The 72,089-nt window shown below is 36.1% G+C and overlaps 4 protein-coding genes across 4 annotated transcripts in view; 2 read left to right on the top strand and 2 right to left on the bottom strand.

The window, feature by feature from the left end:
• Positions 1 to 8,730: 8,730 nt before the first annotated feature.
• On the bottom strand, positions 8,731 to 11,202 carry LOC145006925 (uncharacterized). Its single transcript, XM_078965941.1, has 4 exons — positions 10,640 to 11,202; positions 9,612 to 9,697; positions 8,887 to 8,896; positions 8,731 to 8,746 (listed from the first exon to the last, which is right to left on the bottom strand). The coding sequence occupies exons 1-4, from the start codon at positions 11,200 to 11,202 to the stop codon at positions 8,731 to 8,733; spliced, it is 675 nt and encodes a 224-aa protein (XP_078822067.1).
• A 13,021-nt stretch (positions 11,203 to 24,223) lies between these two features.
• LOC145003763 (calcium uptake protein, mitochondrial-like) lies at positions 24,224 to 27,062 on the top strand. Its single transcript, XM_078962675.1, has 7 exons — positions 24,224 to 24,633; positions 25,294 to 25,361; positions 25,437 to 25,660; positions 25,752 to 25,835; positions 25,917 to 26,130; positions 26,217 to 26,513; positions 26,649 to 27,062. The coding sequence occupies exons 1-7, from the start codon at positions 24,267 to 24,269 to the stop codon at positions 26,874 to 26,876; spliced, it is 1,482 nt and encodes a 493-aa protein (XP_078818801.1). The 5' UTR covers positions 24,224 to 24,266; the 3' UTR covers positions 26,877 to 27,062.
• Positions 27,063 to 28,550: 1,488 nt separating this feature from the next.
• On the bottom strand, positions 28,551 to 31,005 carry OS9 (ER lectin-like protein). Its single transcript, XM_078966530.1, has 8 exons — positions 30,834 to 31,005; positions 30,240 to 30,313; positions 29,761 to 29,964; positions 29,609 to 29,680; positions 29,419 to 29,534; positions 29,182 to 29,248; positions 28,980 to 29,086; positions 28,551 to 28,859 (listed from the first exon to the last, which is right to left on the bottom strand). The coding sequence occupies exons 1-8, from the start codon at positions 30,922 to 30,924 to the stop codon at positions 28,652 to 28,654; spliced, it is 939 nt and encodes a 312-aa protein (XP_078822656.1). The 5' UTR covers positions 30,925 to 31,005; the 3' UTR covers positions 28,551 to 28,651.
• Positions 31,006 to 67,822: 36,817 nt separating this feature from the next.
• LOC145004673 (protein PHOX4-like) overlaps positions 67,823 to 72,089 on the top strand; it is a 4,743-nt gene continuing 476 nt past the window's right edge. The window contains exons 1-2 of the mRNA XM_078963641.1: positions 67,823 to 70,434; positions 71,106 to 71,329. Coding sequence (XP_078819767.1) covers positions 68,595 to 70,434; positions 71,106 to 71,257 — 1,992 coding nt within the window. The 5' untranslated portion in view covers positions 67,823 to 68,594 and the 3' untranslated portion in view covers positions 71,258 to 71,329. The remainder of the gene's footprint in view (positions 70,435 to 71,105; positions 71,330 to 72,089) is intronic.

Raw genomic sequence — 72,089 nt, 5'->3', positions numbered from 1 at the left:
ATAAATACCCCAAATATTACACTTTAAATAGTGTATAGTGGTAAAGGGATTGTATTCACGGAGATTGGTTTAATTTTATAACTATATGATAATCTTGTTGTACAAACACTTGTAAAACTAAAATAAAATAAAATTAGGGGATTTGATCTTTTGAGATGTTTAAAAGGAAACTAGAATTACACTAAGATTTCAAAACACAATTCAAGAAAAGAAAAGTTTGATGTAAAATCAATAAGAGAAAGATGGTTGACTTTGAACTTTCATCACTTGAACATTTGGTTAAATAATCATGAGAATACCAAGGTGCAATACTTGTGTTTATAATCTAACTTGGCTATAGCAATTTATAAGCATAACTTGCATCAACTCTTTTTTTGTATTAAAATGACTAGAGAAGCTCATAGCACATTTCCTAAATCAAAGTCACAAAACTAATGAAGAAGCGAAGAAGCGAAGAAGAAAAGAATAAAATAAAAAAAGATGAGTTAAACCACCCATGGTTCAGGTTCTTCACCTTCATTTTTCTTCGATTCGACCTCATATTTCTTCACCCTCGATTCGACCTAATCTCCTCCTCACCAATCCTTTCCATACTACTCGATTATTGATTGTTGATTGGGTTCGATACTTACCATTTGACGGTGCTCCGTTTGATGTCGTTCCTTTGATGTCGTGGTAGAAGACTAACCACAGAAAGGGAGGAGTCAGAGTCGAGCAGCAGAGGAGTCAGACCATCAAAAAAAATTGGGGAAGAACAGGATGCAAAAAACATATATGGAAGAGTAAAAGTTAGAGCATCCCACATCGACGTTGGGAACATTATATCAAGGAAAAATACTCTATAAAAGGGAATCCTCCCTAAGATAACAAATGCACTTATGTTTTAGGCAAGATGGCTCCCTTGAGCTGGTGGGTTCTTTAGAGTCATCTGGACCGATTTTGTTTGATTAGGTCCGAGTTGGTCCGGCTTTGACTGAGGCCACCTAGTTTAACCCTCTAACACCTATTCGTAGGTGGTTGGAAGCCGCCAAGTACCTAGGCGCCGATTAATTGGCCACCTAGATCGATTTTTACAACCATGATATATATATATATATATATATATATATATATATATATATATATATATATATATATATATATCAGTCATAGTCACATAATCATATACATCCAACATATACAAATTAGTGAGCTGGAATTGGTACATTCGACCTACTAGTGTGGTAAGAAGACTCGCCTTGATTCGAAGACAAACCAATCTCTCCCTCGAGTTGTTAAAACAAGAAACCCCCACACTAATTATAAATAAATAAACCCAAATCATCAAATAAATCATAACCCATAAAAAATATTATAAATCGATATATCTGATTTGCTTTGGAAATGGTTGTTTTTAAGAGCTAAGTGAGATCTAACTATCAAATTTCAATAAAACAATTCCAATGGTTTTATTGGTTCTATCACAAATTTTCAACCCAAGTGTTGAAGAGACCATCTGGTTCGATCCGGTCTAAAGATTTGCATAAACCTATGATAATTTAACCACTCATTTATTCGGGTTTTGGTTCAACTGACCGGTTCGAATCTGTTTTGAGAACATCTTTTGTGTTGCCCATTCGAATATCATTTTCATGTGGAACAAATAATGGAAAGTAGACACTTCTGGTACATAAATAATGTATTATATTGGGATCTTTGTAAATCATTTAATGAAAATTGGGGTTTTGTTCAGTTGTAACTTCCATGGGTTTTGTGTGTTTTTAATTATGATCGGCGTTTGTTATCATGCAGTTGTAATAGATCACGTAAATTTTTTTGAACATATTAATCATCGTTGAAACTTTAAAGCACGGTTTGTTATATTTGACATATTAGAATATGGTGTATGCATTTGATGTGTATTGAGACTAGGACTGGCTAGCTGACCGGTACTAGGACTTATCTCAATAGAAAAAATGCAGTTTTTACTACGAGGATGACATCTAATACCGACAACATAAGTAATCGCTACAAATCGAGATATTCCATTGACATGTCGGCTGTATAGGGTTGACTAGAATTCTTTGACCTCAAAATTACACTGAGGACATGACGTCGTAATCACTACAAGAAGATTGGGCAACAACGGCGAAATGTGTCGCCGCTAAAGGGTGGGCGTGTCGCCGCTAATACCTCTAGCGGTGAGATGCCGCTGCAAATGCGTTGCCGGTATTGTTTCGTCGCTAATACGCTAAATGTCGCTGCTAATACTCGTTGTCGCCGCTAATACCTCACGTCGCCACTAATACGAATGGTCGCTGCTAATAGTGTGTCGCCGCTAATAACATAGTGTCGCCACAAAAGCTGTCGCCGCTAATACTCTTTTGATTTTTTTTTAATTTATTTAACATTAAATTTATAATCAATCCAACTATTAATCCATATAGCATTTGAGAAATCTGATATCTTTTTATAGAAATATTAATACATATTATACAATCAATCCAAACTATTAATCCATACCACATTAAGTATTCTTCCAAATTACAAAACATTTTATAAAATCCTAAAATAACTACTCGTCCTCATCATCATCTCCTTCATTATTTGGTGGCGGCAATGAGCGAAACCACTCTTCCAATGCTGCAGAACAGGCCGGGTCATGTAGTATTGTTTGGAGCATTTGCAACTATAAAGAAAACAAAATATATTAACAACATATCAGAATAACATTATAATCAATTATACCATTCTACAAAATATCAACATATCAAATACACTTAAACATACATCTACTTTCCATTATAGCATTGTACTTTCCAAAAATTACCAAACTACAAAATATCAACATATCAAACCATAACCAACATATCATTATACCATTCTACTTTCCATTATAGCATTGTACTTTCCAAAAATTACCAAACTACAAAATATCAATATATCAAACCATAACCAACATATCATTATACCATTCTACTTTCCATTATAGCATTACTTTCCAAAAATTACCAAACTACAAAATATCTACATATCAAATCATAACCAACATATCATTATAGCATTCTACTTTCCATTATAGCATTTACTAATAATTACCTATGATTGTGGTTGTTCTTGTGTCATTGGTTGTTGCTGATCATACATAGACACAACGGTAGGGGGTTTACACCCAATGCCTCTGATATGTCCGCGTCGAACACCCAATATTCTTTCAAAACAATCTTTTATATCAGTTGGTGCTAGACCGCTTGCCTCAGAAGTAGCTTGGGTTCGTTGGTTTATCTCTTCGAGTAAAGCATTCTGTATTTTTTAAAAATAACACAAATCAAAAAAAATTAGATTACTAAATACCTTTGACGATATAAACACTTATATGAAAAATACAAATTAACCACTTACGTATTGTTGCTCGACTGCAGGACTATAAAATACCCCTTGCCGATTGGAATTAGCTTTACGAAAAGCTTCGATTCGACTGATATCCTATTTAACATTAAAATTTAGATTAGTTATACTTTAAATAAATATTTAAATATATCATAACTTACTTCTTTGAAACATGCATTGCTATATGAGTTCGACCCCCCTCTGTTTACAACTACTTGTTTTGCACGACATTCCTTATTTGACGCCGAACGCCTTAAAAATTCTGGCGTTTGAAAATGTTCGACTACCTTCGCCTAATTTTCATGTGACATTCCGTTAGGGGGGTTGTTTAATGCGGCTTGGATATCTGCAAACCCCCGATTTCCTTAAAATAAGCATGAGCTTTACTTTTTTGGCCTCTGTAAACTTTTGCAAGACTCGAATCAATGCTCCGCAACAATTAAGCACGCTCCGGATCCATGTTAACCTTATCCAAATCAATTTTATTCTTCAAAAAACAAACATTTTAGTTAATTAAATAACAATCACAACTAAACTTAAACTTGTATCCAAGTTACCTTTAGATGAACAACTGCTGCGTTCCTTAAAGCGGGGGAAACATTGTCCCAACCAGATAAGTTGAAAGGGACATTGTTCCACAAATACCTCCCAATTTCATGGGTGAACCAATTACCACGCTTCCCGACAGGGGAATATGTGATCTCCCTGTCGAAATCCAAATCTATGGGCTTTCCCTTATTTGCCCTTATCAACTTTCCCAAGTCAATATTTTTTGACATGCCCCTCCTTTTTTTAGGAAGCTCGGCTGAAAAAATACAATTAAACCTATTAGTCACGATAACTTATTGTAAAATAATAAAAATAGTTAATAAATATATCATAATAAAACTCACCATCTTGTTCGTGCTGACCACGACCAAAGCCTCCACGAGGTGGTGGATCCCCGGCTCCATCACCTCTGTGTCCAAGCCCCATAACATCGGCCATCATGGCCAAGAGTATTGCCCAAGTAAACCTCATCTGCAATATAAATAAAAGTTAGTTACCCTGCGAAATTGTAAGATATACATTATAGACAAACAACATAAATAAAAGTTAGACAAACAATATGAATTAAAAGTACATTTCAAATAAAGTTTCTATTACCAAAAAAAAAATTGATTTTTTAATCAGAATCTTGATCATATACTTCAATGTCTTCTTCATCCGTATCATAATCAGAATCGCCATCATCATAATCAGTCTCTTCATCGGAAACATTATCGATTCTACCCGTTGGCGGAGGTACTTCAGTCTCGTCTTCATCATCATAATCAGCATTGTTTTGAGCTACGTCAACATTATTTTGAAAGTATTGTGAGAAGTCAATAAAAAGTCTAGCTCCAGATGAAGAGTTGTTTTGAACTATGTCAACATTTTCGGTCTCCACATTGTCGACATCTTGGACAGAGTCACTGTAAGCATTTTGGACACGAGGATTGTTGGATGGTAGATCCCAAATATTTCGATGATTAACATGCTCGACGACAAAACGAGGGTAGTTGTTTTGGTTTCTTCGATGATTAACAGGCTGGCGGATGTAGAACACTTGTTTGGCTTGCGAAGCATATATGAGTTGATCATCTTGGTACGCTTCTTTTTCTGTGTCGATACTTATGAAATTATCATCAGGAATATCTCCCGTATCAAACCACTTGCACTGAAATATTACAGTCGAATAATCATATGGATATTGCACCTCCATAATCTCTTCTAACTGGCCATAATATTTCTCTCCATTCTCACCAACCGCTAGAACCCCAGAGTTTTGCGTTTTGCATTGTGCATCACGACTAAGTACCATAAGCCTAACACCGTTGACTATGCACGCAGTGTAAGTATAAACATCCATTTGTGAACCCATTGAAAGGGCTAACAACTCTTTGTGGAATTCAGGAGAGTTTTCTTTTTCCATCTGATAAACCTATTAAACATATTGATTCATTAAATTTATGAAAGATATTTGTTTGTTAATTATGATTACCTTTTCAAGAAACCAGTTGGGAAATTCGGTCTTTTCGTCACTTTCAGGATGTTCAGATTTGAATTTTCTATATTGATGATATATATATATATATATATATATATATATATATATATATATATATATATATATATATATATATATATATATATATATATATATATATATATTAAATTGATGAATGGAAAAAAGTAACAATAAATAATGAAAGATAATTAAAAGTAAGAACACTTACTCGATGTAGTGTCTGACTTCTTGACAACTATTCAATATAAACCATTCAATATTACGTTTCTCTGTTATATCAAGATGTTTGATTTGCGTTGCGCTCGTCGGTCGACACTTGGACTCAAACATCCAAAACTTTGTTTTTTCAATGACAACGTCTTCGTTTCTTTCAAGGCGATTGACATCTCGAAGGTACATCGAACAAAATGTCAAAGCTTCTTCAGCAATATAACCTTCAGCTATACAACCTTCCGGCCTCGCCTTATTTCTGACATAGTTTTTTAGTTTTTTCATATATCTTTCAAACGGATACATCCATCTCATACATACCGGGCCTCCAGCAATCGCTTCATCTGGTAAATGCAAAACTAAATGAATCATAATGTCGAAAAACGCTGGCGGATAAATCAACTCTAACTTGCACAAGATTCTAATAATGTCTTCCTTTGCTTTCCTCATATCCTCCACCTTTAGTGTTCTGGAGCAAATTTGCTTGAAAAACATACAAAGATCTACAATTGGTGTAGAAGTTTCTTTATCCAATAACGCTCTAACTCCAATCGGTATCAAACATTGCATAAGAATGTGATAGTCATGAGATTTCAACCCAATAATGTTAGTATCATTATCTACCACTTTCTTACTAATGTTAATTCCAAACCCATCAGGAAATTTAACATCTCTTATAAATTGACAAAAGATTTTGCGGTTAGGTTTCTTGAATGAGTAGCTTGCATGTGGTCTAGTGAACTTGTTACCCTTTTTTTGCAACCATTGATTACGCCGGATATTCAGAATTTTCAAGTCCTCACGTGCATTTGATGTGTCTTTACTCTTATCATTCATCATAGAAGTACCCAAAAGACTCTCACCCACATTTTTCTCGACATGCATCAAATCTATGTTGTGTTTCAGCTGTAGAGAAGACCAATACTCGAGCTCGAAAAATATGCTACGTTTCGACCAGTTCAACTCGAATCCTTGCCGATCCATGTTTTCTTTGAGAGTGTTAGGATGTTTACCCGGTTTACGAAGTATTAGACGACCTAGTTGCTCTTGTATGTCATCATTAGTAAAGTGTCTCGGAGCGGGTCTTGTCTCTGGTTGCCCATTAAATTTCAAACTCATCCTTAATGGATCATCAGCATCTAAGAACCGACGATGACCGATATAAACGACATTATTTACTGCACGGTACGAAGGAGTGTCTTCATTGCAATTCGGGCATTCTCTATACCCTTGTCCGCTCCAGCCCGATAAACTACTACGAGCTGGAAAGTCGTTTATTGTCCATAACAACATAGCTTTCATCGTGAAGAATGTGTTTGTCGCTGCGTCTTTAATGCGTATGCCTGATTGCCATAAAAACTTAAGCTCTTCCACTAACGGCCTAAGGAAAACATCTATGTCCTTTCCAGGCGCTTTAGGGCCGGGAATCAACAAGGCCAACATGAATGATGACTCTTTCATACAAAACCATGGTGGCAAATTGTAAGTGGTGAGTACAACCGGCCACGTAATATGTGGATTACACATGTTACCAAATGGATTAAAGCCATCAGCTGCCAGCCCTAGTCGTACGTTGCGAGGTTCACTCGAGATGTCAAGGAAATCTACATCAAATTTTTGCCAAGACTCTCCATCAACTGGATGACGCATCACACCATCTTCTGATCTCCCAGTACTGTGCCATATCATATTTTTGGAAGTGTACCGTGAACAATACAAACGGCGTAGTCTAGGGGCCACTGGAAAGTACCGTAACACCTTATGGGCCACTTTCTTACCCTTGGTGTTTTTATCAATCCACCGACTCTCTTTACAAACGGGACAAACTTGCAATGACTTGTGTTCCTTCCAGAAGAGAAAACAATCGTTTTTGCACACATGAATTGACTCGTACCCTAAACCTAACTTCTTCAGTTTCTTTTTTGCTAAATAATATGAACAGGGAACCTTGTTGCCCGGTGGAAATGCTGAATGCAACAACTCAAGGAGTTGATCAAATGAACTATCAGTCCATTTGTTGTTGACCTTCATATGCATCATCTTTGCTAAAAAATCAAGGAATGAAAACGTACAACCAGGATATAACTTGGTTTCGACTGCCTCTAACAACTCTTCAAAATCATCATCGACACCACTACCCCCTGTATTCAAGGTTCCTTCATCGAGGTTTATATCATTTTCTCTCGACTCCCACATAACATCGTCAATAACATCAACCATCTCGTTGCTTGGCGATACGGCATCTACAACTGGAGGGATTAAAGGTTCACCGTGATATATCCATGTTTTGTATGATTGACTGAAACCATATATACGAACATGACGTCTCATTGCTTTCGGATTCATGAAATAACGATTATCACATTTCTCACACGGACATCTGGTTTCACCTTTACAATCTAGGTGTAACATGGATCTCTCGACAAAAGTGTCGAGCCCTAGCTGGAACTCGGGAGATTGACGATGTGGATTAGTAGTCCAGCTTTTATCAATAGACATGATACAACTGAAACATAATTTAGTGTTTAAGGTTTACTTTACGGGAAACAAAAATCAAGTAGAGTATTTATAAAGTTGACGATTCAAAAAGTATTCCAACACGGGATAACCTAATTAAAGCTAAATTTAAAGTTTTAATGACCAACATTAAGTCACTAAAAGTATGTTGCTATTAAGTTGGCCAAACATTAATTCACTAACAAAATTAATCACTTTGAAACCATATACAATACATTACTAGAAGTAGGTTGCTATTAATAACCTAATTAAGTCAAATGTATACATTCAATTTGCATATTTCAATTTCATCCAATTTCATACAATTAAGCCAAATATATATATCTAATTTCATACAATTTGCATATTTCAATTTAATCCAATTTGCATATTCCAATTTCATACACTTAAATCAATTGTACACATCTAATTTGCATATTCCAATTTCATCCAATTTCATACAAATATATACATCTAAATTTCATTTTAAGGCAATGTGGTATAAACATAAATGTCAATCCAACAAATGTATATATTCATGTCATTTTTTTTATACATCAATATAATCTAAACATAAATATCAAATTATACAAAAAAATGCATAATTAAATTCCCACAAATCTGAAAAAAAAAAAAAAAAAAAACCAACAAAAACCAACAAAATACATACAATAAAACAAAATAATCCAACAAAATATGCATAACCACTTCATATCTCAAAATACAAACATAATCACTTAATAAAATTGAAAAATACTCACATTTTATCATCTTAATTAACACAAAAACAGAAAAATCATAAAAAAAAAAATGGGAAATTCGACCTTGGGAAGAGGAGGGGCAATTTCGGAATTTGCAAAAATATCTCTGGTTTATGGCTATCTTGGGGGAAGGAGGGGCAAGCACCAGTCCAAGAAGCAATTCCTACTCCACAAACTTGTCAAAAAATCGTGATATTGAAGAAAGAAAGAGAGGAAAACGAGAGAAGGTGCAAGGTAAGGAAGAAAATGGCAGAAAGGTAACCTGTGAAGGGGTAATCTGCGTTGGGTATTAGCGGCTACGGGTTTTAGCTGCGACGCATTGGCAATAGCGGCGACATTAAGGCATTAGCGGTGACAAGTTTAGGGAAAATAGAACGCGCGTTTCCGCTTTGCTCAGCAGCCGTTAGATCAAAAGAAAATCGGACGGATGGGGTGAGAATGAAGCGGATCGCTAAATAAAAGCATTAGCGGCGACGCCTTTAGCGGCGACGCATTGGCAATAGCGGCAACGGGTAACGCGTCATTTACATGTCGCCGTTATTGCTATGCGTCGCCGCTAATGCTTTTATTTCTTGTAGTGAATACAATAGACAGGAAACAAGAGTGTTATATGTCGACAACTTATCGTCTGTGTTACACTTTAATTTGAATGTGTTGAATATTAGTAATCTTTGTTGAATGTTTGTTTATTATGAATATATATTGCAAATTGTCCGGATTGTTACAGGAATGATAAAACACATAATCTGTAAAAACTAAAAGGAAATTGCCCAGAGGTTGTCCCAACGACACGTTATCACTATAGCTTATCCTGAAAAAAAAAAATCATTTTTGACTTATATCAACGTCATGTCGTCGCTATAGCTTATGGTGGAAAAAACATATTTGCCCTACCCTGACGAAATGTTGTCGCTATAAATCACCCATGTCCAGATGACATGTCTTGTGTACATGTGTCACATGTAGCAACGATATTTTGTCAGTATAGGTATTTAATACTCCATTCGTCCTATATTTATTGTTCATTTTTTATTTTTAAAGTCTTTATTATTCGAATTTTACTTTAAATACTTTTGTTTTTCATATATAATACTTGATGCAAAATATTGAATAGATTGTGTTTCAAATATCTTTTTATTGTTATAAGTTTTATTAAGTAATTTATAACATAAATAAAAATATTTAACGTTAATGTTGAAGAATAAAAACTTAAAAAGTAAAAAATGAACGACGAAGATAGTATATCTTTTTTTTTTCGAAAATCAATCTCGACGGAGCCTTTGGAGACAACTTGTCGTCGGTACAAGTGACATCTATCTCGACGACTTTTTCTTGTTATAGCGACGAAGCAATACCGGCAACTCTATACCGGCAAAAAGGTGGAACAATGACTTGCTACCAATCTATCATATATGGAAAAAACATAAATGACCTTACTTTTGGAAAACAACCATAGAAAGGTTGCCAAATCTATTCCAACTTTTCTCGGACAAAAAGATGTAGTTTTTTGCCCATTGACATCTGGTTATAATCTGTGTTTATGTCTATGTCTACCCAACACATCATAACATTTTATGTCATGTTGTTTATTGTGTAACAGATATGTTGATGTATATATTCTCGAAAACTTACATGAACGATGAATAAGAAATTTCCTTAAACATTTGATGAAATATTAAAAAGAAAACATAGCAGGAGCAAGAACAAGAGCAACCATGGTCAAGTAGGTTTCATATCTTGAAACATCATAGACCAAATAGAAGACATCTCATCATCTTCACCACCTGAATTCATCATATTACACGGAATCCCAATCCTTGGACTGTTCCCCACATCCATCGGCCCGGAAACACTAAAAACCCTTTTCGGAGTCATACAACTCTCATCTAATCTTCCATCCAAGGGTCCAGATTTCATCATTTTCTTCCCTTTTTCTTCCTTAACCTCCCCAAATCCCATGTTCTTTCTTAAATTACTACTCGGCCACTGAGGTCGAAAAGGATTCATGGGCCTATTAACCGACCGTTTACTTAAAGCAAATCTTCCAAGTTTCTTGGAGAGAAGTAATCTTGTCTTCACAATGGCAGACACAATCTTGGAGAAACCGTTCTTGCGACACCCTCCTATGTTGTTCCTTGCAAGATTTATTATTTCTAACCTGTGTTTGGCAACCGAGACTCCCATGCTTTGAAGAAACTCGTGGTTGAAATACAACGTGTCTCCTCTTTGAAGCTCATTGTGCGTGAATGTTCTTCCATATTCATAAACTAAATACGGGTCTAGATTTGTTTTTGATAACCATGAGTACCAATCCATGGCTACCGTAAATTTGATGCAAAGACGGTGTCACCTAAATATATAGATACTCCGATAAGAAGAAAAAGCAACTTCACCCGTTGTTTCAAGTCTACTGTTAAATCATCAGAAAGTGCAAATAGTGAGTGAAGAGAGTGTCACCTATCTGTATAGGTACTCAGATGAGAAACAAAAATAACTTTACTAGTAGTTTCAAGTCTATTATTAAATTAGTAGAAGGTTCAAATAGTGGGTGAGATGGGGTGGTCCTGCATGCTTTCATTAGTATCTTAATGGAGTTTCTGAATGGTGGTTGAGAAGAGCATAAAAAGTTAGGGGATCACATTGTGTTGTAAAAAGTGAATCGTGTGATAGTGAGGTCTTTAGTTACACACACCCAAAAGTAAGTCATGTCATAGTTGTAGTTGTGAAATTTTCTAGTTACAAGAACTACAACGAACATCTGATTTAAAATTGCTTAAAACCAGTATAAATCGTTTTATCGTATGTATAAGCATACTTTACAAAGTGTACATCTTTTTGTGCAAAATTATAGATTAGACATGTAACTTATAAGGTTCTGTCAATATGATCACAAGACGTGCGACACCAACATTATTGGATCAAGGCATTTTCACTATGATGAAACACCTTAAGTGAGCTAGTTGGATGTTTTTGGGTCCTTGGAAAAGAAAGATCAATAGGAATTAACGACATGATCTCTCTCTCTCTATAGAGACTAGAGTTATTTGATTTTAAAGACTTAACTTCCATTGAATTAAGTACACCCATTAAGGGTACCAATTGGGTTCATTGATGCTCACATGGTCTCTTGAAGTCAAGAACATGCATATCTACTTTTTAAGATATTAAAGACGTAGTGTGGAAAAAATATATTAAAAGATATTGATGAAAAGGACAACAAACTTCAACAAATGAAATTAACGAAAAAGAAAAGTGTAAACTTATATATAAGAGAAACTAAATATTCTTTTATATTTTCTTCCTATTTATCCTTATATCTTAAATTTCTATCTATGTTAAATAGTGATATTAAATAGGGACAGATGTATTAGAATATTATTAATTTTATTTAATATGACAGATATCAACATGTAACGATGATAGAAAATAAATAGTATTAAAATGTAGAAGAATATTTGCATATATAAACGAAGACTTTTTTTGAATAGCTTAATTATATTTGCATATATAAACGAAGACTTTTTTTTGAATAGCTTAATTATATTAAAAAGCATATAGAAACCACCAAAGTAAAGAAAATTAAAAGGAATTTAGAGCTAATATTAGGTTTCGTAACCAAGCGATCTCGATAACTTTGAGTTTAGAATTCCAAATGAACCAAAAATAAAATTGAGAAACTATTCTATAAAAAAAATTATAGATATTAGTACTTAATAGGGATGTCAACGGAATCAAACGGGAACGGAAATAGTTGTCCTCGCTCCTCACCCAAAATCAGTTGTTGCCCCCGCCCCCGGATCCCCCGTTTACATAGCCCCCGGTCCCGCCCCCTATTACCTCCATCGTCCCCGGTTCCCCCGGTTTATAGGCTTAAAATTTGATTGTTTTTGCTAAAAAACTGTTTTGCTTTAGGCTAAAAAAAACTATTTTTAATAACTTTAAAAGCTTAAAATCTAATCTTTTAGAAACTAAAAATTTAAAAATCCAACATTGTGAAACAAATATTACAAAACGACAATTCCAACAATCTTAGAAATATAAAATACGACAAATCTAACATTACAAATATAAAATACTTATATGTCGAAATATATATGATCAATTCGCTACATCTTCAGCATTCATTAATTGGAAACGAAAAAGTGAAACCTACACTAAACTTCAATTATAAAATCTATTTTGTATATGTATTTTATATTAAATATATATTTTTTATATAAATATACAATCGGGGCCCCCGTGGGAGTACGGGGCGGAAATATTGACTCCTGACCCCGGTCCCAAAAATAAACGGGGTTTAATTATACCCCCGCCCCCACTCCCGCTCCTGATTTTTGTAAAATTTAATCATGTACGGTATCGGGATCCCCGGAGGTTTTTGGCATCCCTAGTACTTAATGAGTATAAATAATTTGTTTTCTTAGTATATCCACTAAGATGTTCTTTCGGAATTAAGAAAAAAAAGGCTTATAGGTAGTTTACATATCAAATAGTGTCTCCATTAAAATCGTTCACAACACCAAATTTTAGACTTTTGAGTATGGGGTTTGAGACTAACAGCGTGTTTATATTTTGATGGACAGTCTAGAACACTAATAATAATAATAATAATAATAATAATAATAATAATAATAATATTAATATGCTAACGAACAAACCAATGGATTGCCAATTTCAAAGATGTAGAAATCGAGCATTCGACTTTTGAATGTCTAAAACAATATATTTTTATGGTACCTTGAACGATGGTTGCTCAATTAGCTGTCGCAAGCGTCGTTTTGTGTACGTTTTGTCTTCTTCGTGTTAATGTCAATTTTGTATAATTCATTGTGTTGTTATTAAATGGTAGGGGTCGGTCCCGACGTGGTCTTGTTTTAGGCAAACAATGCTCTTTTAGGTATTTATTTATGACGAATGGCACAAAAGACACTAACTTTTCACCTTTTTCAGTTTTGACATCATGTTTGATTGGTTATAATAAAGTCACTGTGTTTTTAATTTGTTGCACTTATGACTAATTAACCTGATGGCCTCAGGTCAAAGGGTTTCTTAGTTGGTGACTAGGCAAAATGTTTATGTCTTCCATTTGTAATCCACATTGGTTTTGCAATTGTCTATAAGTGAACCCTAACATGAATATTGCCTCACATTCGTCTTCTTCTTCTTACCCGCTTGAATGAGTTCCCAAATGGACAAATGGTTCATCGTCCCAAAGTGTTGTAAGCAAAGAAAGGATGGTTTCGTACAGGCAATGTTACTATGGACTAGGAGCTCCGTTTCAGGTCGCATGGAGTGACAAAAGTTCAGGCATAAGGTATTTTGGGTGCGGATACTTTCCTGAAGAGGATGAATATTGTGGTTACTTTGAATGGTATGATGATGAAATTACTTCCTGATACAAGCAAATTCTAAAAGAGAGGCAAATTAGAAAAAGAAAACTAGCTTTGATCCTACTGCTTATGGTGATAATGGAAACCCCAATCTATTTATTAAATATGGGTACTCTAATCTATTGTTTTTTGTTAGGTTTATAATTGAGTTTCTTGTTGCTTCATTGTCATTTTAGGGATTGTGTTGTGTTTGTTGTTGAAGGGTTAAGTACGCAAAAGAGTGGTTAGTTGTTCTTGTTAACGGGGTAAGTATGTAAGGTGTAAGGATGAAGATTGTGGTTACTATTGTCTATATGAAGTAATATAGAATTGTGTATATCGAGTAATTTGGTATGTAAAAGGTTCAATGTTGACTAATTTTCAAATATAAGACAAGTGTTTATTATATGGGTATATTTGGTTGGATTGTGTGGTTTCTAAGGTACAAAATTATACAAATAGTACCAAATGTGTAGGATTTTGATTTAGCAACTAATGACCAATTGATATACTTATATCCATACTGACCAAAGCGACCAAGTGTTAGTTGTTAAAGACATATTGCCAAATTGTAACCAATTGTATCATTTATGTCCAAGATAAGTGGAAATGAATTCAAATGGACAATAACATACCAAACGTACATTATATGTACTTAAACATGATTGAACAAAGTATGATGTTGTTATATGTACATAAACATCATTCAACAAAGTTTATTGTTGTAATATGTACCTAAACTTATGTCCTAGATAAGTGGAAATGAGTTCAAATGGACCATAACATACCAGATGTACGTTATATGTACTTCAACAAAGTATAATGTTATAATATATACTTGAACATTATTCAATAAAGTTTGTTGTTGTAATACTTACCTAAACTTATGTCCAAGATAACTAGGAATGAGTTTAAATTAGCATAACATACCAAATGTACATTATATATACTTAAACATGATTCAACAAAGTATGATGCTATTATATGTACATAAACATGATTCAAAAGAGTATGATGCTATTATATGTATTTAAACATGATCCAATATGTTTGTATAAAATAAATAAACATGACCAAATATATCCAAATTAAATCAATTTTCATATATAACCAATTCTATTCATAGATCTCATAAACCAGGTGTGCAGGTCGATGTTGGATCAATTTGTGGTCATTTTTATTGATGATATATTGGTCTACTCTAAGACCAAGGAGCAGCATGAGGAAGCACCTTCGTGAGATTCTTGAGGTTATGAGGGCGGAGAGGTTGTATTCCAAGTTCACCAAGTGTGAGTTTTGGCTACGCGAGGTTTAGTTTCTGGGGCATCTCATTAACTATGACGGTATTTTGGTTGACCAGACCAAAATCGAGACAGTGAAACAGTGGGAAGTTATGGGATCTTCATCTGAGATACGGAGTTTCCATAGGTTGGCAGGTTATTATAGGAGGTTTATTCAAGATTTCTACAAGATTACAGTTCATCTCTTTAGGTTGACTAGGAAGGATGTCACATTCCGTTAGGGGCCTGAGCAGCAGGTGGCATTCGATACCTCACTACAGAAGTTATATGAGACACTGGTACTGGCACTCCTTGAGGGATTTGATGACTATTTGGTGTACTGGGACACGTCAATTCTTGGCATGGGTGTTGTTTTGACACAAAGAGGGCATATGATAGCTTATGCTTCAAGTCAGCTGAAGCCTCAAAAGGCGAATTACCCTACTCAAGATCTTGAGTTGGGGGCAGTGGTTTTCGCCCTCAAGATTTAGCGCCATTAATTATATAGGGTCTGTTGCACTATCTACACGGATCACAATAGTTTGAGGTGCTTCATGGATCCGTCGAATCTAAATATGAAATAGCGTAGGTGGATTGATGTAGTGAAGGATTTCAACTGTGAGATATTATATTGCCTGGGGAAGGCCAATGTGGTGTCCGATGCTTTTAGCCACATGACAGTTGGTGCTTCTATATGAGACCTATGTTAGAGGATGACTATCATTTCACTACTTCAGGATATGATCAGAGAGGCACAACCTAAGGGAATCAAGAATGAGAACTAGAAAAATAAGAATATAAGGGGTAAGATTACTAATTTTGTTGCCGATAGACGTTGTTTGTTAACTCGGTATGGTAGGGTTTAGGTTTCGGTTTCCGGTGGGGTTCATCAGAAAATGTTAGAAGGAGCACACAAGTCTAAGTTCTCGACTCACCCTAACGCAACAAAAATGTATCGGGTCTTGAGGCTTAATTATTGGTCTCCATGCATGAAAAGAGATATAACTTTGTATATTGAAAGGTGTCTGACCTACTGGAAGGTCAAGGTCGAACATTAGATACCACACGATAAGTTGCAGCCTCTGGATTTCCCTATGTAGAAATGGGAGCAGATCACCATGGATTTTATTACTAAGTTATCGAGGACGGCCAAGGGGCTTGATGCTATTTGGGTTATTGTGGACTGTTATACGAAGAGTGCTCATTTCCTTGCTATTCAGGAGAGCTCATCGGCTGAGAAATTGGCCTAAATCTATATCCGAGAGGTTGTCGCTCGTCACAGGATGCCTATGTCTACAGTCTTAAATTGAGACATTCAATTTACTTTTAGGTTTTTGAAGAGGCTCCATGAGGATTTGGGTACCAGGTTGCATTTAATTACAACATATCATCCACATGCAGACGGACATAGTGAATGGCCTATTCAGAATCTTGAGGATATGTTGAGGACTTGTACCATTGATTTTGGTGTGAGTTAGGAATCCTACCTTCCCTTGGTTGAATTTCCTACAGCAACAGCCAACATGCTAGCATTTGTATGCCTCCCTTTAATCTTCTCTATTAGAGAAGTTTTGGACTCCGGTATTTTGGGGAGAGGTGGGATAGCGGGTCATGGGGAGCACGGAGTTGGTTCTGGTGGATAAGAAAACAAATGTTTTTCAACAGGTCAGGTAGAGATTGTTGATGGCTAAGAGCCGACAAAACAGTAACACGGACAAACATCATTCAGAGTTGGAGTTTCAGGTTGGGGATATGGTACTTCTAAAAGCATCCTCTGGAAAGGTGTTATTCATTTCAGGAAGCAAGGTAAGTTGTGTGACATCCCCAAAATCACGGCCATAAAAGACCGATTTTCATTTATGCTTTTAAAATAATTTCAGAGTAAATCCTTTTGATTTGAAAGAGTTGCGGAATTTTTTCCCAAAAACAAAACGTGATAAATAATATTTACCAAAGCATTTCATAAAAGAAATGTATTTTCATTATATAATCAAAACTCGGGATGTCATGTTCCGATACAGACCATAAAGCATAAACGACAACATTACAAGTCATTCAACAAATATATACATATACAGACTTGTAAACAAAACTACTCGATGATTCATCCATCTTACATCCTTGCGCCACTTCCTGTAATACAAATAAAACTGAGTGGGTCAGGCTTGGGTGCCTGGTGAGCATATAGGGTTTTCAGCCCACAATAAATAAATTATATTTAATTTCACCAACCAACAATAACCCGATTAACCATTCCCGTTATCCTCACTTTACGTCCCTAAAACAACATCTATCTCAAGGGACCAAATCTAGGATCTTCATCGGGATGGACATTACTGCTAAGGGGTTTCCTCAACAATAGATATCCTAAAGGCAACCATGAGCGGGATAGAGTATACCGGTGAACACATCATTCAGAACACCTACAGGTTATGAACCTGCTAGCGTTCCACTGGACTGTCTAGAAAGAGTTTGTGGTCGTTATCCATACTCCGCTGAATAACTAGATCAACAACAACAACATCGAGGCCTCTCATCTATTTATTACACACCAACTATCTACCCATGTTCTACCCAAAATTTTAGTAGATAAAAATATATATTTTTATATACATAGTTTAAAACCTGTATATCATTTTCATTCAATACATATTCCATATAACAGATGAGGCACACCCACATAACACGTATTTCATAGAAAGTAAACCATATCTATGAGATAGAAGAGAGTGAATATACATTCACGCACATAACAATAAAATTATACACATAACACGTATTTCGTATAAAATACTTCATAATTATGCGTTATAAGAAAGTAAATACATACTCACTTGATTAGAAGATGATCGGACAGCACTACGGCTTGCAGAAGTAGAAATCCTCAGCAGATCTGGAAGATCTCTACAAAAATCAAACTTCTCGCGGGCAGACCTTCGGCTCGGGAATCGCACTTCTCGGAATCTTCGGTCTTCGGGACTTGCTTCGGGTCTCAGGGATATTACCGGGGCTTCGGGGTACTTCTGTCACGCAAATCAAGGTAAAACGGGAGAGAGAAGAGAGAAAATAGCAACCCTAAACGGCTGGCCCTTCAAATCTATTTATAGGGCAAATTTGGCCCTTGTCACGTCGTGGCAACCTTTTTCCACGTCGTGGGCTTGGTCGTCACTAGGGCCTCCCGGAGGTGTCAGGAGACTTGCCACGTCGTGGCACTGCTTGCCACGTCGTGGTCTCTAACAGTTTTGGGGTTTCGCCCCCCGAACTTCAGAAATTCATAACTTTTGCATACGAACTCTGTTTTCGACGTTCTTTATATCGCCGCGAAGGTGAGATTATGCTCTACAACTCTCGTTTAGACTCCATTGGCTAATTATGAATTTATTTTTAATATATTATAAGTATATGACTTATATATTATCTTTAGTAGGCCGGGACAGGAAAACTTCGTTCGAAATTCATAACTCCTTCATCTGAACTCCGATTCCGTCCGTATTTCCGTCGTTGCACTACTATCGATGAGATATTAAATTCTCATTTAGATCACTAAGGATAGATATCTATCTACCTTAAATTCACTATTTACGTCGCGCTGGGTCGCGCTGGGTCGTGCCGGTTCTGTCGCGAAACTTCGACAGGTCATAACTTCTTCGTTATAACTCGGATTTCGGCATTCTTTATATATTCGGAAACCTAGTTTCAACTACTACAACATTATCCATAAATATAGTCTTAATCTAACATTTCATTTTAACGCTTATTTTTATTCTTAATTAAATTAAGACACACAATTAAGCACATAACACATAATACTCAAATAATACACTTCTATTATTTCAAAACGGGTTACAAAGGTTAACCTAGACTATTATACCAACATTAATGAAAAGCCCAAAAACACAGGCGTTACAAGTTGGGACCCATATTTATCGGTCCATTCTGAGTCATGGATAAGGTAGGCAAGGTAGCCTACCGATTGGAGTTACCATAGGAGCTCATTTAGATTCATAACACTTTCCATGTTTCCAAATTTGTAGATGTGTGTGATCAACGAGACAACTATAGTTCCATTAGATAATATTCAATTTGATGAACGCCTCACTTATGTTGAGCGATCGGTGATGATTCTTGATAGGAAAATGAAGGCATTGCATAACTAGGTGGTAGCCTTGGTTACGATGCAATGGCAACATCATAAGGGTTCCGAATGGACTTGGGAGCTCGAGGAGGAGATGTACACCTACTATCTGGATTTGTATGATGTCGTGGATTTTGAGGACAAAATCTGATTCAAGTGGGGGAGAATTATAACATCCGTTTTCTATGTATGCTTCTCCTAAGCTTAATTTAATAAAAAGTCGAACTTTTTGAGGATTTTTGCTTGGCCACAACTTGATGATTTAGGGAACATGACATGGCATCTTCATTTAAGGAACTCGTATTCACAGAGCACCACGACGTGGCAAGGCCTTGGCCACGACGTGGTGGATTCTTTGGTGCAAACCCTAGATCTCCGGGTTTATGCCCTATTTAAAGGCACTGACTCCTAGGGTTGCATAATTTGGTAGCCTGCACCTTCTGAGATTTCATCCAATCCAAATTATAGCCTCCATATGTGTGTGTTCAGTGTGTGAAGCCACTTTTGTGAAGGCTTAAGGAAGAAGAAGTCCAACCTGGTGCTTGTATGCTTAGTTCCATCTCAAATCTTGCATCTTCATCACGGTTCTGGTATTTAGGAGATATAAAGTATTCACCTTGCTCATTATCTCTTTAGATCTTTTCCTAGGTCATTTTATAAGATTTTGGTCCAAATCTTCTTATTCTTGAAGTTTGAGTGAACTCCAGAACCTTCGAGTTCCATATTTGGTTTCTGGACCATAGTAGTGGTTAGAAAAGGGAGTTGTATGACTTAGTGTGGTGTCCATGCATTTTGGTGCAAACATGAAAAACTTAGGTTTAGATATCTTGGCTTATCGGGATGTCCTAATGTATAAATATTCCACTTTATCCATTAAGACCTTGAGAATGTTCAGATTTGAGCTTTGGAGCTCTAGTGATAAAGTTTTCACTTTATCCTACAACATGGTGATCTGCTTACCAAGACATGGTGGTTGGTTTCACCATAATTGTTTTGTCATGAAGCTGCCACGACGTGGCCTATGGATATCCATGACATAGAGGTCGGATGGGGTTGACTTTGATTGTTGACTTTTTGATCAAGCTAAACTTTGGTCAACTTGAGTGTTTTATGGTGTAGACTAAGAGGGTACTTCTATATTTATGATTAGGTAACTCATACTACCACTATTCATTGTTAGAGAGCTGTTGTGTTTTTTGCTATTTGTGAGGTGAGTCTTATCACTATATTACCTAGGTTATAGTGGTGTGCATGCTAGATTAGCGAGTCTTAGTTGTTCATTATTGTTGTGTGTATTATTATGTTGTTGATAAATCCAGTATTGCTGATAGTCCATATGGTTGTTAATACACCATAGGGCAGTTGTGAGCCCATAAGACCGTTGATAGTCCTAGGATTGCTGATAACCTATTGTTGTTTATTATGATGTGTTGTATGTGATATTTTGGGGAACTCACTAATCTTCCTGCTTTGTGATTTAAATGTGTTTCAGGTACTTCATATGATCGTGGGAAAGCAAAGGCTTGACTATACACACCCATCGACAACTTTGTGATTTTGCATTATTATGATACTCTGATTTTTCGGATGATCGTACTTGACATTATCAGTTTTCTAGACTTTGGGTTTTATTGAAAAGGATGTTTTGCTTAAACTAAAAATGAATTTTTTGTGGTAAAAATAGGACATTAAAAAATTCAAGATAGCCTTGATATGTTCTAGGCTAGCTTCAATTCCCCTATTTGTTACCATGTAGCCCAAGAATTTCCACACATTGAAAACAAAATGGCATTTGGAAGAGTTGCAATTTATGTTCAATTGATCTAGTATGTTGAATGCTTCTTCAAGATCTTGGAGATGATTTTTGGCTTTCTTGGATTTTACTACTATGTCATCTATATAGACTTCCATCGTTTTTCCAAGTTGATATTTGAACATGTCGTTCACTCATCTTTGGTATGTTGCGCCTGCTTTTTTTTTTTAACAAAAAGACATTGCTATATAACAATATATATACATGTTGGGGTTATAGAGGTTGTATCTTCCTGGTATGAAAGGTCCATTTGGATTTGTTGACATCCGGTTGAAGCATCCATGAAGGTAAAAATTTTATGTAATGTAGTTGCATCTACCAAAGAATCTATATGTGGAAGGGGAAATGAATCTTTAGGACATGCTTTATTAAGATACGTAAAATCTGCGCACACTCTCCACTTCCATTCTTCTTTTCGACTACGACCACATTGGCCGCCCATCTTGGAAATTTTACTTCTTTGATCATCTAGGCATTGAGCCGTATTTCAACCTCTTTTTGGATGATCAAGTTCCTCTTAGGTGCAAATTTTCTTCTTTTTTGATGAATTAGGATGAAACTTGGGTCAATATTAAGCTTATGGGTTATTACATCCTTAGATATACATGTCATATCTTCATGTTTCTAAGCGAAGGTTGATTTTCTGTCTTTTAGGAACTAGGTAAAATCTTTCTCAAGATCTTAGTTAGGATCTACACCCGCTAGCACTTCGATGTCAAGATCTTCATGATTTAGCCATACTTCTTTGACTTCAATTTCCTTGGCTTCCAGAAAATCCCATTCTTTTTTTTTTAAGAGCAGACAATGGAGAAAATTGATGGAACCCACCTAAAGAAGATGGTGAATTGGATGAACCACCAGGATTTTTTGAATTGTTGCCACCTTTAATGTCTTTGTTGTTGGACGAATCATCAAAATCTGCTATAAAAATCAGTAAAAACAATGAACTTTAAAGCCAACTTCATTTATGACAGGGCCTTCCTTGATACGCATGTATTACATGTATTATGCGTAAATAAGTATCGTAAAGACGTGTCGTAAATGCATATCGTAAATGGTTACTGAAGTTTATCACGTGCAAATGTGTGTCATCTTCATTTATGACAGGGGCTTCCTTGATGCGCATTGTGTGTCATAAACACGTGTGTTGTAAGGTTATGACAATCAAATGCATGTCGTCTTCCTTTATGACAGGGCCTTCCTTGATACGCATTGCGTGTCATAAATGCGCATCGTAAATGTGTGTCATAAATGTGCATCGTAAATAGACGATGCGCAAAAGCGTGTCATCTCTCGTTATGACAGGGCCTTCATTGACACGCATTTGCGCGTCGTCTGAGCGTTTTACGACACTCATTGCACGTCGTAAAAGACTGTTTTTCTTGTAGTGAAACATGTCTGACATTAAATTATCATTCTTTCAAGCTTAGATTTTCATTATCTTTGGTGAACTTAAATTTGAATATCCAAACAAAATTGGGGCGGGAGCTAAAACTATAGGTATACATTCGAATAAATCATTGACTCCTCCAATCCAATGACTCACACAAGTTAAGAGCATGACAATAAGTAATTAATTAATCTTCTTTGCAATCTCAACAACTAAACTTGTACGCTGATACAAAATTACAAATACAATATTTTTAGCTTTGATTCCAACCCTGTGCAAATAGCAGAGAGTTACAACTGCCAATGAAGGAATCCGAGAAAAGCGCAAGAACACGACAACAACCACTGATCGCCGATTTAATTTTGGAGATGATTAAAAGCCATGTTTTAGGGTTTATATGCATTCGACTCGAGCCCGTCAATTCAATTTTGGAGATGATTGGTTGCTGATTTCTTGCGCTTGAGAAAAGGAAAAAATATTTAATTTGTAGCTGATTTTATGGATCGTTTTTTCGTTATTACCAAAAAATAGATACACTAATTACACTAATAAATGCAAGTTTTACTCTTTTAAGCTGAAATTGGCAGTTTTGTTATTTCACATTGAAAATATGGGAAGCTAATGAGTTGTCACGTGGCAAAATAGGTATTCTTTTATTAGATACTAGTTGTGAGACTTATGTATTACATGAGTTAATTTAAAAAAAAAAAAGTTAAATAAAAAGGTCAAAATATTTGAGAGCTTTGAATTTATAAGAAAATAAGATAAATAATAAATTATTATAAGAAAATATTTTTTATCTTTTAAATTTAAACAAATAATTTAAATAAATAAACAAAAGAAACTAATGAGCTTTAATTTTGAAAATTTTAAAATTAAAATGTAAGTTGATTAGAATCCATTTATTACTACATTTATTATAATTATTACATTAAAATATTATGTGGAATTTAATAAAATAAAAAAACTCATAAAATGATATGTGAAAAAAAATTCATAATAATAAAAAAAATAACATTTGATAAATTAAATAAATTAATAAAAATATTTATTTATTAGAGTAAAAATGAAAATGAAAATGAAAATGGAGATTATAATTCTTTTATTTATCGAAATATGTTACCAAGGATGGAAGGATGATCATGTTCATTATATTCTAAAAAAAAATGGCAAACAAATCAACAAGGCCCAAAAGAAAACATTTACACATAAACCAGCCCATTATCCAAAAACAGAATTAACTACCACCTTGACCAAATTGTAACTAGCGAACCACCTTTTTTGGCGCTCGAACTTTTTTGACCAATCACTAATCACACAAATTCCCCCATATAAATACCATAAATTCATTCATTCTCTACCAATCCAAAAAATCAACAAACTCACGTTTACTATGCATTATTTTTCTACCTTCTTCAAGAAAAAACCAACCTTTTACACCATTCATCGATCTCTCGCCTCTCAACACCATGAACCCCACCACAACGTTCGTTTGATCACTACAAATTCTAACAACCAATCATCATCCATATCATCATATTCATCTTCACCTTCGAAATTGAATGTTGGATGGAGGTTCAACTATGATCGTTACAAAAGCGTTGAATCACTGACTTCTAGTATTGTTGTAGTTGGATTGAGCCTCGGGCTTTGTTACTTAACTTCTGTTTCTCAACCGAATTCACAGTTTGTGTATGCGGATTCATCGCATCAAGATCAGTCTGCAAAATCTGATGACAAACCCATGTATATTTTTGGAGGTATATATGAATATACTAAACTCCCTTTTCGTGGTTTAGATTTTATCTATCTTTTTATTGATAATTATATTGAATAGATTGTATCGTTTACATGTGTTTCTATTGATCATACTTTTTCCTTTTAAAAGAAAATTACAAAAAGATTATATATAACTGTTTTAGGATTTAATACAAAAATCACAATATATTTTTATTGATTTGTTTATTATAAGTTTATAAGTTTATAACATAATATTTTCAATTTCTTTCACTACATTATTCCGTTTAGATAAATCTATATAATTATGGTGTTGCTACGTATATGTAAAGTAATTTATCATTTGAGAAAAGAAAACTAACATACTATAAGGATTAAATATTTTAAATTATAATAGTTTGATAGAAGTAATAATTAAAGATAGAATGTTACAATAAAATAAATAAATAAATAATATAAATATAATACATATTATAAAGATATATTATGGGTCACTCATGTTAAGCCTTTTCTTCTCTCTTTATAGAAAAAAAAAAAAAAAAAAAAAAAAAAAAAACATTTTTTGCATGGAAATGTTTCCTGCGAAAAAGGAGTTCTTTCTCGCATGTTTTCATCTAAAAAAACACAAAAGTTGTGAAACTTGAAAACCATTTCAAGTTCTAATCGGAGTAAACAATTCGCAGATGCTTATCGCCGGAAAGTTTTCTTCAAGTACGAAAAAAGAATAAGAACACAAAGTCCACCGGAAAAGGTATATACAATTAACCGAATTTCAATTAAACACATCTATAATTTCATCAGTTCAATTCAAAAATCAAAACCTTAGGTGTTCGAGTACTTCGCATCTCACCAATCGCCTAGTGGCGAATCATTTATGACACCGGCGGACTTGATGAGGGCGGTGGTGCCGGTGTTCACCCCTTCTGAAGCTTCCCGTGTTCGCGAGGGAAGCTTGAAAGGCGAGCAAGCACCTAGTGAGTTACAGTGTTCTCCTTCAAAGTTCTTCATGCTTTTCGATACTAATAACGATGGACTTATCTCATTTGCAGAGTAAGTTTTTTGAATTCAATCCTTCAAATCGGAATTTTGTTAATCGTATTAGGTTTTCAGATGCTGAATTCGATTGGAATTATCATAACAGGTATATATTTTTCGTTACGCTTCTAAGCATCCCTGAATCGAGCTTCTCCATAGCTTTTAAGATGTTCGATCTCGATAACAACGGGTAAGTTTCCATCAAATTCGTTCTAGGGTTTCTATAATTCTACTCAATAACTAATCCAATCGTATTTGAAACTATGAATAGAGAGATCGACAGGGAGGAATTCAAAAAAGTAATGGCATTGATGCGATCTCAACACCGACAAGGGTCACGCCACCGCGACGGATTGCGTACCGGACTAAAAGTTTCAATGCCGGTGGAGAACGGCGGCCTTCTCGAGTATTTCTTCGGGAAAAACGGGAAATCGTGCCTCGCTCACGGGAAATTCGTTCAGTTTTTGAAAGATTTGCACAACGAGGTTCGTTATATGATTATATCGATCATCTTTCTCGTTATCTGAAACGCGATAAGGATTTTGATTGTTGAATTCTTCGTTTTGGATAGATTTTGTCGCTTGAATTTGCTCATTACGACTATAAATCACGAGGGACGATATCTGCTAAGGATTTTGCGTTGTCAATGGTGGCATCTGCTGATATGAACCACATCAACAAGTTTCTCGATCGAGTTGACCAATTGAACGAAGAGCCAAATCTCAAGAACATACGAATTACATTTGAAGATTTCAAGAAGTTTGCAGAATTGCGAAAACAATTGAGACCTTTGTCTCTTGCCATCTTTAGTTATGGAAAAGTGAACGGGCTTCTTACAAAGAAGGATTTCCAAAGAGCAACCGAACAGGTGAAACATACATGTTTCATATAATAGAGTAATTTACAAATTTGGTCCCTCATTTACTAAAAATCTCAAGTTTGGTCCTTATAGTTAGATGTTTGATTTTAAGATAATAACAAGAGTTATTTGCATGGTATTTAGGTTTGTGGGATTACTTTGAGCAATAATGTGATTGATATGATATATTACATATTTGATGTGAACCGAGATGGGAACTTAAGCTCAGATGAATTTTTGCGAGTCCTGCAAAGGAGAGAGGACAACTTGCAACCGAAGGAGGCAGGGTTTATAGGTTTAATCTCATGTTGGTTGCAATGTAGCTCGAATTGTTCTACAACAAATTTATTCTCTAGGTTTCTTTCAAATTAAAAATGTAGAGTGAATCACAATTTAAGAGTGTGTACATAAATTGTGATGTGTAGATAAGTTTTGTAAGCATGTTTTATGATAAAATGTATTATTTGTTATTGTTAGTGTTAGTGTTAGGTTATTTTAGTTAGAATTTGTTTAGAATAAAGTTAGTGTATGAAGTTTTTGGACATTTTTGTTTTTCTATGATGGCTAATTAATAGAGTTTTTACTTCATTATTATAATACTAATGTATCCAAGAAAAGTGTGAGATTTGAATGAAATCTTGTATTATTCAAATAAGATGGTGTTTTTTTGTGAATAAGATCTTGTTTATCTTGAAAATATTTAAGAATATTTAATATTAGACAACTACAATAGCTACAATAGACCATGGGGTCCTATTGAAATGGGATATGAATAAGGTAGAGATCAATAATCATCCTTAGCATGAAATGAATGTGTCACATAAATGGCCTTCGATATTTGAACCATAAACTTGTAAAAGAGACAAACAAGGGAGAGTAAATTGATTTGGTGAGTGAAAAAAAAAAAAAAAAAAAAAAAAAAGAAAGAAAAAAAAGCTAGGCATATGAGCAAGAATCAAACATCAAAAATAATGTTAGCATACAAAAGCATACAAGGGACGAATCTACTTTGATGTTTAACCGCTATACATTATCTAAGATGTTGCCCTCGAACAGACCAATCTTATCCATGTCTACAATGTCATCTGCTACCTTTTAGTACAATTCTTTCTTTCTCTTACCATGTCATTGCGTCTTTTGGACATGTTCATATCACATCAATCATCATTCTCTCAATTATTTAGTAATTTGATATGTGACGCTTTCAATGAGTTTCTATAGCCATATTCGGAATCTTATCCATATTAAAAATTGACGGATACTTAATCAAATAACAAAATTTTCAACAACATTTTCAATCAAATATTGTAGTTCTAATGGAATAAGGAGCAAGTTGAATAATGTAAGTGTATACGTTTGTTTTCTCTAATTAATAACGGCTTGATTGTGTCAGAAGTAGCCTAAAGTGTGTTCTAGGCATACCATATTTTAAATCGTTTTCTTAAAAAATATTATTTTAACACTGTAGCATGTAAGACTTCATCTATTATAGACCAATTACCAAAAAAAAAATACTATCAACTTTTTACCTTTTAAAACCCTTCCATAATTTCAACATACAAAAATATCTTATATTAAAATATTTGACTCGTTAATGTCTCATTATTTCACCACATACTCCAAAACTCCTACATGAAATGCAAAACTCTTATATTAAACACAAAAGCCCTCATAAATACACATCATATTAAAGCTATCTTATTGAAGTAAACTCGTAGAACATAATTTGACACTTTAAAAAGTAATGGACTTAACAGACAAAAAAAAAATTATGCCATAATAATAGGTTATGTTTTTCTAACATAAACGCTTTAATCTTTTATAAAATTGAGTTCAAACCAAAATCAACCAAGTTTCTTTTTTTTTTTTTTTTTTTTTTTTTTTGGTACCAAAACCAGACCAGTTATGAGTTCAAACCAAAATAAAACCCGAAGACAAAAAAAAAAAAAAAAAAAAAAAAAGAAAGACAAACCTTTTAAATGTATCACTAAGTTTTGTCTAGCATCACAAGTTTACTATATCATCTGAAGAAAAAAAAAAACACTATAGCTAAAAATGCCGATAAATGTATAAAAACTATTTGGGCACAAATCAACGTATATTTCTGTTTGCTTAATTTGAACCATATCTGAAACATTCATACATTTTTATGTCGGGTGTTCTTCGGAATCAGTGTTCGATGATGATGATGATGATGATGATGACGACGATGATGATGATGAAGGTTCCTCATCAATTACCATAAGGATCTTCTGTTCATGTGTAATGTCATCTTCAATTTTTGGTTGTTTGTAATCTTTCGGGAGCGGGTTACAGTTAATTGTATACCAAACAGGTCTTTCTTCTTGGAATAATCTGAAAAGACAAAAATACCCATCATGATGGCAGGTTAAAATTGATAAATATCGTGAAAAACTATTCGTTGGAATGTAAGGGTAAAATGGTCATTTAGTCTGATTGAGACACTTCACTTACGCGTGTTTACAAAGCATTGGGGAATGGATTGTTAGTGCATATTTGCATGTTGACAATTCGGTGATAGAACTAATCATAGCTCGAGGTTCCGAACACACAAATCTCACCTACAAAACACAAACAAAAAAAAATTCAAAATAATATATAATTCAAAAAATTAAATTAATACGAAATTGAGAAAATATTTTCATTTTCATCAAACCTCGGTTGCTCGAGGCTCGTTTGTAAGATCACAAGTTGTTCCATTTGTGTATTGATGAGCATGATACCTAACATTAATCATATAAAACAAAAATAAAAGATAAATATTCAATTAATATGGATTATTTGGTAATATTTAATATATTAATCATCTATAAAATTAATATATATATATATATATATATATATATATATATATATATATATATATATATATATATATATATTGTAATTGTACCTTTGTGATGCATCTTTGGAGCGAGGATCTTTCAGAGTTGAAATGTCGGATAAATTACGGTTGTATGCAGCTGTAGCTTCAGCATCGTATTCACCCAAAATAAATTCTTGAACAACCTGAAAGAGGGGTATTTTGGTAAATTTACGGGAATTGAAAAAAAGAAAAAAGATTTATAAATCTTGATAACAACCCGTTCTTCCTCCAGGTGAATTTGACGAAGCTTCTTTTGATAACAAAATTCATAAGACCACCATCCTTCTTGCTGCAAGAAATAATTATTGAATTTGATACAATGGTGGAGGGTAAAATCGTAATTTGTTTTAGAGAGGTAAAAGTTCTGACCCTGAGAAAGCATCGGTCCTTAAGTGCTTCAAGTAGTTCATCTGGTGTCTTCAATTTGAAACGTTTTTCAGTTTCCAAAATTAAACTTGTGGAGTTTTGTTGAATTGTTTGTTTTTCACTTTTGGATTTTTCCACTTTAGGTAAAAAACATACAAATTTTTCTCCATTTTTCTTTGGCATTACCACAGATTCTTGATCATCATCCTGTAAAAAATCAATAAATCAAAAAATTTAATGATGAAATTAAGTTGTAGTTTTCTGTATGTTGTTGCCCTTAACTTTTACTATCATCTTGAGTTGCCATTTTCATAATCAAAAAGAGTTCATGACAATGATTTGCATTAACAAGATTCTTTAATTTTCATGATTAAATGTTGAAAGTATAAGTCAAATGTTTTGGGATGAAAAGAATACAGTTTATCAATGCATCTTATGATAATCAGACGCTAGAATATATGAATTTTGATATGGGGACTTACAGGATGAAATGGTGAATCTTCTGAATGGAATTCAATATCGTATTTTGGTTCTCTAGAGCTGCGACCTAAGCTACCTGAAACTCAACCATTTATAAACATTTAAACTTAAACTACCCTAAACAAGTAATCATAATGAAGATGAAACGAATTAACAAAGAAATTTGGGGAAACGAAGCTTCCCCGATTAAGTAATCATAATCTTCTATGCTTTTCTACAAGTTATGTTTATGATTTATCTCAATCTCCTTGGAATTTTTTTAATAAATTAGGTCTAATAACATAGATGAACGAGGAAGAAGATGGATAATGGCAAATCGTATTCACATTTTGACTTTATCTCTCTAATTTGCTTCATAGAACTAACCTACATCATCTGACATGTTAGAATCTTACGAAACCTCTCTATACCTTCTGAGCAGATTATTAATTACATACTTGACGAATCAAATATTACGAAATTTATAACAAAATAAACACCTGCAAGCGACTGAGCGTGGAATTGGAACTGCTTTTGAACAAAAATGTTTGTAGAATTACCCAAAATGGAATGTGTTCTTCATCCGTTTCACAGACACGGAGAAATTGGAAAATTACCTCCATGAGTTGGGAAGATCTGCTCGGCTAAGACATCGTAATTGAACAAACAGGCGAATAGAAGCAAAACCCACATCAAAATCGAGCCCATCTTTCACGTCGAACTGTGTGATTTAGTCACCAAGAAGAAGAGAAAGGAATTCTGGGGTTTGTATTTGGTGGGTGATTAATGAATCAACGAGGGGGCTGAGAGTCAAAAAGTGATTTTGAAGGGGTCAAATGAAAGTTTATGAAATAAATAAAACCAATCCAATTGAAAGGTGCCACGTCATCCAAAGAGGGTGACGTGTTAGAAGCAAGTTTTCTAATGGGCTTGAATAAAAAGTTTAGGCTCAGTTGCAACTCGGGCTTTATATAGGGTTGTTGGTATTCATAGAACTTTTGGTTATTTGTATATTTTTGTTATTTGATAAAAAATTGACGGTTCTTCCTAATAAATTAAAATTATTTTGTTGTATGTTTTTTTTTCTTTGTTGGGATACATTTTATTTTGTAGAATTTTTTATTTTTTTATTTTTTATTTTTATTTTATTGTATTTTTTATTTTATTAAATTAAAATTTCATGTTTAATATGTAAAATAATATATATGTAATGTATTTATTAGAAATGATTTATATATATGTAATGTATTCAATGTATTAAAGCTACATTAATTTTAATAATTTAAAATTTTCTTATTTTTCTTATAAATTCAAACTTCTCAAATTGTTAAAATTTCATTTGTAATTTTTTTTTAAATAAACTCATATAATACATGAGTCTCACACCTATTATTACAATAAATATTTAAGACTCTACTGTATGAGGATATTTTTTCTGTTATTTTCGACGTGGAGTGTTTTTAATAGCATTGTAACGGCTGCAAAATTACCCCAACCGGTCGTTAAGATAAGAGATGCGATAACAATAATGGAGGGCAAAGCCTTGCTCCTCTCTCTACATTCCTTTGTTTTTCTTCTTCAGTTGGCCTCACAACGACGCTGTAAGCTTGGCATACAACCCTTAAAAAATGTGGTGGAAAGATGAGGATGGTTTATGCTTAAGTGGTCTTTCGACGGTGTTAACCATATAGAGTAGCATAAAGAGTGTGTTTAGTATAATATAGACATTAAAATTTTTAAAATTGAGATGTATGAATAGAATTACGTTATAAATAGGATGTACGTATTAATTACTTAAATACTTGTGCACCACTAATTTGAATGTTTTGATCAAATGAAAATGTGCATAATAAGACTGGTGGTATACAACTACATGGAGCGGCGAAGGTGATATAATATTGAAGGGAGATGGGAACATCGATCCTTTTAGATGAGGGGTAGTGCGGTCAACCTCCTGCGTAAGTAAAACACAACACATCCTATTTTTTTAATTGTTATTAAATCATATATATATATATATATATATATATATATATATATATATATATATATATATATATATATATATATATATATATATATATATATATATATATATATATATATATATATATATTGGAGTAGGATCAAATGAGAATACTAAAAAGGTTGAGAACGCGAGAACAAAGTATATTCATTTGCGATTCCGTGTATGTATTTATTTATGGAGAAATGATAAATTTTTACGCCTTTAATTTCAATTTAAGAGAAAAAACATATTCATGTTTTTTGTACGTAAAAATTATCATTTCTCCACAAATGAATACATGAAATCACGAATGAATATACTTGTTCTCGTGTTCTCAACCTTTTAGGTGTTCTCATTTGATCATTTCCCAATATATATATATATATATATATATATATATATATATATATATATATATATATATATATATACTAGTCGTTTACCCGCGCAAAACGGCGGGATGTGAATAGTTTGTTTCGACAATTAGTTTCTTTTCAGCGGACAATGATTAGTTTCAATTCATTAATTCATTTTCTTTTCGACGAAGAATATAATTTGTTAGTCATTTTTGTGTATGTTGGATAAGTTATTATATGTTGGATCTATTGTGCGTACTATCACTACTTATTTAATTATTATCAGTAGTTTATGATAGCTAGTTTTAGTTTTAACAAGTTACGATGAGTTCCTATAATCGAGCTATGAGTGTTGATCCTGAAAATACAACGATGCTTCATCGGACATCACTGTTTTTATAAAGTTATGACTGCTTTAACTTGTTGTCAGGTTGTAGCTAGCAACCACAGGTAGGAGTGTCAATCTCGTATAGATCTATATATATATCTATCTCGCTTACTTAATAATTAATTAACGATTATAGGTCAGGTGTTTCATCTAACTCTTGTCGTGGGGGTCTCCCCTGGTAGTTTGTGTTGTATTTATACGGTATACTTATATATATATATATATATATATATATATATATATATATATATATTGTGTGTTTAGCGTAGCCGATAATTTGGTCAAAGTAACACTAGGTACTAAGCTTATCCAAAGGTGTCTATAATAATGAGTTTTAGCATTTTCTCGCAACTGGTCAACGTGACAACTAGGTATGATCTTAGTTATCGTAGTGGCTCAACATAACAATTAGGCATAAAATTAGTTAAAGAGTTTGGGCAGAGTAATTACCGTGAATAATATTATTTATATATATACATATATATAAGAAATAAATTTCCGCCATACTTAAAAAGTTACTTTGCCCAAACTCTGAAATTGCGATAACGTGTAGAATCCAAATATGTTAGCCTATGGTTTGACGTTAATAAGAGTGATGGTTGAAATTCTTGGCGTTTTTATGGTTTGACGTTATATATTTAGTGTGTTTAGCGTAGCCGAGAATTTGGTCAGAGTAACACTAGGTACTAAGCTTATCCAAAAGTGGCTATAATAATGAGTTTTAGCATTTTCTCGCACCTGGTCAACGTGACAACTAGATATGATCTTAGTTATCATAGTAGCTCAGCATAACAACTAGGCATAAGATTAGCTAAAGAGTTTGGGCAGAGTAATTACCGTGAATAATATTATTTATCTTATATATATATATATATATATATATATATATATATATATATATATATATATATATATAAGAAATAAATTTCCGCCATACTTAAAAAGTTACTCTGCCCAAACTCTGAAATTGCGATAACATGTAGAATCCGAATATGTTAGCCTATGGTTAGACGTTAATAAGAGTGATGGTTGAAATTCTTGGCGTTTTTAAGATTGTATTATCGTGTTTTAACGTTGGTTGTCGATGGCGATTGGAGGCATATTTTCTGGGTTGTCACATCAACTATCTAGAAAGATTCTGGAATTCTTTTGTAATCTCCAAAAAACGTTCAACCCTAAGGGAGCTCCAAAATGTTCCTTTTGCTCAACTATTAAAGAATTAACATTCAGTCCCTGCACCTTCAAATTTATTCTAATTAATTTTAACTAGTTTGTAGTTAATTTATTAACATGTAATAAATTAATAAACTGTCTTCTTCAATCTCTTAAATCTAATTCTAGCTATTGTTGCTCTTGAGGGCAACCCAAAAGAGACATTGCTATTATTCGCAAAGTTACAACAATTGGTTATGACATTGGATACACATTTCCAACAAGATTGTCCATGGAGATGGACATAACATAGAGATGTGATTGACACTCATGTGTACTTAAAGGAGATTAAGTATTATAATAACCTACATTTAAATATTACTTAATGAAAATTGTCATGAGTAATTCTAAGATGGTAATATCTTATATTCTTTAAATGGAAATGCATGGGATTCTTAGTTATGTATTCTGTTACACTTTGGTGTTCTCCAATATTTTCTGTAAATGACATCAATACATGGAATGTCTAGGTATGCCATGATGACTGAGTGTGTCATAATATTCAAAGTTTATTTATTCCTTCTGTCATAATTGAATAAGTGATGCCCATGATCCCCTCGATGATTTGGTGTTCACATCAAATGCATGGTTGTGCTTAGACTGAATTAATAATTGATCAATCATGTAGTCTGTTGTGTTCGACACAAATCTCTATTAGGAAACATAATCTTGAACTTCTAAGATTGATAAGATTTATGTGTTACGTACATTCATATTAATATCTTGTAGAACAAATAAATATTTGATCACTTGTCTAAGAACTTTTTATACCTACAAGGGTATGAGTACATCCATAGTCATTAATGATATACACCATGCTAGGTTTAAGAAATTTAAGACTACATAGTTGTTATGAGATGTGTAAGTGGAAGATTGTTGGAAGTATGATCATGGTCATGACAAGTGGTGATATTTCTATAACTAAAATGGCCATTTTAGCTTATACACAAGACATTATTTAAGTATAAAATGACAAAACATAATTTAGAAGGACTAGTTTATTAACTTGTCATCATGTTATGAGTTAAATAAAAACTTAATTAGCACAATGGTTTGAGTGTAATTATCTCTAATTCAAATTAGGAGATAAAGATAACAATCAAAAGGGATATGGGTATAAAAACCCTCAACCTTATAATTGATTTAAATACATATGAATAGACAACCTCCTCGCCTCTGTAAGGTGGTCTCGATTTGGCAAAAGAAAATAGGAGAAATTGTGTCATTTTGCTAGATCGTGATCTCAGGTGTTCCTACATTAGAGGATCTTCGGTCTGGGTATTCGTTCATCCAAAAGAAACATAGAAGAATTGACAAAATAAAGGTATACATTTAACCATGGTTGTCGATTCTTGTTGCAACTAGTTCCTAGAATATGATCCATGGTGTTATGATGGGTATGTTGTTATTGCTTCTGTTGCATGTTATGTAAAAACCACCACATTCAAACATTGGGAACAAACTTCAAAAATAGTAGCATGTGACAACCGTCAATTTCCGGTCAAGATAAAGTCAACTGAAGTCAACAAGTCAAACCGTTCGACTCAATTTGCCCGTGGGTACTAGAATTTACATTATGTAATTTCTAAACAAGTCGCTATTCTAATGAGAGATCATAAATCAAAAAGTGCGTACATCTAGATCTCCTTAACCTAAAACTGTGGTACATGGCGAGCCAAACCGATAAAACATTGTTGCATACTCATCGGAAGTGTGTAAGATCCTTAAACAAGGCTTAATAGGGTTTACGGACCTTGCATTGCGAAGCCAGACACTCACAAATGTCACACACGAAACCTCTCTCGATCGTTTTTCACTCTATCTCTCTTTATCGAGAATCTCTCCCAAATCTCTCCAAGAATGTGAAATCTCTCCCAAAACTCTCTTTGTATGAGAAATCTCTCCAAGAATGTGAAATCTCTCCCAAATCTCTCTTTGTATGAGAAATCTCTCCAAGAATGTGAAATCTCTCCCAAATCTCTCTCAAAAGTTCCTTAAACTTTTTATAGTTTTTCGGGCCATCCCGACCCCTAACCGGGTCAAAAACGGCTTAAAACAGGGTAAAAACGAGTAAAATAAGCTTAAGGACCCGGAACCCCTCTCAAGGAGCCGAACCCTCCTAAGGACCCCAAACCCCTCTTAGGAACCGAAGGCATGAGAAGCGAGTCATCAGAAGCGAAAGCATGAGAAGTGAGCCATCAGAAGCGAAAGCATGAGAAGCGAACAAGTCAGAAGCGAAACCTCCTGAACCGAACCCAAAGACTGCTCTCGGGCCCGAACCTCGCACAAGCCCGAACCCGAAGCTACTGTTCATTTCGGCCTATTTCGCTCCTAATGCTTCGGACCGAGCCCCTTTCTCGCTTCTTGTTGTTTCGCCTCGTCTTGCACTCTCGGTCCCTAATACGAGAGGCCTCGCAGAAAAGCCTTTTCTTCCCGGTTTTTGGGTAGTTTTGCATTTTAGGCTCGTTTTTAATTATTTTAACGCGGGATTTTCAGCCAAATATTTATTTTAACATATAAGGCCCCATATTTATTAATTAATCACGTTTTTGGGGATAAAACCTTATCCAAGAAGAGTGGGTGAAGTACAAGAGGTGGAGTGTTACTTTCCTTTATTCTATGACACAAGCAACCTCCCACACCCACTCCATGTCACTATTCCCCATCAGTCCATACCTAGGTCACTTCAATGTCCTTTCCACTCATTTACCAGCCATTTCCCACGTTCTAACATGTAACGCCCGGGTTTTCAGGGCTAAGCATTTTTGTCAATGTAATAGTCTAGGTCAACTATTGTAACTCTTTTTGAAGTAATAAATATGAAATATTTGAGTATTATGTGAATTATGTGTGTTTATGTGTTTATTATTTAATTATAAATGTATAATTAATAAAGAATAAAAATGAGCGTCAAAATTAAAGTGTGAGATAATCCCGATATCTCTACATAAAGTTGTAGAATATGTCACAAGGTTTCCGTACATATAAAGAATGCCCAAATCCGAGCTATAACGAAGAAGTTATGGCCCGCCGAAGTTTTACGGCAAAACCGGCACGACACCGGGAGACGTAAATAGTGAATTTACGATAGAAGACTTTTTAACCTTAGCAATCTAAACAAAAGTCGTAGAATGTGTTAAACTAAGAACATCGATAAAAAGAACGCCCAAATCTGACTTCGTATGAAGAAATTATGATTTTTCTAAGATTCGGCTTAGCAATGCACGGCCTGAAACTCGAATTTTAGTTCGAGCGGTTTTTGGCTTACGCAACGTAAATGAGAGTTGAAGATCTCATTAATAGGAAATCAATGGTAAAAAGACAGACAAAAACAGAATCCGTATGTAGAAGTTATTAATTTTACGCAGACGTTTAACAGTATAATCTCCTTGTACTATTAAATTTAAGATCGGTCGAGAATTAGCTGACGGTGTCAAAATGAAAGTTGTAGATCTTATTATTACCTACGCGTGGATATAAAGAACGTCAAAAACGGAGGTCGTATGTGAAAGTTACGGATTTTAGAAGTCGGAAGTGTGCTGTGCGAAAATGGGTGATGTGGCACAATCTTGGCCATTGCTTTCTCCCCAAGGCTTGCCACCAGATGGTGACATGTGGCACCAAGTTCAGCCACATTTCACCCTATAAATACCACCTCTCCCACCCTCATTTTCTTCACACCTTTCCCATTCTTTCTTCTCTTTACTCTCTCTCTCTCTTTCTAGAACCTCTCTCTAGCCCCGAAATCCCCCGAAAAGCCTAGGGAACCTCCCTAGCACGAGGCGGAAGCCCCGGAGTGCTCGAAGGCTCTGAGAAGAAGAGCTTTTCGGCTCGGGAACGCTGCTCCAAGCAAAGCCCGGTTTTCTATAAAACCCGCTGTAAGTGAGCTACGCCTACGCTATTTTTAATATAACTTTTATTTAATTATAGTAACGTTATTAGGAACTTATAATAAATACTTGGGCTATTATTATGGGTTATATAAGTATTTTTTTGACGCTTATATAATGATAATAATAATAGCTAGACTATTAATTAGTCTCGACGAATAATAAACTAAACTCTAGTGGTAATAATACTAGGTTTCGTCGAAGAAAAAAAATTCTTTTTAAGAAGCGAAGCGCTGTCTGAGTTCGGAATCACCACCTTTTCCGGTGAGTGCGTAGTTACTTTCAGCTTACACATAGATATGAAGTATTTTATATAAATTACGTGCTATGTATGCATATTATCTGGATACTTGCTATCTATGTTAGATGAACGTTGTTATACATGTTTTCAATGATTTAAACTGTATATGTATTTTATATCTACGAAAATGTTGGGGTAAAACATGGGTAGATGTAATAGGTGATGTGTGATAAAATGATGAGAGGCCTCGATGTTGTTGTTGTTGATCTAGTCATCTAGCGGAGTATAGATGACGACCACGGACTCTTCTAGACAGTCCAGTGGAACACTAGCAGGCTCGCAACCTGTAGGTGTTGTGAACGATGTGTTCACCGGTGTACTCCATCCCCCACATGGTTGCCTATTAGGACATTTATTGCTGAGGAATCCCCTTAGTAGCAGTGTCCGTCCCGATGATGATCCTTAGGCTAGGTCCCTTATGATAGGTGTTTAGGGACGTAAAGTGAGGATAACGGGAACGGGTAATCGGGTTATTGTTGATTGACGAAATTAATAAACTTATTTATTGTGGGTTGAAAACCCTATGTGCTCACCAGGCTCCCAAGCCTGACCCACTCAGTTTTATGTATTATAGGAAGTGGCGCATGAGCATAGGTGTGATGTTTTGGACGAGGGATTACGGATATAGGCCTGTAGATATGAAATAATGTAGTAAGGCTTATATTGTACTGTTTATACTTTTGATCTGTACGAACATGACATCCCGAGTCTTTTAATGAAATACATTTCTATGGAAATGCTTTTGATAAATCTTTATCATATTATTGTTTTGGGACAAATTCCGCAATTCTTTTATTAAAAGATAACTCTGATTTTGAAATAAAGTATAAACAAAACCGGTCTTTTCTGGCCGTGATTTTGGGGATGTCACAGTTGGTATCAGAGCATTAGTTTAAGCGAACTAGGAATTTGTAGGATTTCTAGACTTAAACTTAGAATGCTAAGCGATGATTGTGAGGTGTGAGCACTAGCTTATTTTAGGAATTGTGCCTAAAATGCTTTTATGTGCTAAATGCTTTATGCATGATATGCTGTTATTTTGTTCGGATCTATGGTCTGTTGCCGACCGGATCTGGAAACCTTATGTGTTTAAGATTCTAAACGTACGACTACGCTATTAGAACTAGCATGTAAACGTCTCGGAGTGATAAGGACGATTTAAAACGTCTCTCCTAAATAAAGATCTAAATTCGCCTTATTCGGTGTATAGATCAAGATGGTAAGGACCCGTAGCGGAAACGTAAACGCAAATGGGAATAGACACCAACCCCCAGTGGTTCAGTAAATACCTATTGTTGAAGAAGTTGCACCTGAGCCAGTTACCATGGCTGGAGTTCAAGCCATGATTCAGGCTATGCTAGCTGGACAAAGGGAAGAAATGAGACGGATGCTCCGCGAGAATAGGGACGAACCTACCATACATGTTGAACCAACGGAGCCAGTTCCCGAGCCATCTAAGGAAGGGAACTATAGCCGTCAAGAGAGTCAAATAGGGACTCGAGGTGAGCAAAGGGATGGCCCAGAAGGGAGAAACAACAAGGATGGGCGGATGTACAAAAATTTCTTGGGTGCAAAACCACCAAGTCTCTCAGGAAGCCCAAAGCCTGTTGAGATTATGGACTGGATCTCCGAGATGGAGATGGTGTTTGAGAGCTGTGACTGCAACGAGAAGCAGAAGACTGTCTTCGCTGTGAGACAATTGAAAATTGGAGTCTTGAGTTGGTGGAAGCTATTGGCAGATACGATGCCACGAGGAGAAGCCCTGAAAATGTCATGGGATGAGTTCTTGGAACAACTGAAAGCACAGTACTGTTCAGAGATAGACCTGATTGATCTGAACAATGAGTTCCAAAATTTGAAGAAGGGGAGAATGAGCATCAATGACTATGCTGCTGCATTTACGGAAAAGATGAAGTTGTTTCCATACCTAGTGCCAACCGAACTTTCTAAGATTGAGAAATTCGCAAACAGACTGCCGGCTGACTTTGGCCCAACAGTCAAGATGGCAACCACTCTGAAATCAGCTGTTCGAGCAGCTAAGAATGTGGAGACCCAACAAAAGGAAAGAGGTTTGGAAAGGGCTGAGGTCGGTGAGAAACGGAAGTTCAATGGATCCTCGAAGTCCAACAAGAAGAGTAGATTCTCGAAACCTGGTTCGAGAGGAGGAGGATCAGAAGCAAAGTGGTGTGACAAGTGCAAGAAGAAGCACTTTGGGAAGTGTGATGGAGGGGTCACTTGTTACAAATGCGGAAAGCCTGGGCACTATGCCAATGAATGCACCCTCAACCAGAAGGCCTGTTATGGGTGTAATGAAGAAGGGCACATTTTGAAGGACTGCCCGAAGAAGAAGGAGGCAGGAAGACCCAACATACCACCAAAGCCGAAGGCGAGAGCCTTCCAGATGACGCTCGAGGCTGCAAAGGAGGCAGCAGACGTCGCTTCAGGTACCTTTCTTGTAAATGGTTTACCTGCAAATATACTATTTGATTCCGGAGCCAATTACTCCTTTGTGTCGCATAAATTTGGTGGAAGATTAGCATTGCCTGTAGAAAAATTAGATAATGCCCTGATTGTAGAAGTTGCCAGTGGCAAATTCGTACCTGTTAGTAATCGTATTAGGAACATCGTCATTGACCTAAACGGAAACGAATTCCATGAAGAACTACTACCCATAGAGTTAAACGGTTTCGACATCGTTTTGGGTATGGATTGGCTTAGCGCCAACGATGCCGAGATATTATGCCGAAAGAAGATAGTTAGGATAAACCCACCCGGAAAGGAATCATTTATGGTGTACGGGGACAAACGCAGAGTGAATTCTGGAATCATCTCCCTGATGAAAGCCAGGAAATGTTTGTCCAAAGGATGTGCATCATACTTGGCATTCGTAATCGATGCTAAGAAGGAAAAGAAAGAGGTGCAGAATATACCGGTTGTGTGCGATTATCCGGAAGTCTTTCCCGAAGATCTTCCCGGATTACCACCTGATAGGCAGGTAGAGTTTCGTATAGACTTATTACCAGGAACAACACCGATAGCAAAGCCACCTTACCGATTAGCACCGACAGAGATGAAGGAGCTCATGACGCAACTCCAGGAGCTGTTGGACAGCGGTTTCATTCGACCTAGTTCATCACCCTGGGGAGCTCCGGTGTTATTCGTGAAGAAGAAGGACGGAAGCATGAGGATGTGCATAGACTACCGAGAGCTGAATAAGGCAACGGTGAAGAACAAGTATCCATTGCCGAGGATTGATGACCTATTCGATCAGCTGCAAGGTTCGAGCTACTTCTCAAAGATCGATCTTAGGTCAGGATATCATCAGCTGAAAGTGAGAGAGCAGGATATTGAGAAGACTGCATTCAGAACAAGATATGGACACTACGAGTTCTTGGTTATGTCATTCGGACTAACCAATGCTCCCGCAGCATTCATGGATTTGATGAACAGGGTTTGTAAACCATTCCTCGATAAATCCGTGATAGTGTTCATCGACGACATTCTCATCTACTCGAAAAGCCAGGAGGAGCACGGCAAGCATTTACGAGAAGTGTTGGAGGTGTTAAAGAAGGAGAAGCTTTTTGCAAAGTTCTCCAAATGCGACTTTTGGATACGGGAAGTCCAATTCTTGGGTCATGTTGTTAACCAAGAAGGAATAATGGTTGACCCCGCCAAGATCGAAGCTGTAATGAAGTGGGAACGTCCGAAGAATCCCACGGAGATTCGAAGCTTTCTAGGATTAGCCGGATATTACCGACGATTTATCCAAGGCTTTTCTTCGATAGCTGCTCCATTAACAGCTTTGACCCATAAAGGAGCTACGTATACATGGAGTGAGAAACACGATGAGGCGTTCGAGAAGCTAAAGAAGAAGTTATGTGAAGCACCGATACTTTCTCTACCCGATGGAGTCGAAGATTTCGCAGTTTATAGTGATGCATCTGGAGTTAGGTTAGGTTGTGTTCTGACCCAAAGAGAAAAGGTGATAGCATACGCATCTCGACAATTGAAAGAGCACGAAAAGAACTACCCCACTCATGATCTGGAGTTGGCAGCAGTAGTATTTGCCTTAAAGATATGGAGGCATTACCTCTACGGCACGAAGTGCAAGCTCTTCACTGATCATAAGAGTCTCCAGTATCTCTTTAATCAGAAGGAGTTGAACATGAGGCAACGACGCTGGCTAGAACTTCTCAAAGACTATGACTGTGAGATACTTTACCACCCAGGTAAAGCAAACATTGTTGCTGATGCTCTCAGTCGGAAAGTCAATCTTGAAAGAAAAAGGCCAAGAGCGTTAAGAATTGAAGTCGTCTCGACGATTGTGGAAAGTATCAGGAAAGCTCAAGAAGAAGCCTTAGAAAAGAATGACCGAAAGGAAGAACGTTTAGGAAAAACGTTAGTGTTCGGTACGAACAGTCGAGGACTGAAGGTATTCCAAGATCGAATTTGGGTACCTAAGACGGGAGGAATAAGAGATCTTCTAATGGAAGAAGCACACAAGACCATGTACTCGATTCATCCCGGTAGCACTAAAATGTATAGGGACCTAAAACCCTACTACTGGTGGCCGACGATGAAGCTCGATGTTGCGAAGTATGTGGCTGAGTGCGTAACATGTACGAGGGTTAAGGCACAACATCAGAAACCGTATGGGAGTTTAGAACCTTTACCTGTACCCATGGGTAAATGGGAAGACATCACCATGGATTTTGTGACTAAACTGCCCAGAACGAAGAACGGACACGACATGATTTGGGTAGTCGTGGATCGTTTCACCAAGAGTGCACACTTCATAGCAGCCAACGAGAAGTGGTCTATGGATAAGCTCGCAAATGCTTACGTGAAGGAAATTGTAAGACTTCACGATATCCCTCTTACGATTGTGTCAGATCGTGATAGTCGTTTCACGTCGAGGTTTTGGAGGAGTCTACAAGAGGAGTTGGGTACAAAGTTGTGTTTGAGTACTGCTTACCATCCGCAAACTAATGGTCAGAGCGAAAGAACAATTCAGACGTTGGAAGATATGCTGAGAGCATGTACCCTCGAATTCCAAGGGAATTGGGACGACCACTTACCCCTAGTAGAATTTTCCTACAACAATAGTTTTCACTCGAGCATCAAGATGGCACCTTATCAGGCCTTGTATGGACAGAAGTGTCGTACGCCGTCTTGTTGGCTTGAAGCCGGAGAGAAACAGTTTATGGGCCCCGAGATAGTCCATGAGACTGCTGAGAAATTGAAGGTGATTAGGGAAAGAATGTTAGCAGCTCAGGATCGTCAGAAGAGCTATGCCGACAAGAAAAGACGACCGATAACCTTCGAAGTTGGGGATTCCGTTTTACTTAAAGTCTCACCGTGGAAGGGACTTATACGATTTGGGAAACGAGGAAAGTTGAGTCCAAGGTTTATTGGACCATTCAAAGTTCTTCAGAGGATTGGGAACCAAGCTTACAAGCTGGAATTGCCCGAAGAACTCAATGGTATTCATAACACCTTCCATGTGTGTTATTTGAGGAAATTCATGGGAGATGTTCCCGACATAATTCCAATTTCGGAATTAAGGATGGATGAGAATAAAAGGCTGATCGAAGAGCCTGAGGCAATTATTGACCGTAAGACTAAGAAGTTACGACGCAAGATGGTCGACTTGGTGCTAGGCCGATGGAAACATTCGAATGGGCCGAATCTCACTTGGGAAACAGAGGATGACATGATGAGTCGCTATCCACATCTGTTTGCTGATGCATGATTCCGGGACGGAATCATCCTAAGGGGGTGAGAATTGTAACGCCCGGGTTTTCAGGGCTAAGCATTTTTGTCAATGTAATAGTCTAGGTCAACTATTGTAACTCTTTTTGAAGTAATAAATATGAAATATTTGAGTATTATGTGAATTATGTGTGTTTATGTGTTTATTATTTAATTATAAATGTATAATTAATAAAGAATAAAAATGAGCGTCAAAATTAAAGTGTGAGATAATCCCGATATCTCTACATAAAGTTGTAGAATATGTCTCAAGGTTTCCGTACATATAAAGAATGCCCAAATCCGAGCTATAACGAAGAAGTTATGGCCCGCCGAAGTTTTACGGCAAAACCGGCACGACACCGGGAGACGTAAATAGTGAATTTACGATAGAAGACTTTTTAACCTTAGCAATCTAAACAAAAGTCGTAGAATGTGTTAAACTAAGAACATCGATAAAAAGAACGCCCAAATCTGACTTCGTATGAAGAAGTTATGATTTTTCTAAGATTCGGCTTAGCAGTGCACGGCCTGAAACTCGAATTTTAGTTCGAGCGGTTTTTGGCTTACGTAACGTAAATGAGAGTTGAAGATCTCATTAATAGGAAATCAATGGTAAAAAGACAGACAAAAACAGAATCCGTATGTAGAAGTTATTAATTTTACGCAGACGTTTAACAGTATAATCTCCTTGTACTGTTAAATTTAAGATCGGTCGAGAATTAGCTGACGGTGTCAAAATGAAAGTTGTAGATCTTATTATTACCTACGCGTGGATATAAAGAACGTCAAAAACGGAGGTCGTATGTGAAAGTTACGGATTTTAGAAGTCGGAAGTGTGCTGTGCGAAAATGGGTGATGTGGCACAATCTTGGCCATTGCTTTCTCCCCAAGGCTTGCCACCAGATGGTGACATGTGGCACCAAGTTCAGCCACATTTCACCCTATAAATACCACCTCTCCCACCCTCATTTTCTTCACACCTTTCCCATTCTTTCTTCTCTTTACTCTCTCTCTCTCTTTCTAGAACCTCTCTCTAGCCCCGAAATCCCCCGAAAAGCCTAGGGAACCTCCCTAGCACGAGGCGGAAGCCCCGGAGTGCTCGAAGGCTCTGAGAAGAAGAGCTTTTCGGCTCGGGAACGCTGCTCCAAGCAAAGCCCGGTTTTCTATAAAACCCGCTGTAAGTGAGCTACGCCTACGCTATTTTTAATATAACTTTTATTTAATTATAGTAACGTTATTAGGAACTTATAATAAATACTTGGGCTATTATTATGGGTTATATAAGTATTTTTTTGACGCTTATATAATGATAATAATAATAGCTAGACTATTAATTAGTCTCGACGAATAATAAACTAAACTCTAGTGGTAATAATACTAGGTTTCGTCGAAGAAAAAAATTCATTTTAAGAAGCGAAGCGCTGTCTGAGTTCGGAATCACCACCTTTTCTGGTGATTGCGTAGTTACTTTCAGCTTACACATAGATATGAAGTATTTTATATAAATTACGTGCTATGTGTGCATATTATCTGGATACTTGCTATCTATGTTAGATGAACGTTGTTATACATGTTTTCAATGATTTAAACTGTATATGTATTTTATATCTACGAAAATGTTGGGGTAAAACATGGGTAGATGTATGTGACAATCGTCAATCTTGAGTCAAGTCAAGTCATCAAGTCAAGCCGGTCAACTCTATTAAACCTTGTGTATTAGGGTTAGTGTTATGTTCGTATTGTATAACTTGCTATGTTAATGGGAAAACATCACAGGAGAAAAGTTTGTGTTAAAAAATTTCCTAAGCCTTCGTACTAATCAAGAACTAAACTGTGTTCGCATCTGGAATGAAAAATTTTGTGAATCGCATTTGATTAATTAGGTTAAAATGCGAAGGTGATTAATGCGAAGTTGGATTTAGCTTTGCTATAAGTTTCAATCGATTTTGAAATTGAGTATTGTTCGCATTTGTATGAGTGTAGTCGATGAATCGATAAAGCAAGAACATATGAGTTTTTGATTCGCAATTGGATTGATGATTGAGGGATGATTCGTGAAGAAAAACGCGAAGTCAAGGACTATGAAATTGTTGTTTGCAAGAATTTAAAAACTCGATTGTGGAGTTGTTGATGCTCATTTTGCGAAAGTAAAACAATCGAGTGTTCGCATCTATGAATCAATTTGAAGTCAATTGGGTTAATATTCGCATATGGGTTCAACATATGAATTTTTGATTTCGCAAGTTTAGAGTTCAAGAACTAAACTGTGTTCGCATCTGGAATGAAAAATTTTGTGAATCGCATTTGATTAATTAGGTTAAAATGCGAAGGTGATTAATGCGAAGTTGGATTTAGCTTTGCTATAAGTTTCAATCGATTTTGAAATTGAGTATTGTTCGCATTTGTATGAGTGTAGTCGATGAATCGATAAAGCAAGAACATATGAGTTTTTGATTCGCAATTGGATTGATGATTGAGGGATGATTCGTGAAGAAAAACGCGAAGTCAAGGACTATGAAATTGTTGTTTGCAAGAATTTAAAAACTCGATTGTGGAGTTGTTGATGCTCATTTTGCGAAAGTAAAACAATCGAGTGTTCGCATCTATGAATCAATTTGAAGTCAATTGGGTTAATATTCGCATATGGGTTCAACATATGAATTTTTGATTTCGCAATTTTAGAGTTCAAGAACTAAACTGTGTTCGCATCTGGAATGAAAAATTTTGTGAATCGCATTTGATTAATTAGGTTAAAATGCGAAGGTGATTAATGCGAAGGGATGCGAAAGGGTGTAAGAATGAAGATGCGAAGTATTTCACAGTAGAATGCGAATTGGGGAAGAAAACAGAAGATTTCAAATATTGTCCCTGGAGTTTCGCATTTTTGGAAATAAATACTCAACTTCGCAAATGGGGGTCATAAAATGATGAAATTGCAGAATTTTTAAAGAGATACACACACATAGACAACCACACATATATTTAGAAAATTAAACTAAAAGATGATAAATTACAGATTATAGCATTGTTCTTTGAGAATAAATTACTAAAAATGGGATATAGACAATTATAAGACATTGTTCTTGACTTTTGAGTCCAAAGACGTATGATCCGAACTTTAATTGTGAAATCGTCCTTGATTGAGTCAATTTCCTTTATAGGAGTAATATATTCCATTGTGCCTTGCAAGTTAAAAAAAAAAAAAAAAAAAAAAAAAAAAAAAAAAAAAAAAAAAAAGTTACAAGCAACCACCCCACACCCACTCTATGACCAGCCATACCTCCCCACCTTACCTATGTCACTTCAATGTTCCCTTACACTCAAATTTCACTCACTCCCACGTTTTTGAGCTGGAACAATCAACCACACTCCTCATTTTCTCTCATTTCTCTCATTCCACTAAGTAACAAACATCACTTTTTCTCTCAAACTCTTCTACACAAATTTTCGAGATCCAAGGCTGGATTCAAGTGTTCTTCCACACTTAGTAAGTAAAAATTCATCCTCCCTATTATTATTTCACTTCATTCTACTCAAATCTTTGGTTGCTTACACAAACTCCCTAACTATGATGTTAGATTCTCGAAAACCTTCAAGGCATCTCCAAGTGTTCTTGAATTAAACACTTCCATTCTTCAACAATCATCTACTGAAATCACTCAAGGTGAGTTCATACCCCTACATTTTCATGATTTCTCAAGTTTTCAGGGGGTGAATACAAGTTAAAACACTAAGAACCTATCAAAAGTTTTCTAACAGCCTTCATCAGAAAAGTTCAACTCCATTCACGGACTGTTTTGGGCATCTTACACATTTTTGTTTTCAAAACTGTACAAGGTGCAAATAGTTCAAGTTTTTAGCTTTAAAATGGCTACTTGCACATCTCCATACGATTTTTCTACAATTTATGGCGATTTTTACAAAACTGCCTATCATTTCAAACAACAATCCGGACCAGTCTGTGATTTTGGACTTTTTCACCCAAGTTAGAGGTCATTATAAATTGAGATAAAATTTATGAGCAAACTAGACACATGTTGTGAACTCTCAGAATTTACGGATCTAGTTTTCGACTTCGTATGATTTTTCTATGATTTTTCCAAATACAGGGCTGAATGGCTAAAGTTAGCCAACAGCATGTAAATATCATAACACTTTGTATTATGTTGAGCAAAGTGTATAATCATAAGTTCTAATATTTGAATGTGTTTCCGTGTTAGTTTATCATTATGAACTGGAATTAAGACATTCATATTAAATATTAAATATTATTCATTCATTTTGGAACACGTATTATTAGACTATAAAATGTATAGTTTGATAAATTCACAATACTAATACATTTCCATAAAAGAATTCATACATATTACATACATTTTAGATAAACTATAATAGGTATAGTTTATGATACATCACTCAACGCACTCGTACAAAAAGGGTACATTCATACAAGAAAGATTTATATTCACACACATTTCAAGTAAACTTGTTAACCTATGTTGTGAGACTCTCTCTCTCTCTCCCCGTACGTCCGAGTGCGGGATATAATTCCTGGTAGTTATAATCAGAATCTCCTTGAGGGAGAACGTGATACTTGTATATAGATCTATATTGGGTTTGACACCCCACACCTTGCTGCTAGCTACAGTGGGACCTGCAGGTCTACGGGTGACAAATGTCATTTCATTTTCGCGACGCCTGAGAAACGTTGTGGCAGGTTCACATAGTCACAGTATGATTATAGCGACTCACTTAGGGAGACAACAATTCATAAAGTTTACGGGGTTGCATAAAAACCAAAGTAGGTTTTAGGTTGATAAAATAAATTTACTTTCCAATTCATTTTAAACTCACAACATTCCTACTAAGAAACGATGACTTTTCATACATTCTAGTCTTTGGTTGTAAGGCTACATTTTTCGGATTTCAAGGAAAATATCGGATTTTTCTGAAACAACGCGACATTTACATGTGAAAGACTTCTAATAAGATTATTAATAAAAGCTTATGAACTCACCAACCCTTGTGTTGACACTTTTCAAACAACTTGTATTCACAGGAAAGCATTAATCGTGTTACCAAGTGCTTTTGAGGATGGGACGTTGAGGCGTCAAACTTTTCATATTTTGACAACATATTGTAATTGATTTTGAAACATGTAATTCATGCAAGTGATGTAACTTTTCAATTATATATATGTTGGTTGTGTTTGCTTGAATTACTATTGAAATTGTGGTTATGATGCTATACATGAAGTCCTCCACCCCCGGACGTTTCCGCCATCCTTGGTTTGGGGGTGTGACAGATTGGTATCAGAGCACGGTTTATAGTGAATTCAGTATATCAACCACATAAGATATACAAACTATAAACACATTTGGGACTAAAAGTCTCTGATTCTTAAAGTGATTTAAAGAGTTGTACTTTTAGAAAACAAATAATTTCTTGTTTTAAAGTATACTTGCATGCATTCTATACTAGCATGGTGTCATAACTTAGGAGAACGTAAATTGAAAGAGGAGGAGTCGAACATTATTAATACGCCTTAGCATGTGTAATCAGTTCTGGGAAGGATATAGCCTGATCAACTATATCCGTCCAAGAAGTAACTTACGCACACTAAGGAATAGTCGTAATGAGCGACAAATCTGAAAACCTAATAACACTCCATAAAGAACACGCTAAGAACCAAATATAAACATTTAAAAATACTATAGGAGTATTTGTACGTTTCTATAGCGCCAAATTATTATTTTCCGATACATACTTCTTAACCCCGTTTCTCGTGCAGACGACATGGCCGGATTTCACATACCCGGGGACCCCTACTTTCCCAATCAGGGAAACGCGGGATGGATTGAAGACGAGCCCGAGGAGAATCCCGAAGAGGAACCCGAGGAAGATCCCGAAGAGGATCCCGAGGAGGATCCCGAGGAGGAGCCCGAGGAGGAAGACGAACAAGAGGAAGAAGAGGAAGAAGAGGAAGACAACCAAGAAGAAGAGGAAGAAGAGGAAGAAGAGGAAGAAGAGGAAGGTGATGAGGTAGTCATGGTTGGGAACGAAGCGGAGGAACCACCAGAAGTATTCAACCCTCCCTACATCGCGAGGGTACCCGCGCACCGTTTTGGTTACAATGGACCTGAACCCCCTTGGGTAACAACGATCGAAAGATGGAGCCGACAACAACGCCAACGGTCACCATATGGCTACCAACGAGGTTACTATGATCTCACTCATGGTGGACCGGCTGATAGGGCTCTCCCCGTCACGATACAACGAATGGCAAGAATGGATGATCGTGGTAGGACAACGACAGATCAGGTCCGGGAGTTAAGTGCCATTGTACAGTCTGCTACGGATCGCACCAGAAACCTGGAACGAGACTCCCACCACCGAGACCAACTCATTAGAGACCTTCTCGCGGCTCAAGCAGAAACAAGAGAGTATCGGGAAAGATACATGGCACTCGAAGAGAGAATGGTTGCAGCCGAACGCAAATTGGCGGAACTACAGGGCGCATCGACATCATCGCAGCCTCCGTCAAAGAAGGGTCGCAGTGATTAGAGCTCGTTGCTATTCTCCCGTCTAGGTAGTAGAATTTTATGAGTACGCGTTGGTGCTACTCCTCGTATGTAGGTCGACCCTGCGATTATGTGATTACACTATTCAAAGGGGTTTTGTAATGCCAAAAAAAAAAAAAAAAACTACCTTTTGTAACGATGTAATGTAGACCCCTATGAGGTCAAACTTTTCTCTCTAAGCGTTATGTACTAAAAGTTATCAATGAAATTTGGCATGTATTTTATTTATTGAATGTTGGACACTATACATCATAACCTGATCACACAAACAATTACGAATAATAAAGTTATGATAAAATACAAGAGGGATGAAACCAGTAACACTCGACTCGTTATCACTATTGAAGTCTTACTGACTAGTCATTTTTTTTTTATGACAGAACCATGCCACCAAGGAAAAGACCAAGGCCTTCCAACAACCCAGTGCCGCCTCCACCACCACCTCCGCAGTTTGATCCTGCAATGTTCCAGGCTGCAGTGACGGCAGCCGTGGCGGCAGCAATGTCGCAAATGGGAACCCATGGTTCCGGCGGTTCTGGATCCGGAGCTACCAATTCCATTCATGGGGACAGCACGGGGCGTACGAGGGAGTGCACTTACAAAGACTTCACGAATGGCAAACCCGATCCTTTCAATGGAAGCGGGGGCGTCATCACACTGGTGCAATGGTTCGAAAGGACCGAGGCAGTTTTTGAAATCTGCGCTTGTCCTGAAGCGAGCAAGGTCAAGTATGCGGCATTCACTTTCACTGGAAAAGCACTCACTTGGTGGAATGGCCGAGTTAAGTCACTTACTCCTGCAGTAGCTAACGCGATCAGCTGGGAGGATTTGAAAGCTCTAATGTTGAAGGAATACTGCCCGAGGGGCGAAATACAAAAACTTGAAGAAGAACTTTGGAACCTCAGGATGACAAGCACTGATCTTGAAACTTATACTGCCCGTTTCAACGACCTAGCACTCCTCTGTCCAACAATGGTCACTCCAGAAGAGAAAAAGGTGGAACGATATCTCTGGGGCCTATCATCCCAGATTCAAGATAGTGTCTTGGCCTCGAAACCCACTACCTTTGAGAGTGCCAAGGAATTGGCACAACAACTCATAGATCACAGGGCTAGCCGTGGTACCGTGATAACCACCACCGACCGAACAAAAGGAGGGAACAACAAGAGGAAGTTCTGGGGAAATAAAAGGAAACAACCAATTCAGGACCCCGCCAAAAAGCAACCGATTGTTGCTGTTCGCGCCGCCACTACTGCTGCCGCTCCAGCGCCACCGAAACAGTATACAGGAACTCTTCCCAAGTGCAACAAGTGTAACTACCACCATAACGGTGCTTGTCGTGAGTTACACTGCAATAACTGTAACAAAAAGGGGCACACTGCACGATTCTGTAGAACGACTACCCAACCCGCCACACAAGTCGCTACGACCGCCAACACTGGAGCAAGCCAGGCCTGCTATGGGTGTGGTGAAACGGGACACTTCAGGAGGAACTGCCCCAAGGCATGAGCCCCTAATGCTGGGGGTGTAGGGAGGGTCCTAACTTTAGGGCAGGGAGAAGCAGTCAAGGATCCCTCTGTGGTTACTGGTACGTTCCTCCTCAATAACTCTTATGCATGCGTACTTTTCGATAGTGGGGCAGAAAGAAGTTTCATAAGTCACCAATTCAAACATATACTTAAGCAAAATTCTCAACCACTAGAAGATTCTTACATCGTAGAAATGGCAAATGGAAAAGTTGAGCGCGCTAATGATATTTACATAGGGTGTACTCTCACTCTAGACAACCATTTGTTCAAAATCGACCTTATGCCGGTCACCATAAAAAGCTTCGATATAATCATTGGTATGGATTGGCTAAGCCTTCATCGTGCCGACATTCTATGTTACGAAAGGGCCGTCCGCCTCAATCTGCCGAATGGCAACGTTCTCACCGTTTATGGCAATAAACCTAGTGCGAACCTACAAATCATCTCTTGTGTTAAAACCCAAAAGTACCTCCGAAAGCAATACCATGTTTTCTTAGCCCACATCGTAGATAAGAAACAGGAGGTGAAGGACATCAAAGAAATTCCAGAAGTATGCAACTTCCCTGATGTTTTCCCAGACGATCTGCCTGGTGTACCACTCGCAAGACAAGTCGAATTTCGGATCGACTTAATCCCAGGAGCTACCCCCGTCGCCAGGGCTCCCTATCGCTTAGCACCGGCAGAAATGCAAGAACTATCCAGCCAATTGAATGAACTATTGAGCAAAGGGTTCATCAGGCCAAGCTTCTCACCTTGGGGAGCACCAGTCTTATTTGTAAAGAAGAAGGATGGTTCTTTTCGTATGTGCATAGACTATCGAGAACTAAACAAACTCACTATCAAGAACCGTTATCCCCTACCCCGAATCGATGACCTCTTCGACCAGCTCCAAGGAGCCAGCTACTTTTCAAAAATCGACCTGAGGTCGGGCTATCATCAACTGCGAGTTCAAGAAGAGGATATCCCCAAGACGGCATTCAGAACTCGCTATGGGCACTATGAGTTTGTAGTGATGCCATTCGGGTTAACTAACGCGCCCGCGGTGTTCATGGATTTGATGAATCGAGTGTGTCGACCCTTCTTGGACAAATTCGTCATCGTATTCATCGACGATATCCTGGTCTATTCGAGGAGCGAAGAAGAGCACAGACATCACCTACGACTAGTTCTGGAGGTTTTAAGGACCGAAAAGCTTTACGCTAAATTCTCAAAGTGTGAATTTTGGCTCCGAGAAGTAGGATTCCTTGGCCACGTAATAAGCAAAGAAGGAATACATGTGGACCCCTCGAAGATCAAAGCAATCGAAGATTGGTCAACACCTACAACGCCGACAGAAATCCGACAGTTTTTAGGACTCGCAGGCTACTATCGAAGATTCATACAAAACTTCTCCAAAATCGCTAAGCCTCTCACCACCTTGACTCAGAAAGGGTGGTGTTCGAATGGGAAGATAAACAAGAAGCCGCCTTCCAGACACTAAAGCAAGCCCTATGCAGCGCACAAGTCTTGTCTCTTCCAGAAGGAACTGACGATTTTGTGGTGTATTGCGATGCTTCAAATCAAGGCCTCGGCTGTGTGCTCATGCAAAGGGGAAAAGTCATCGCTTATGCATCAAGACAACTGAAGACACATGAAGTTAATTACACAACCCACGACCTTGAATTGGGAGCTGTGGTGTTCGCCCTGAAGATTTGGAGGCACTACCTCTACGGCACCAAGTGCACCATCTTCACTGATCACAAAAGTCTTCAACACATTCTCAATCAGAAAGAACTAAACATGCGCCAAAGAAGATGGGTGGAATTACTGAATGACTACGAATGTGAAATTCGCTACCACCCAGGCAAGGCTAATGTAGTAGCCGATGCCTTAAGCAGGAAAGAATACTCGGGTCGCCGAGTAAAATCCCTAGCCATGACCATCCACTCCCAACTGGCCACTCAGATCAAGGACGCCCAATTTGAAGCCCTGAAACCAGAAAACGTGGCAAGCGAAGCACTAAGGGGGATGGATAAGAACTTGGAAGTCAGAGGGGATGGAGCTCGTTATCTCATGAATCGAATCTGGACACCGAAGTTCGGTGGATACCGAGACGTTGTAATGGATGAGGCCCACAAGACTCGATACTCCATTCATCCGGGGTCAGATAAGATGTATCTAGACCTCAAAAGGTTATACTGGTGGCCAAACATGAAGGCTGAAGTTGCTACTTATGTGAGCAAGTGCCTCACTTGCGCCAAGGTCAAGGTGGAATATCAGAAGCCATCAGGACTACTTCAGCAACCAGATATACCCGAGTGGAAGTGGGAGCGAATAACCATGGACTTCGTAACCAAACTGCCTAAGACATCAGGTGGGATGGATACCATATGGGTAGTTGTGGACAGATTGACCAAGTCCGCGCACTTCCTGCCAATAAAGGAAACATACAAGATGGAAAAGTTGACCAGGACGTACATTAAGGAGATCGTACGACTACATGGTGTACCAACATCCATTATCTCGGATCGAGATAGTAGATTCACCTCGCGTTTCTGGCAGTCCCTACAAAAGTCTCTGGGAACCAGGTTAGACATGAGTACGGCCTACCATCCACAAACGGACGGACAAAGCGAGAGAACCATCCAGACGTTGGAAGACATGCTGAGAGCCTGTGTGATAGATTTTGGTAAGGCATGGGATACCCATCTACCGCTTATCGAATTCTCTTATAATAACAGTTATCACACTAGCATTGGAGTCGCCCCATTCGAAGCTCTCTACGGCCGCAAGTGTAGGTCGCCACTGTGTTGGGCCGAAGTTGGAGATACTCAGCTAGCCAGAGGGCAAGTCCCTGATAGCACCCTTACGGGGCCGGAAATCATAAGGGAAACCACAGAAAAGATCATTCAAATTCGGGAAAGACTAAAAGCGTCTCGTGATCGACAAAAGAGTTACGCGGATAAGCGACGCAAACCTTTAGAATTCCAGGTCGGAGACCGGGTACTACTAAAAGTTTCCCCCTGGAAAGGGGTGATACGTTTCGGTAAACGGGGGAAACTAAACCCAAGGTACATCGGTCCGTTCGAGATCCTTGCTAGGATTGGTCCGGTGGCGTACAAACTCCGACTACCACAAGAACTTAGTAATGTGCACCCTATCTTCCACGTGTCCAACTTAAAGAAGTGTCTGTCTGACGAGACACTCGTAATACCACTCGAAGAAATTGAAGTTAATGAGAATCTCCACTTTGTGGAGGAACCCGTCGAGATCATGGATCGAGAGATCAAGAGAACAAAACAAAGTCGCATTCCCATAGTGAAGGTTCGTTGGAACGCGAAACGAGGGCCTGAATTTACCTGGGAACGTGAAGATCAAATGAAGCAAAAGTATCCACATCTTTTCCCAAACCCTTGAAGTCCCAGCCGAATTTAAATTTCGGGACGAAATTCCCTCTAACGGGGGGAAGATGTGACAATCGTCAATCTTGAGTCAAGTCAAGTCATCAAGTCAAGCCGGTCAACTCTATTAAACCTTGTGTATTAGGGTTAGTGTTATGTTCGTATTGTATAACTTGCTATGTTAATGGGAAAACATCACAGGAGAAAAGTTTGTGTTAAAAAATTTCCTAAGCCTTCGTACTAATCAAGAACTAAACTGTGTTCGCATCTGGAATGAAAAATTTTGTGAATCGCATTTGATTAATTAGGTTAAAATGCGAAGGTGATTAATGCGAAGTTGGATTTAGCTTTGCTATAAGTTTCAATCGATTTTGAAATTGAGTATTGTTCGCATTTGTATGAGTGTAGTCGATGAATCGATAAAGCAAGAACATATGAGTTTTTGATTCGCAATTGGATTGATGATTGAGGGATGATTCGTGAAGAAAAACGCGAAGTCAAGGACTATGAAATTGTTGTTTGCAAGAATTTAAAAACTCGATTGTGGAGTTGTTGATGCTCATTTTGCGAAAGTAAAACAATCGAGTGTTCGCATCTATGAATCAATTTGAAGTCAATTGGGTTAATATTCGCATATGGGTTCAACATATGAATTTTTGATTTCGCAAGTTTAGAGTTCAAGAACTAAACTGTGTTCGCATCTGGAATGAAAAATTTTGTGAATCGCATTTGATTAATTAGGTTAAAATGCGAAGGTGATTAATGCGAAGTTGGATTTAGCTTTGCTATAAGTTTCAATCGATTTTGAAATTGAGTATTGTTCGCATTTGTATGAGTGTAGTCGATGAATCGATAAAGCAAGAACATATGAGTTTTTGATTCGCAATTGGATTGATGATTGAGGGATGATTCGTGAAGAAAAACGCGAAGTCAAGGACTATGAAATTGTTGTTTGCAAGAATTTAAAAACTCGATTGTGGAGTTGTTGATGCTCATTTTGCGAAAGTAAAACAATCGAGTGTTCGCATCTATGAATCAATTTGAAGTCAATTGGGTTAATATTCGCATATGGGTTCAACATATGAATTTTTGATTTCGCAATTTTAGAGTTCAAGAACTAAACTGTGTTTGCATCTGGAATGAAAAATTTTGTGAATCGCATTTGATTAATTAGGTTAAAATGCGAAGGTGATTAATGCGAAGGGATGCGAAGGGTGTAAGAATGAAGATGCGAAGTATTTCACAGTAGAATGCGAATTGGGGAAGAAAACAGAAGATTTCAAATATTGTCCCTGGAGTTTCGCATTTTTGGAAATAAATACTCAACTTCGCAAATGGGGGTCATAAAATGATGAAATTGCAGAATTTTTAAAGAGATACACACACATAGACAACCACACATATATTTAGAAAATTAAACTAAAAGATGATAAATTACAGATTATAGCATTGTTCTTTGAGAATAAATTACTAAAAATGGGATATAGACAATTATAAGACATTGTTCTTGACTTTTGAGTCCAAAGACGTACGATCCGAACTTTAATTGTGAAATCGTCCTTGATTGAGTCAATTTCCTTTATAGGAGTAATATATTCCATTGTGCCTTGCAAGTTAAAAAAAAAAAAAAAAAAAAAAAAAAAAAAAAAAAAAAAAGTTACAAGCAACCACCCCACACCCACTCTATGACCAGCCATACCTCCCCACCTTACCTATGTCACTTCAATGTTCCCTTACACTCAAATTTCACTCACTCCCACGTTTTTGAGCTGGAACAATCAACCACACTCCTCATTTTCTCTCATTTCTCTCATTCCACTAAGTAACAAACATCACTTTTTCTCTCAAACTCTTCTACACAAATTTTCGAGATCCAAGGCTGGATTCAAGTGTTCTTCCACACTTAGTAAGTAAAAATTCATCCTCCCTATTATTATTTCACTTCATTCTACTCAAATCTTTGGTTGCTTACACAAACTCCCTAACTATGATGTTAGATTCTCGAAAACCTTCAAGGCATCTCCAAGTGTTCTTGAATTAAACACTTCCATTCTTCAACAATCATCTACTGAAATCACTCAAGGTGAGTTCATACCCCTACATTTTCATGATTTCTCAAGTTTTCAGGGGGTGAATACAAGTTAAAACACTAAGAACCTATCAAAAGTTTTCTAACAGCCTTCATCAGAAAAGTTCAACTCCATTCACGGACTGTTTTGGGCATCTTACACATTTTTGTTTTCAAAACTGTACAAGGTGCAAATAGTTCAAGTTTTTAGCTTTAAAATGGCTACTTGCACATCTCCATACGATTTTTCTACAATTTATGGCGATTTTTACAAAACTGCCTATCATTTCAAACAACAATCCGGACCAGTCTGTGATTTTGGACTTTTTCACCCAAGTTAGAGGTCATTATAAATTGAGATAAAATTTATGAGCAAACTAGACACATGTTGTGAACTCTCAGAATTTACGGATCTAGTTTTCGACTTCGTATGATTTTTCTATGATTTTTCCAAATACAGGGCTGAATGGCTAAAGTTAGCCAACAGCATGTAAATATCATAACACTTTGTATTATGTTGAGCAAAGTGTATAATCATAAGTTCTAATATTTGAATGTGTTTCCGTGTTAGTTTATCATTATGAACTGGAATTAAGACATTCATATTAAATATTAAATATTATTCATTCATTTTGGAACACGTATTATTAGACTATAAAATGTATAGTTTGATAAATTCACAATACTAATACATTTCCATAAAAGAATTCATACATATTACATACATTTTAGATAAACTATAATAGGTATAGTTTATGATACATCACTCAACGCACTCGTACAAAAAGGGTACATTCATACAAGAAAGATTTATATTCACACACATTTCAAGTAAACTTGTTAACCTATGTTGTGAGACTCTCTCTCTCTCTCCCCGTACGTCCGAGTGCGGGATATAATTCCTGGTAGTTATAATCAGAATCTCCTTGAGGGAGAACGTGATACTTGTATATAGATCTATATTGGGTTTGACACCCCACACCTTGCTGCTAGCTACAGTGGGACCTGCAGGTCTACGGGTGACAAATGTCATTTCATTTTCGCGACGCCTGAGAAACGTTGTGGCAGGTTCACATAGTCACAGTATGATTATAGCGACTCACTTAGGGAGACAACAATTCATAAAGTTTACGGGGTTGCATAAAAACCAAAGTAGGTTTTAGGTTGATAAAATAAATTTACTTTCCAATTCATTTTAAACTCACAACATTCCTACTAAGAAACGATGACTTTTCATACATTCTAGTCTTTGGTTGTAAGGCTACATTTTTCGGATTTCAAGGAAAATATCGGATTTTTCTGAAACAACGCGACATTTACATGTGAAAGACTTCTAATAAGATTATTAATAAAAGCTTATGAACTCACCAACCCTTGTGTTGACACTTTTCAAACAACTTGTATTCACAGGAAAGCATTAATCGTGTTACCAAGTGCTTTTGAGGATGGGACGTTGAGGCGTCAAACTTTTCATATTTTGACAACATATTGTAATTGATTTTGAAACATGTAATTCATGCAAGTGATGTAACTTTTCAATTATATATATGTTGGTTGTGTTTGCTTGAATTACTATTGAAATTGTGGTTATGATGCTATACATGAAGTCCTCCACCCCCGGACGTTTCCGCCATCCTTGGTTTGGGGGTGTGACAATGTAATAGGTGATGTGTGATAAAATGATGAGAGGCCTCGATGTTGTTGTTGTTGATCTAGTCATCTAGCGGAGTATAGATGACGACCACGGACTCTTCTAGACAGTCCAGTGGAACACTAGCAGGCTCGCAACCTGTAGGTGTTGTGAACGATGTGTTCACCGGTGTACTCCATCCCCCACATGGTTGCCTATTAGGACATTTATTGCTGAGGAATCCCCTTAGTAGCAGTGTCCGTCCCGATGATGATCCTTAGGCTAGGTCCCTTATGATAGGTGTTTAGGGACGTAAAGTGAGGATAACGGGAACGGGTAATCGGGTTATTGTTGATTGACGAAATTAATAAACTTATTTATTGTGGGTTGAAAACCCTATGTGCTCACCAGGCTCCCAAGCCTGACCCACTCAGTTTTATGTATTACAGGAAGTGGCGCATGAGCATAGGTGTGATGTTTTGGACGAGGGATTACGGATATAGGCCTGTAGATATGAAATAATGTAGTAAGGCTTATATTGTACTGTTTATACTTTTGATCTGTACGAACATGACATCCCGAGTCTTTTAATGAAATACATTTCTATGGAAATGCTTTTGATAAATCTTTATCATATTATTGTTTTGGGACAAATTCCGCAATTCTTTTATTAAAAGATAACTCTGATTTTGAAATAAAGTATAAACAAAACCGGTCTTTTCTGGCCGTGATTTTGGGGATGTCACATAACAGATGGAACATCCATCCTCTCTCCTCACTTCTCTCATTTGCTCTCATTTCACCAAGGATCCAACTCCACTTTTCTCTCAAACTTTATCTATCAAATTCGAGATTCAAGGCTGATTATCAAGCTTTCTCACACTCTTGGTAAGTATAATTCATCCTCTCTATGATTATTTCACTTCCTTCTACTCCGATCATAGATTGCTTACACAAATTACATCATTTTGGTGTTAGATTCTCGAAAATCTTCAAGGCATCTTCAAGTGTTCTTGAGTTGAACACTTCCCTAACCCAACATTCATCCACTGAAATCAGTCAAGGTGAGTTCATACCCCTACATTTTAATGTTTTTTTCAATTTTTTAGGGGGGGAATACAAGTTAAAACACCAAGAACATAACTGAACTTTTCTAACAGCCTTCATCAGAAAAGTTCAACTCCATTCACTGACTGTTTTGGGCAACTTAAACATTTTTTCTTTCAAAACTGTACAAGGTGCAAGTATTTCAAGTTCTTAGCTTTAAAATGACTATTTTCACATCTCCATAAGATTTTTCTACAATTTATGGTGATTTTTACAAAACTGCCTATCATTTCAAACACCAATCCGGACCAGTCTGTGATTATGGAATTTTTCACCCAAGTTGGAGGTCATTAAAAATCATGATAAAAATTATGAGTAAACTAGACACATTTTGGGAACTCTCAGAATTTACGGATTTAGTTTTCGACTTCGTATGATTTTTCTATGACTTTTCTAAAACAACGCAGAAAGGTTAAATTTAGTTAACAGCATATAAATTTCATAACACTTTATATTATGTTGAGCAAAGCGTATAACCATAAGTTCTAAATATTGAATGTGTTTCCTTGTTAGTTTATCATCATAAACTGAAACTTAGTCATTCATGATAAGATTATTCATTCATTTAGAGCACGTATATTAAGCTATAATAAGCATAGTTTATGGATTCATAACACTAATGCATTTTCATAAAAGAGTTCTTATATATTACAAATGTTTTGGATAAACTATAATAGGTATAGTTTATGATTCATCACATAACACACTCGTACAAAAAGGGTACATTCATACAAAAAGTTTTTACACTCACGCACACCACACGTAAACTTGTTAACCTAAATTGTGAGATAATCTCGTTCCGTACGTCCGAGTGCGAGATCTAAATTCCTGGTAGTTATAATCAGAGTCTCCTGGAGGAGAACGTGATAGTTGTGTATAGATCTATATTGGGTTTGACACCCCACACCTTAGTGCTAGCTACAGTAGGACCTGCAGGTCTACGGGTGGTAAATGTCATTTCAGTTTCGCAACGCCTGAGAAACGTCATGGCAGGTTCATTCAGTCATACTATGGTTATAGCGACTCACATAGGGAGATAACAATACATAAAGTTTACGGGATTTTTATAAAACCTAAAGGGGTTTTATGTCGATTTAAAACCATTTTTTATATCAATAAGTACAGATATTACTGTACACTTTCGGTTTTGGTATTTATGACTACACATCATTTGAAACCACTTTTATATCTTTAAGTGTGGCCAATACTTGTTATTTCTCGGTCCTGGGATTTAGGACTACATATATATAATAAAGAAAATATTGGATTTTCTGGATACATATTCTAACGCTTTTACAAGGAAAACGGTTTACTTCTCTAACGAAATCTCTTATGAACTCACCAACCTTTGTGTTAACACTTTTTCAAAACTACTTGTATTCTCAGGAATTCAGTGAAACAGGAAATCAACAACGCTTTGAGGATGGGACGATAATTCGTCAAACAGTTCATTTTGTATCATAATGTAATTGATTTGAATCATGTAAACATATACTTTGGTGTAACTTTTTCAATTATATTTGTGATGGTTGTATTTACTTTGAGCACTATTATACTCGTTGTTGTGATACTCTATATGAAGTCCTCCACCCCCGGACGTTTACATCATCCTTGGTTTGGGGGTGTGACATAGCAACCTTGGAAGCGAAGTATCATATAAAGGGATGAAATATATTATATGTTGGGGTATATTATGGTCCTTTGAGGAGATCATACAAGGAGCTGACTGGTCTTCTTGCACTACAAGAGAACTGCAAGTTTGTTTTGGACCTGTTGAGTTTTTGGTTCAATGTGTTTTAAGTCGTGAGTATTTTCACTACTTGTCCGTTTTGGATTTTACATATTTTAACTAATTGTATATTTTGGGTAAAGCATTTTGAATATTTTCACAATTTGAGCTATATGCATTTGGGCTTTTTGTACATTCTATAAGTCATAATATTTTTAACTATTCCTCTGTTTTGGGGAGAGTATTTTGACTTGGTTCATAAATTGCGAATAAATGTTTGAAACTATTTTTTCTATAACTTTGAAACATGCTTTTGGCTTTAGATTTTAGTATAAGGAACTAGTTTTGAAATGTCTTTTAATGTAAAGACTTTTGTTTAAAAGACAAAATTTTGACAAAGTGAGTCACGATATAGAAAAACTTTTGGAAAGTAAATGTATTTTGAAAGTCATTCATTTGAAGGAATGAGATAAGAAAACATATTTTCAAATATTATTTTGGGTCTAAAACTCATGCACTCACAAATCAATTTTACTGTCTTAGGTATTCTTTGACATGTGTGACATGTATTAAGTATAAAGTTGAAGTCTATAATTATATGTATTCATCACCATTTTAAAAAAGGGCCAATACTGTAATTTACTCTGTTTTTATATCATAAAGATATAACTGAAAACTGGGAAACTTAAATACGAAGAAAAGTCCTAAATAAAATATTAATGGGCTTGGGGAGGTGTCTTGGCTTGTAGGTTGAGTTAAGCATATTTGTTGATGGTTTGACTTTGACTAACGGAGTGAAATTGATTGGCCGTTAGACATGTAACGGTTTGGGCAGTTGATATCAAGATAAAAATGCAGTTTGGTAGAATTCTGTTAAGTCGACAGACGACAATAGGGTCACCTGACATGTGTGGCTTAAAGTAGATAACGTTTTACATCCCATCCTTATGATTTACACCCAATCCTTTTAATAAAAAGAATTAAATGCACTTAAAAAGGATATAATGTATCACATGATTCATGTACTTCATGCTAATTTTTTTATCTTAAATTTATGTAATGTAATAATTTTAACATTATGTCCGAAAGGTAAGTACAATATCTTAACTTACTTTAGCATCGAATCGTTATATGATACCATAATTAAAATATGTACAAAGCATTGACAATGCATAAAAAATTAAAGATGTTATTTTATCCAAATAAACAGATATTTGAATATTTGAATACATGTTGCTCAAAATATATATTAATAAAAAAAATTGTTATCATCGGTTTGGACAACTAATTGTCAATGAATAAATATTTAAATAGGTATTGCCCAAAATATATTAATAAATTTAAATAGAAAAATATTTTTATATTTCATATGATTCGGACATGTTAACTTTCTCAAAATGAAACACAAACATCAACTTTAACACGAATGCACATCCACATAGCATCAATTATAGATTAATATCGATAAAAAGAGACCTTAATTGCCTTCAAAAGTCAATTTTGTGTTTAACAAAATAGTAAATATTATTTATTGATTTATAGTTTTGATGCCAAATTTGCTTTTACCATTGCATCTTTTGACATCACCGTTACCTTTCTTAAAATTGAAGTAAATGTATATCAACATAATATCTAAAATCTAGAATCAAAATAAAACAAGACAATAATATTAGGGAAAATGACAAAAATTCCCTACAAAGTTTCTAGGGTTGGTCGAATGAGTTCCTAAAATTTTTGTCGGATTCTATGGATCCCTAAAATAGGATATGACTTGCTTTTTTAGTCCCTGTCAACCTGTAATAATCGGTTTAGTGACCATTTATACCAAAAATACTTACATTGTTGTGCCCCTATAAAACCAAAAAAATAAGTTTGGGGATCAAATAAAGTCTCACCTTAATTACTTGCTTCATATTCTTCTTTGATTTGCAAAATTCTCAAATTAGTTGCTATGTTCTCGTCTAAAATATTCGAAAGTAATACGTCTGCACTGATCATTTTGTTGGTTATCTGTATGGAACGCCATTGCTGAAAAGCTTCAAAGTAGATCAGATCTTGTTTCATTACTTTAGTTACGATCCTCCTCTCACTGGTTAACCTTTCTGAAAATTTCAACTTATTTGCTACGTATTAATTCTAAAGTTAGTATTCGTTTCATGTACTTTCTTTTGATGAATTTCTCCTTTTTCTTAATGAAGTAGAAGATATATATATATATATATATATATATATATATATATATATATATACACACACACACACACACACACATAAAACATCATTGTTTGCTTTCGTAATCAAAAGAATTAATTACATAGTTTTATTCGTTTACTGTATTTTTCGTTAGATGATCTTTGCTTCTTTGTTATGGATTGTATATCTTAGTACGTAATTAATTAATTAATTAATAATATGAATTGTATCATTTTCACACAGACAAAAGTTGTAGGTTAGGATTGTAATGCCCTGATTCTCAGGTATGGGTTAAAATGAAAGCTATTTGGTTTCAAGACCTACTCGACAAGTCTGTTGCCCTACTCGTCGAGTAGCAGCGAGGTGGGATTGCGTATTTAGTGGCCTACTCACTGAGTCCATAAAGGGACTCGATGAGTAGGAGCTGGCAGATGAAACCCTAAATCCCGGGGTTTTGCACCCTATTTAAGGAAGCATAAGCCTCCTTTGGCCTCTTTGCAGTCCATTGAGAACTCATAAAACCCTAATTCGTTGGTGTTTCATCCTTGTGTGTCTAAAGCTTTGGAGAGGAGATCTTTTGAGAAGAAGAGCTTGGATGACAAAAGGCTAGGGGCAAGGAGGTATGGGAAATCAAGAATCTACCTCAGATAGCATCATTTGGAGGTATCAATTCGTCACCTTTACTTCATTCTTCTTCTAGACATCTTTTGGTTGAGATCTAGGGTTTTTATGATTTGGTTGAGATGACAATGTGGGATATGAACTAGATCTGAAGTTGTAACTTCATATCTGGACCCTTCTTGGGTTCTAGAGTCATAAAGCCCCGAATGTGGTCATGTATGAAGCCTCTTTGAAGTATGAAACCCCATGGTGAGCTTGGATTTGACATTTGGAGCCTTTGTAGCTATGCATGCACGTAAAGTTTGCAACTTTACTTTACAACTTTACATGAAAAGCATGCCTTAGAAGCTTGGATATGTAATTTGGAGCCACTGCATGGCTTAAAAGAGTCTGTATGGCTTAAGGACCGAAGGAACTCGGCGAGTCGCAAGGTTGACTCGGCGAGTCTCATGAAGATGAGCCTGGACCCGACGAGTTGGATGAACAACTTGGCAAGTCTGATGAAGATTGTTGTAGACTCGAAGAGTTGGATGAACAACTCGACGAGTCGGATGAGTTTTCCCCAATTTATGTATGCGTGTGTAACCGTCGACTTGCAAGAAGGAAAACTCGCCGAGTGGCCTTAGAGTTCGATCGTAAACCAAAGGAACTCGACGAGTCACTCCGTGACTCGGCGAGTTAAGGTCAACATGGACTGTTGCCCTTGACTAATGACTTTGATTTTAACCAGGGTTTGATTAGTTGACTGTTGGGGTACCTTGGAAGGTTGGGAACTTATGAGTATGATTATGCTATGGTATCAGGTGGTGGAGTTTTGGGCGATGATCCGAGGGTTGAAGTTTATCTACCAAGTTGACATCTGCAAGGTGAGTTATCCTCACTATATCAATAGGGTCTAAGGCACCAAGGCCGACCCTTTAGTTGTTATTGTTATGGTATGTTACCTATGGTTATGATCTGTTAGATCAGAATCAGGATAGACAGTATGTTATGCTCTTATGATCCGTAGGGATTGGTATGATAGTAACCTGCTAGGTCGATGCTCTAGTTATAAGAGATTGCTATGATTGATGATCAGTGAGATGGATATGTATGTGTTTATATATTCCAGTATATGCTAGTTATGAGCACATGGTTATCTGCTTGTTGTTTGGGTTGAGGCGGTTCTGCTTTATGCTGAAGGACAACACACCCTATGAGCGGTATGGGTAGATTGTAGGCCCACGTAGCGGTCCAGTTATATCGAAGACTCGGGACAGATTCAGATAGACTGTAGGCCCTGTAAGGGTCCAGTCAGGCCGATGGCCCAGTATGCATGTTGTTGATTGTCTGTTATTGATATGGTATTATCGGTGTGGTATTGGTATTTTAGGGGTAGCTCACTAAGTCATTGGGCTTACAATTTCAATTTATTGTTTCAGGTACTTCAGGAGATCATGGCAAGGTGAAGGCGTGACCGTATCATTCCTCATCCTTTTGATCTAGTTATTGAGTCACTCCGATGAATAATGATTTGAAAATATTTTGTAAACAAATACTATTTGGTTTTTATCTATGATTAAAAAAGTTTAAATTTAGCATAAAATATTTAGATGTTACAAAGATGGTTCAACCAACTGGATCCAAAGATCAACCGAACGTCGTTCACGAAGTAGGAAAAGGAATGGATTCTATCTTATCATCGTGATTTTTAAAACGATGACCTAACATCGCCAAGCTTTTCCTTGGTTAAACTGATAATACTATGAAGAACCATTAGCACGTCATCATGGCTCAAAGGCTTAGAGAAAAATCAACCAGGATGCATGGCCTTCTGAGAACCAATAATGTTGTTACTCATTAACATCATGCGTTTACGGAGAGATATCAATACACTTATTTCCCTTGTGAGCTTTCAAGAAATCTTGCATCACATCTACAACTCTCCATGAATCTGTTTCATCAGTTCAAAAAAATGAGGGAATACCAACTAACCTAGAGTTTGTATTGTCTGTTTTGACATGATTGGATTAGATTACGACGATGTCATTTGCACGTCTACCAGTTCCGTTCAATTCAGTCCAGCAAACATATATTATCATCTTCCTACTGCTAAGCAAACATACAAATTAAGCACATTGTTATCAATTTGTTATTATTTTAATTTTGATTATTTTTTATTATTAATTGATTATCGGGCTTTAGATAAACAAGATCAACGGGTGAAGTTTTACAATTTTCTCCCTGTAAATATGGACACTAATGGGAGTGAAGTGATCGACCACGCAAAAAAATACCAATTTCTGCAAAGGAGAGATTGCATTTGATCCCCAAACTTATTTTTTTGGCTTTATAGGGACACAATATAAGGTTTTTTTTTTTTTTTTTTTTGTCTAAATGGTCACTAAACCGGCTATTACAAGTTGGCAGTAACTAAAAGAGCATGTCATATCTTAGTTTAGGGACCTATAAAGCCCGATAAAAACCTTAGGGACTGAATCGACCAACCCTATAAACTTTGTAGGGTATTTTTGTCATTTTCTCATAATATTATTTTGATAAAAATAAACCCAATATAAAAAAAAAATTGATATAAAACAGGACCCAACAATCTTGGAGTTCACGGGAACTATAGGGACCACTTTCCTTGCACTTCTTATTCTCTAAGATTTTCAAGAATTATTTCTATTTCCGAAAAAATAAATTAAAAATAAAATTCTTTAATTGCCTTTTTTTTTAACTTTTATGCAATGTTAGCCGTTACGTCATTAATCTTAAACGTTTATTACATAAAATTAAAATCAATTTAAAAAGTAAACAGTAAATATTACCTTCCCAACAGAGCTTCACATCCAAAACGAATATTAGAAGCTCAAGAACGCAAGCTTTTTTCTCTGCTCCACAAATTTTCGATGTTCTTCAAAGATCACATTTTATCTCATCCCAGATAAGTTTTTCTAGCTCCATTCATTTCCTTTGATGTTTCTCAAATTTCCCATTAACTCATTTAGATTAATATCGATTTTCAAGAGAGATTTTGACTGGTAGTTGCGTACGAATCATCACCGCTCCCATTAGATTTTTATTTTTTTTTCCCTTTTCTTTTCATATTTCAATCTCACAAGCAACAATAGTGCAGTTTTTGATAGAAAAAAGCAAGTTGGGATTTTTAGTTTTGGTTTACGACTTTACGTACAAGTTTGGTCTAAGCTATTAGAATCTTAACTTTCACACAGTGAGGGTGTTCTGCGTGAAATAATCTTGTGGGTTTGAAGATATATAATTCAAGGAAAGGGGATCGTTTTGGTTTGTTGTGAGTTTATGTGTGAAAATTTCTTGTGGGTTTGGAGATACGTAATTTCTATCTTGAAAAAGCCAAAGGATTTCAAGAAACAAGCTTTTTCAGTTCTTGAAGTTTCTTACACACAGTGAAGGTGTTTCTGTGTGAGATTTCATTGTGAATTTGGAGATACAATAATCCAAGGTAGATGGGTCTTTTGGGTTTGTTACTAGTCGATTAATTGATGTTTAGGATTTGAATTAAGATCTATAACATTACTTTGTCTTGATTCTTGAAAAACCCTACGATTTTCAAGAAACTTCATCTTTTTGGTTGTTTATGTCTTGAGCTAGTTTTGTCATTAGTTCAACAATGGGTAAAAAGTCAGGAAAAAATAAATACGATAATGACACCATCATTTTCATTTCCATGGCACAAGAACACAAAGAAGAGGGAAACAAATTATTTCAAAAGAAAGATTACGAAGGTGCCATATCAATTTACCAAAAAGCCCTCAAATTGCTTCCCAAAAACCACATAACAGTCTCTTATCTCCAAACCAACATTGCATCATGTTACATGCAAATGGGTATTACCGAATTCCCGAAGGCTATTCATGAGTGTAATTTAGCCCTTGAAGTTACACCGAAATATAGTAAAGCACTTTTGAAACGAGCTAGGTGTTATGAGGCTTTAGATAGACTCGATTTGGCTTTAAAAGATGTTAATCTTGTATTAAATATGGAACCAAAGAACATCATGGCAATTGAGATTGCCCATAGAGTGAAATCACTTATAGAGCCAAAAAATCTCATTGTCAATGAAGAAGAAAAAAGTGAAAAACTTGAGCATATGGATGAAAAAGTGGACAAGATTGAAGTGAAAGAAACTAAAGATAAGTTGGTTGTTGTGGATGAAAAAGATTCAAAAAATCTCATGGTGAGTGAAGAAAAAAGTGAAAAACTTGAGCATATGGATGAAAAAGAAGTGAGTGAAGAAAAAAGTGAAAAACTTGAGCATATGGATGAAAAAGAAGTGAGTGAAGAAAAAAGTGAAAAGCTTGAGCAAATGGATGAAAAAGAAGACAAGATTGAGGAGAAAGAAACCGAAGATAAGTTGGTTGTGGATGAAAAAATAAGGAAATTTAGCAAAGAAAATAACAAGCCAAAAAGGAGTATAAAATTGGTCTATGGGGACGATATAAGATGGGCAAAAATTCCAATTAATTGCGATGTTTTGGAATTAAGAGAAATTATATTCGAACGATTTCCACTTTCACGAGCTGTTTTAATAAAATATCAAGATCAAGAGGGCGATATGGTCACAATTACCACAAACGAAGAATTAAGATGGGCGGAATCACTTTCGGATCAAACTTCGGTCAAACTTCACATCATAGAAGTCAACCCGGAGCAAGATCCATTTTTCGACCATTTTAGAAGGCAAGAAAAGAAGAAAAAGCTTTTAAATTCAAAATCTTGTATCGATGATTGGATTCTAGAATTTTCAGAGGTTTTCAAGAACTATGTCGGGTTTAATTCGGATTCTTATTTGGATCTTCATGAAATTGGTATGAAGTTGTACATGGAAGCTATGGAGGATGCGTTAACAAGTGAAGAATCTCAAGAACTTTTTAATAAAGCAGCCGATAAGTTTCAAGAAATGGCAGCTTTGGCTTTGTTTAATTGTGGAAATGTGTATATGTCAAAAGCGAGAAAAAGGGTTTTTGAAGAATCAAAAAAAGATTTATACGAATGGGCACAAAATGAGTATTCAAAAGCTGGTGAGATGTATGAAAAGGCAATCAAAGTGAAGCCTGATTTTTATGAAGGTTTTTTGGCTTTAGGACATGAGGAATTTGAGAAGGCGAAAATACGTTGGTATTATGAGATTGAGAAAAATGATGATATTCAAAAGTGGGATTCGAATGAGGTTACTGAACTTTATAATAAAGCGGAAGGAAATATGGAAAAGGGAATGGGAATGTGGGAGGAAGGTGATAAAAAAGAAGGTGGAAATATGAGGTCTTTGATAAATGTTTTGTGGGGTACTATGCTTTATGAAAGATCAAGTATGGAGTATAAATTAGGGCTTGATTTTTGGCATGAATGTTTGGAGATTGCTGTTGAAAAATTTGAAGTTGCGGGTGTTTCTCATACGGATATCGCTGTTATGATAAAGAATCATTGTTCTAATGTTGATGCACCACAAGGTATTTTGGTTCCTTATTTTTTTTGAAAATTTTACGTTAATTCGAAGTAAAAAAAAAAGTACAAAAATCCTATCCATATTTGTCGGAATCAATTAGTTGACAATATGGTGGAACTTGGTTGAATATTAAAAGGGCAAAATGGTGATTTAGTCATATTTAGACACTCCAACAAAGAAACAGTCTTTGTGTATAACACCTCGTTTTCCACAATAATTGTTGTACGGATCAATGTTGTTTGTTGGATGCACAAAGATTGTTTATTTTTTTGGACCGTATGGATTTTTTAGATATGGGAAATGACCATTTTACCCTTTTATTTGACTTAACGCATAAAGAATGATTTAATAGATAAAATCAGAGAAACGAGACTTCCCATATTAAGTCCTAACTTTTTACAAAATTGAAATCACTCTCATATCTTTTCCTTCCATTTTTCCAAGTGTGTTGTCATTTTTCCATTTGTTTTTTAAACATCATTTATCCAAACAACACCTAATGGAAAAAAAAAACATGAATTTTATGTCTCTTATAGACCACCATTTTGGACGTTTTTCAAAATATGGAACCAATCAAGTCATATGGACCCCTTTTTGTTTGAATTTTGCTTATATTCTTCTAACTTTAAGAAATCTTGGAAGCAAGTTTTGATCTTAAATTCTTATGTTGTTTAGGTTTAGGTTTTGATATTGATGAGATAGTACAAGCATGGCATGAAATGTATGAAGTGAAAAGATGGCAAAGTGGTGTTCCTTCTTTTAGATTAGAACCATTGCTTCGAAGACGAGTTTCTAAGTTGTTTTACGCCTCTGAACATGCACAATGAGTGCCATTTCAAGATCCGGTTATTACACGCAAAAGGAAAACGGGTGCTTCTTGTTCCACGTCCAACTACTTGGTAATTCTTCTATCTAAAATTACTTTCTTGCCCATTTTAATTGTGATAGAGAATTGGACATACTTATTTGGATCCACAAGATTCCCATGGTTTGTTGTTGTTGAAGGGTATTTAGGACATTTGCTTGTAGTCAACCATTTTTTTCATTGTTACTACCTATGTCTCACGAAAATTTTCAACAATTTTCATTAGGAGTTGTCTTGTATTGATCATAAAATCTCATTTTTGGCAAAACCCCCTTTCTCATCAAAGGGTATTTTCGACATTAACTAATGGTCCAATGATAAATGCCTTATAACATGTCTTTGTACATAATTTTCGTGTGTCAAAAATCCAACATCCTCTTATTCATGTGCACATGTTCTGTTCTTGATTCTTGATTTTCTTGTGAAATGACAATTCTACTCTTAATGATCTTTTTTAACAACTTAATAAATATTTAAAAATACATTCAAAATGAACGTATAACACTTTTTTTTTTTTCACTATGAATCATAATTTATTTAAATCAAAGAATATTTTGACTTAATTTATGAATTTAATTCAAGTTCAACTATTAAATGATTTTTTCTATTTCTGTTTGTCTACCAAACATGATACTGGAAGGTAATGGTTCATTCCATTCTCTTACTCATTCCATTCCACCCATTTTACCATTATCATCATGACAGGCCATTTTTAGGGGCATTTAGACATTTAACAACAGAATCTTACGACCTCCGCATTTTTAAGTTCCTAGTAACATGTCTTTGTTTTTATA

The sequence above is a fragment of the Lactuca saligna genome, chromosome 7 (assembly GCF_052625555.1).
Source record: "Lactuca saligna cultivar CGN05327 chromosome 7, ASM5262555v1, whole genome shotgun sequence".
NCBI classification, from domain to species: domain Eukaryota; kingdom Viridiplantae; phylum Streptophyta; class Magnoliopsida; order Asterales; family Asteraceae; genus Lactuca; species Lactuca saligna.
The sequence above is the reverse complement of the archived record's forward strand: the minus strand, read 5'-3'. Positions and strand labels throughout refer to the sequence as shown.

Bases quoted from the DNA above. Each gene is read 5' to 3' on its own strand.
- LOC145006925 (XM_078965941.1), bottom strand. From the start codon at position 11,202: ATGGATTGGTACTCATGGTTATCAAAAACAAATCTAGACCCGTATTTA. The intron at 9,698-10,639 runs GTCTATGATGTT...TTTTTTTTTCAG, and splicing joins GATGAGATGTCTTCTATTTG to GATAAGCTATAGTGATAACG.
- LOC145003763 (XM_078962675.1), top strand. From the start codon at position 24,267: ATGCATTATTTTTCTACCTTCTTCAAGAAAAAACCAACCTTTTACACC. The intron at 24,634-25,293 runs GTATATATGAAT...AACAATTCGCAG, and splicing joins ACCCATGTATATTTTTGGAG to ATGCTTATCGCCGGAAAGTT. The intron at 25,836-25,916 runs GTAAGTTTCCAT...AACTATGAATAG, and splicing joins TTCGATCTCGATAACAACGG to AGAGATCGACAGGGAGGAAT.
- OS9 (XM_078966530.1), bottom strand. From the start codon at position 30,924: ATGGGCTCGATTTTGATGTGGGTTTTGCTTCTATTCGCCTGTTTGTTC. The intron at 29,087-29,181 runs GTTTGATGAAAA...TGTGTTTTGTAG, and splicing joins ACGAGCCTCGAGCAACCGAG to GTGAGATTTGTGTGTTCGGA. The intron at 28,860-28,979 runs GTAAGTGAAGTG...TTGTCTTTTCAG, and splicing joins CCAATGCTTTGTAAACACGC to ATTATTCCAAGAAGAAAGAC.